Genomic DNA, 72,089 nt, shown 5'->3' with positions numbered 1-72,089 from the left:
ATGCATGCAAGTACAAAAGATGCTGAATATACAAATGCATTACTGATATTTTAAGATAGCCAATTAACAAGTTTTATATATTATGTTCTTAAATTGGTACCAAAGGTATCATGAAACTTTTGAGCTAAGGTAGTTCACTCCCCACAATTCAAAACAAACGGAACTCAGAAGGGTCAAAATGACTTGCACAAAAAAGTAACAGCAGTCAGCAGAATAATCAGAATGAGAACCCAGGTCTCTCAGTTGAGGGGTAAGTTTGCAAGTACAGCAAACCTCACAGAGAAGAATCTTAAATATCACACATTATCGTCATCTACAAAATCAAATACAGTGCCTTTAAACACAAACATAGCTTGTCTTAAATATTGAGATTTTTCTCATCAGACAAAATGTATTATATGTAGGAGAATATAAAAGTAAAAAGAATCACCCAAGAACCGGTGTGATTACTTTTGTCAACCAAAGATCCTTGGTGTCAATTTACCACCACCAAGAATCCCCAATTTGGAGTTCAGTGAAGTAGCACACTTTATTCAGTTTAAACAGCTCAACTGTGGTACAGCAGGCTGTCAGGAGGCCATTGGGCGAGGCCTCTCCCCCACTAGACATCTCTGCTGTGCCCTGTGATGATCTGCTCCCCTCTACTCCTGGGAGACATCTTCCAGGTTTCAGCTCCAGCAAAGGAAATGCAGGCTTCAGTTCAGCCTTAAATGGAGAGGGAAATTGTGTTTTCAGAGCTGGAAGGGAACTGACTTATATAGACCCCACCCTGGTTCTTGATTGGTGTGTCCTCATGCAAAGGAAAACTCCAAATCCTCACAATAGGTCCAAAGGGCACTTTCCTGATTGGTCAGAGATAGAGCCACTCTGATTGGTCAGTGTAGGAGCAGATGGGGATAAGGCTGTGCAACTCTGATTAGATAGGAAAAACCTCAGTGCTATTGGTGAAATGGGATTCCAGGAACTCCTTTATTAAGGGCAGGCTCAGTGGGCAGAAACACAGTGTAGGCTTCCCCCTAAACTGCAGTTTGCATGAGAGGCTCCTGTGTAAAAGTGGCTGCTAGGTGCTTTTTTTTTTGTTTTGAATTTGGGTTTTTTCCTTTCCCTTCCTTCCCTTCCCTCCCCTCCCCTCCCCTCCCCTCCCCTGCCTGTCCTGCCCTTCCCTTCCCTTCCCTTCTTTCTTCCCTTCCCTTCCCTTCCCTTCCCTTCCCTTCCCTTCCCTTCCCTTCCCTTCTTCCTTCCCTTCCCTTCCCTTCCTTCCCTTTCCCTCTTTCCCTCTTTCTCTCTTCTTTCTTTCTTTTTGAGCTTCATTAGCCATTGGGAGGTTTTCTTAGTAGGTATCTTCTTTCTCAGAGTCCACACTTTGTTGTATTCACTTTCAAAATTTTTTTTTCTTGTGTATATCTTCCCTTTGAAGCAGAGTGCAGCCAAGAGGAGGGCCCCAGGAAGGGATTTGTTATGGGGTCCAGAGCTCGGGGTGTCCAAGAAATATTAGAAAAATGTATGTAGGATGTCCTCACTCCCACAAGCCTGAGCCAGGGGGGATGGGACACATGGAACAGGGCCATTCAGAGCTGTTTTGGGTAGCAAGAGCTTTGCAGCTAACCCCTGGCACGGTCATTTAACATATCTATAACCTTTAACTGGTTTCATGGATGTGTTAAATAGCTGTGGCCATGCTTTGAGCCAGGGGGATGGGAGTGACTTCCACCCAAGATGGGACTGGGAAGCAACTCCCCCTGGTTACAGGGCCTGCCTGAGAGCTTGGAGATGATTGGCTCCATGCCATGGGGCCACACCTGCCCAGACTTACTATGGCAGCCCAGTAAAGCTGGAAGAATACGGGGATGCTGGCAGGTGTAACTGACTGTAAGAGGAGTCGGAAATGGGGCTGCAAAGGAAGATGGGCGCTGGGATTTAAACCTAGGCCCGGCAGCCATAGAGATGAGTAGACCACGCAGCTCCGAAGTAAAGAGGGAGTAGACCACGCGGCTCTGAAGTGAAGAAGGAACCACGAGGTTCTGAGGGGAAAGGAAGAGGGCCATGTGGTTCTGAAGTAGGTAGATAGAGGTCCACGCGGTTCTGATGAAGGGAAAGAGAGGACCACAAGGTTTTGGAGGAGAAGGGAGAGGATCAGGCAACTTTGGTGAAGTGAAGAGAGGACCATGCAGTTCTGAAGGGAAAGGAAGAGGACCACGAGGTTTTGGGGTGCTTCTTTTTGCCACGTGGCTTAGGCAGCAGAAGAGACTTTGCCAGGAAGAAAGGGGAGAAAGGACTCTTGCTGGTGGGCCATGAGAAGGTGCCACATGGCTTTGGATTAACTGGAGATCGCAGCAGCCACACAGCTGATGGTGCTGGGAGCCTGAATCACGGACTTCTACTTCTTTCCCTGAGACACGGTACCCCGGACTGGGCACAGGGAGAGGGAAGGACTGTGCGTCTGTGGGTATTCTAAAGGACGTTAGTATCTTATTGAAGACATTAAGCCATTACTCTAAGTCTGTGTAACTTTTAAATAAACAATTCCTTTCCTTTTCACCAGTCTCTGGCATTGAGAGACGTCTTTCCTCTGGCGGCGGGCATTTTGAACCTAGCAGGTGGGCGTGGGGGAAGGAACCTCCAGAGACAGAAAGGGGGAATCCTTTCTGTAATAATTTATCGTGAACCACCCCCTGCCCTGCTCTGTAACACCTTCACTTTTAAAAATAAACTTCATTAAGGTTTAATTTTAGACACAACACAATACCCTAATTTTATATAAACAGTGCTGTATATTTGTCCACTACATACCATACACACATGTCACCATCACATCATAGATGACTTTCACCACGAATCGAACAGTTGCTTTTTGCATGTTTGTGTTCAAGTTCCACCACTCTTCCTGCCCAGTCAACGCTCATCTGCTTCCTACCTCCATGAACTAGTTTTGCCAATTTTTAAAATTCATATAAATGGAATCATACACTGTTTTTAGTCTGGCTGCTTTCACTCAGCAAAATGTTTCTGAGATTCATTCATGCTGCTGAATATATCAGAAGTTTGGTTTTTTTTTCAATCACTGAGTATCATTCCATTGTATGGATATACCACGCCTTTTAGGCATTCGCTATTGATGAACATTTTGGTTGGTAAACATTTCACTTATATCCTTTTAAAGGCTATTATGAATGAGATATTATGAACATACATATGCATGTTTTTACATGACCTCTTCCTCATCTGGGGTTGGTCTGGTGTTTCTCATGATTAGATTCCAGTTCGCAGACTTTAGAGGTTATCACACCTTACCCACCTGTCCTACATTAGTAATGTTAATTTTAATCACCCCGTCAAATGCTTTCCAATTTCTCCAATGCATAATTACTGTACTCATAAGCAATCTTTGAGGAGATTCCTCAAGGCCATGATCCTGCTCCTCATCAAAACTTCCCCCTAGATTTAGCATCTATTAATAATTCTTGACTGACCCAAATTTTTGTCATTATCATTGCAAAATAATAATAACTTCCCAACTCCAGTATTTCTTTCACATTTAGTCAGCCCTCGAAATTCTCCTATAAGCAAGGGCTCTTCTATGCTACCCCGTACACATTCATTTATGTATCTATTATAATTGTGGACTTGTGAATTTCTATTATATCCAAGGTTATGATTCTTAATTATTTGATGTTTTAATTATCCTAAATTTAGCCAGCAGGATCCTTGTCAAGTCAGTTCCTATGCCCTTATGAATTGAACCATCAATTTTTTTCTTTACTTTTTCTTACTTTCAGACACAAGATGTTCCAGACTCATCCTGTATCTATGTTGCCTCATTCCTGAAATCTACCGTTTCTCCCAGGAGTCCTGACTCTTTCATGAAAAATAGTATTGGAGACCTAGATTTTGGTGCTGTGTATGCTCATTGTTCGTGAAGTGACTTTGCTCTTTGACCCTCTTACTGTGTAGAACTAGGAAAATATGCTTATATTTACATACGTATCTAAATATACCTCCACATATATATACATGCACATATTAACAAGTACACACATCTGCATATTTTAGAAATCAGGGATTCACAGTGACACATCTAATTCTAAACAATTGCCACCGGGTTCCCTGTTGCCTTCTCCACAATCCATATTTTCATGGCCCTTCTTGCAACAGTGAGAATACTAGCTCCCAACAGCACCACCAGTTTTACTCACACGCTCAGTTCTATAATACATGTGAAATGTTTTGAGATGCTTCCCCCATACCACTACAATAAACACATTTTTTAAAAAAGAAATTAAAATTTGTTTGCCAATCTCTTTCCTTCCTCACAGTGCTCTGCCCAAGATTGAGAATGTATAGTCACATGCCTCATTCTTAAACTAATGGGATTAGTCCTCCCTTCTTTCCTTCCTTTTTAAAATTGTGGATATGATATTTGTTTGAAATAAAATTAAGTCCATTTGTTTCCACTTTTAGATTTTTTTTACCTTAATACTTTTATTGATTTAATTTACTTTTGAACATATAAAACATTAACATACATTCAAAGCTCAAAAATATTCAGAAATATACGCTCAGAGAATGTTATTCCTTCCTGTATCTTTTTCATCCTATTTTTCCTTTATGTGTAATCTATTTATTGTATTTGGTGTTTTCTTCTTTTGTAAAGGTAAGCAGATGTGTATGTTTTCTTAAGGGCAGGCTCAGTGTAGGCAAGAGATTACTCTTTTATATACACAAATGTTAGCACATGTTTATGCTTTTTTGCATTTTGCCTTTTGTATTTAATATCACTCCTTGGAAATCACCCTATATCAGTTCATAGGGATCTCATTCTGTTTTAAAGTTGTACTATACTCACTTGTGCATATGTAACAGTTTATTCAGGCTCTCTCTAAGCTTGGGCATCTAGGTAGTTGCTAATATTTTGCAACTACACATACTACTCCAATAAATAACCTTGATCATGGGAATTTTCATACTGCTGGAGTCATATCTTCTGAGTAAATTCTGAGAAGTGGGCCTTCTAAAAGTTGTAGGGTAAATGCTCATGTGGTTTAGGTAGATATTACCCAAGTCTCCTTCATTAGATGTCGCATCATGTTGCATTTTGTAACTGTTTTCCCCAGCCTCTGCATGAAGTTTATACAAAAGTAAGATGTGCTGTTAACATAATATTATTTCCCAATTTTTTAAAATCATACTGTATCATAGGCAATTTCACATGTTATTAAAGCTCTTTGTGAATGTGATTGTATATGATTGCATTATACTCCATTGAACAACCATACCATTATGAATTTATTCATCTTTGGGCATTTAGTTTTTAAATATTAGTATTTTACATTAAGTGACAGTGAACATTTTTAGTGTGTAATCATTTGCTCCTTTGTAAGACGATGTCACTAGAAATGTATTTCTGAATTTTCATCCCATATTCTCACTTTACACTGTGAAGGACATCGAAGCTTGAAGAGATACCAAAAATCTTCGCTCACTGTATGAGAACTTTACACATTTTATGAGAGAACTTGAGCAGAAATATTTTGCTAAAACCAAATCATTTATTAAGATCTATGAGCAATAAAGTCTTTGTTAATTATAGTCATTAATGAAGTGCAGAAGAAAACTATAAAAGTGTCAACTGCAGCAATCCCTGTGCCCTCCACGGGTCATTCAAAATGTCTTTTTTCTTCCATGGTAGAGAGCCGGGTGTATTGAACTTTGGGGTTTTAATAAAGAGCTCCAGAATGATCGCCAAAGTATTTCAAGTGCTCTCTGAGTGCACTTGGTGTTTGCAAGGATTTTCATTTCACAGATTACTTTGTCCAGTAATTTCAGAAATGAAGTGTTTTTCTTTAAGCTCCCAAAGATACAATACAATGTGCACTGAAAATGTGTAGCCTTGCATTGCCTTCCTGTCTTAGCATGGGCCACTCTTCTGAGAAGCAAGTGGAATTTTTGATAGAATTTGCCTCTTCTCTCTCAGAATAGACTGCTTGCTTCGGTTAAAACTACAACATAGCTATGAGGGCTGGAGGCTTCCCCTGCGGACGCAATCATTTTATAAGCTACAAAATCTGACATTTATGTTGACAATATTGTATCAGTCCCATTCAACCACATGACTGTCCTTCCCTTTGCTGCTGACACATCAGGCCTCCAGCTTCCCTTAGTGTCACGCTCAATAAAGCACCCCTCATTTAAAACCTGCCGGAGTTTCTGCCTCAAACCTTGCCTCGCTGCCTGGATACTACCCTTGCCTTGGATTTTTCTGGTCTCAAAGCACCTGCCAACTGTAGCTCAGGCTGCTTCGCCAGTCTTATTCCGAATTGTGAATTCCTTAACAAATGGCACCATCCACAGCATGTTGCTGGCCTGCTGGCGCTTGGCCACATTTGGGCCTAAGTCAGACAATTTCCATCCATTGTTTGCTGCCATGAGATGGAAAAGCTCCCATGGCCAGCTGCAGACAGCATCCAGCTGGCAAAGAGATTCATAACTTTTGGCTACAGCATCTCACAGCAACTCTCCTGATCAATACAGGCTCAAATGTTGACCTGAAGAAGTTTTGTTAAGGTTTTGTGCCCAGTCCACAGTTTTTCTCTTAATTAAGCGAGTTAAGTTGGGGTCTCCTATACATTTTTTTAAACCAAAGGGCCAGGTAGTGTGCCTTTACCACTTTACCACCAAAATAGAAAACAAGTGTTTACCTTCCCAAACCTCCAGTTCCTCTCTCTTAGTCTCTCTCTCTTTCTCGAACACACACACACACACACACACACTCAAACCTACAACAAAAAGTGAAAAGTAATAAAAATGGTAGACGTGTGTAAATGTAAAGGCTGTCATTTTTTTCTTTTAGCTTCTATATTTCTTTAAGAGAAAACAGATTTTTAAAGATTAAATGATAACATTTTGTTGTGGGATTTTGAACAGATGTAGAAGTTAAATGTATGACAAAATAGTACAATGTATAGGAGGGAAAATAGAATTGTACTTTTTAAACTGTTTTGAGTTAAACATGAAATGATGTAACACTCATTCTAAGTACACTGTGATAAAGTAGGGATACATACTATAATCCCCACAAAATGTAGTAGAAGTAGGACAAATAGGTATCAATTAAAATCCCATAGATAACATATAATAAAAGATAAAAATGCAAATAACAAAAAAACAATAAATGAAAACAAAAAAAAATGTATGGGACAAATAGAAAACGAATAGCTTAGAACATATACTTAACTTAAACCTAATCAAAAAACTGTCAATTCATTAGGAAGAGAACACAATCCTGAAAGTAGATGCAACAAATAACAGAGCTACAACACACATGAAGTAAAAACCGACAGAACTAATATAAAAAACACAAAAGGCCACATCATACTTGGTGATTTCATTACCTCATCTCAGTCATTGATAAAACAAGTAGACAAAACATCACAAATAAGGCTGTAGAATATGCGAATAACATCATCAACACACTTAACCTTATCACGTTTATAGATCACATCAACAATTAGGGAACATACTTTTCATGTGCACATGGAATCTCCCTCAAGATAGATCATATTCTAGGCAATAAATATGTGCCAATAAATCTGAAAAGACGAACTACTCACAGAATGCATTCTTCGAACAGAATTAAATTTGAAATTAATAACAGTAAGATATTTAGAAGGTGCCCCAGACTTTGGAAATTAATTCACACTTTTCAAAATAGCCCATGGGTCAAAGAATACATGGCAAAGGAAATAAGCAAAATATTGAGCTGAATTCTAATAAAAGCATAGCATGCCAAAATTTGTGAGATGCTACCAAAGCAATATGTAGTGGGAAATTTATACCTTTGCATCCTTATTTCAGAAATAAGTAAGATTTAAAATCAATGACCAAGTTTCCATTTTAAATGATGTGAACTGCCTAATTTCAAGACTTTCTATTAATGTAATGCTGTAGTATTTGAGGTATAATGGTAATATACATACACAGACAAATACCTCAAATGAAGAGAACACATCATTCAGAAAAAGGCTCACACTCACATAATCAATTGATTTTCAAAAAAGGGCTCAATGCAATATAAAGAAGAAAGAAAATATCTTCAACAAATTGAGCTAAAGTAACTTAACAAACATATGGAAAAAATAACCTTGACTTCTTTCTTCAAGGTACATAAAAATTAATTTGAGATGGTTTAAGATGTAAATGTAAAGGTTAAAACTGTAAAACTTTTTAAAACATCACAGAATATCTTTGGGAACATGAAGTGTTCAAAGACTTCCTAGAGCAGCCAGAAAAAAAAACTGATCTTAACGAAAAATGATAAATTGGAATTTGAAATAAAAAATTCTGTTTTTCAATAATCATCTTTATGAAATTAAAAATGTAGGCCATACAGAGATTGAAAATATTAGCAACACACATATCTAACAAAGAACTTGTGCCCAGAATATATAAGATCTCTCAAAAGTGAGTAATAAAAAATGGACAAAATGCATGAACAAATACTACAGGAAGGATGATATGTAAATAGTAAGTACATGTAAAGATTCTCGATGGCATTAGGCATCAGGGAAATAAAAATGAAAACCACAGTAGTACAACCACGTGGAAAACTGGTTAGTGATTTCTTAAACAGTTAAATATATATCACCCTTACTTAGATCTAATGATCTATTCCTTGGTATTTACTTAAATGAAATTAAAAATTTTGTCCACACAAAAATTTGTATGTGAATGTTTATAATAGTTTTATTTACAATAACCAAAACTGGAAATAACCCAAAAGTCTATCAACAAGATAGTAAACTGTGGTCTATTCATGTAAAGAAATAATATTTAGCACTAAGAAATAGTGAATTGTTGATATACACACCAACATGTATGAATCTCAGACATCATGTTACTAAAAGATGACAGACTCAAAGCATGCCATAGTTTGATTTCAGTTGGATGAAGTGCTAGGGCATCCCAGCCTAGCCCGTGGCTACGTAAATGAGAACACTGACTGCATCCCGGGGGGTGGGATGTGACTGGAATAAGGAAGCGCCAGGGGCTTTTGATTTTTATCTCGAGTGACTGTAGATTACATGCATGTATATTACATGTGAGTGTTTGTGTGTATACAATCAAATATCATTGGACCGTACACTTCAAATATTGTTTATTTCACTATATTTACATTGGACATTAGGAATAAAAAGTTTTCAAGTTAATTCTTTGAGATAAGATGTTTAGGATGAATACTACTCGGGGAACTTTTTCAGCAACCAAGTAATCGTTTTTCTTTTGTGATCTAGTATCTTTGACCTACACATATAAAATATTTTATGAATATTCATAATTATATTCATAAAAACATTCATAAAATATTTGTGAAACCTCGGTGAAAACAGCTTTCTGTTCTGCAGCTATATTCTTCAAAGTTATTCAAAGTCATCAAAATGCATTTATTGATTTCATAGTCAACATTAGCTTTTAACTAAAATATACATAACTGCCATGGCTGGTGTGGCTCAGTGGATTGAGTGCCGGCCTGCAAAGCAAAGGGTTGCTAGTTCAATTCCCACTCAGGGCACATGCCTGGGTTATGGCCCAGGTCCCCAGTGGGGGGCACACGAGAGTCAACGACACACACATTGATGTTTCTTTCCCTCTCTTTCTCTCTCCCTTCTCCTCTCTCTAAAAATAAATAAAAATCTTAAAAAAAATAAAATATACATAAACCATATAATTGCTATTATTCCTGTGGATCTAAGTTATTGGGGTTTTTTTGGGGGGGATATTCTTTCTTTTACTTAGAAATATTGAAGAATGGACCAGGAAGATTATTTAATAAGGGCTCCCTAAGATACCTTGTAATCTGCAGTGTTGGATAAAGATCAGAGACAAATTCTTGAACTACATTAGTGATTTGAGTAATATGAATTCAAACTTACTTTTAATCTACTTGGCATAGAATTACCACATTCCTGTACATTTGACTTGTCCTAAAGGAAATATGATAATTTGCAAATGTGGCTTTTCCCGAAGGAAATATCAACTATTCACAACTATTTGCAGCACTTAGATGCAGCAGATGAGAGGATTCTTGACACAAATAATATAACTAGCATAACATCAATATTCAGCATGGCAGTTGCTGAAAATGTAAAGGGGGTACCCTTTTCCGTCCTGATTAGAATGCCATCATTCATGTATTCTAGCTAATGTCCACAAGGAAAGGTATAGGGGAAATTTAGATGTCTACAGCCTTCAGAAATTGGTTCATCTCTTTCCAGGTTAAGTGAGTTATTTATCAGTGACTCAGCACATCTGTGGTGTTTGAAGGCGTATTGCATAAATTTAAAAGGAGTCTTTATTTATTTCTGTAGCCAAGAAACAAATCCAATTAAAACAAGCAACTTGGAAAGATTTTTATTTCTGAAAGTTATGGATAATTTCTTCAATATAAAAATTCAACGTCTGCATTTTATAAAGCACTTTGTACTTAGATGTACTTCAGTGCTCACTTGCTTACACGTTAAATGACGTGAAAAAACCGCTATGAAATGCTCATGTGTTGTAGCTAAGATTTCAGGGATATTAGAGTATAAAATAGAACAGAATGGAAAATAGCTGGAGCCACACTTTCTCTTTCTTAACAGAACCTCAATTATGTCTAGGTGTACCTACTCTATTTCCAATTCCATGGAGAGTTCTCCTATTTGCCAGTGGAATAAGAGCATAGAATTTCTCTTGATTATTCCTTTTGCTCCACATAGGTTGTGTGACCTAATTTGGTCTAAATAGAATAAATTTTATTCTATGTTTTGAGGGGAAGTTACTCTATTTTCTCTTAGTGACCAAGAAGTCAAGCACCCGTAGTTGTGATTGGCGTTCTGTTGAAAAGCAGTTATTGTTAAGGAGAGCAAAGTAGAGAGAGATGCATATTTCATTGAATCATTCAATCACCGTTGTTCCTGTACTTGACCCTGCACTACTTCTAGTCTTCCTGGTATGCAAGGAAATGCATTTCCTTGTTGTCTAGGAAAGTTTAATTTAGTTTTTCTTATCAAAAATTATTTTCTAAGCAATATGGAGGCATGCCATTATCTATACTCAGGCCTTAATTTATAGTAAAACATTTTGCTGTTGGACTGCGTTTTAGGCAAAATAAGATACTCATGCTAGTTCATGGTTCTTATCTACAATGTAAGCAACAGAAAATAAGTGAATATGTTTTGGTTCATATGCTGCAATGCAATTCTGAAGTTTACCAGACTATCTCCAGGAATACCAGCAGATAGCATTGTTCGTAGCTGAGAGACTCCAAAACACTCTAAGTTATGGAAAACCTAAGGACTGAAAAAAGCCTCAAGTATAGGAATACAAAGACAAACAATAATGAATGAAGCCCAAGAGTATTGGACTGAAGTATAATGATTTTAGAATATGAGATTCAAGGAGAAGTAATTTCCGTTCTATCTGCTCTCTGACTATTGAATCGTCATAAATGGCAATGGCCTTATTGAAGCTTTCTGTACCGTTAGGGAATTGCAATTCAGTTTCATTGCAGAGCATAAGATACTGATGAAAAGCAGGATGAAGATTATTTCTCTTAAGTGTGAGAGGTAGGAAATATATGACCTGTGCTTAAACTATCATCCACACGGAGATAATTTTACAATGTGAACTTAACCTTCACAAGTTAGGAAAACGAAAAACCAATCATTATTAAACAGTAAAGGACTCAGAGTCCTATGAGATAATCAGAAGAAAAAATGGGAAAGAAACAAAATCCTGAAAAAAGACATGCACAATCGTTGTGACCCATGTAGCAGAATATCCCTGTTATTGTTAAAGCTGTAAGGGTTCCAGTACAAGATTGTGACATAGGAGGCTCATGAAGTCACCTCTTCCCATTGACACACTAAATCTACAGCTACACACAAAGCAGTTCTCTCTGAATGAAGTTCAGAAACTCCCTGAGTAACTGCTACACTTGGGGTGAATGAGAAAATACCCACATCGCCCACGTGGAAGTGGGTAGGAAAGGCTGACACCTTCTCACAATAAACCCCTCCCTTGGCACAGAGCCATATAATAAGGAGGGACCTCCCAGCTCCCAGCTCCCATCTTCTCCCAAATCCAAGGGTGTGGACTCCGCATCCATCACCACAACTTTTAAGACTCCTACCTGTGAAATGGGCCCCCAAAGCACCTGGCTCTGAAAGCCAGTGTGGCTTGCATCCCTGAGACCCACAAGCCTACAGCAAACAAAGACAGTTCTTGACAAGTTTCTGAGGACTTACCATTGCTCAGGGCTCAGCACAGAGGGAGTGAGTGAAAAAATGTCCATTTCCAAGTCTTTCCCTGTAAGAGGCCTATTTGCATACTTTCACAACTGCTCCCTGAAGAGGCTTAGGCTTCTGATTTAGCACACGCTAGTGGCTGGCTGCGATCCTTCACTAAAGCTGACTACAAATTGCCGATATCTCCTTGCAAAGAGCTTGTACACATCTGGTGCCAAGTTTTTGTGGCTGCTGCCCGAGGAACAGACACCTAGATCACCTGGCTCTGATAGCCAATGGGACTTTCATTCATGAGTTCCAGTGAACCGTAGCAAACAAAGACACAGTTATTAATGGGCGCAGGGGAACCTGCCTCCCACAGCTATATATCCGAACCTAGCACAGAGGGAGCAGGCAAAAAATGTCCATCTCCCAGTTTTTCCATGGACTTCACAATGGAGAACCCTGACAAACGCTAGCTCAGTAGGGGAGCAAGGTTAACACCAGCGGTGGTTAACTCATGTTGACAGTATGTCCCCTGAGTATGATGTGATGAGAATATCACTACCTCTGTGGTTTTTCTTGCAAAAACACATAACCCCAGTCTAATCGTGAGAAACATAGAGAATAACAAAAATGTGCTGCATTATCCTTTTATTTTTTAAGACATTTGCACTTAGATGAGTTTAGGTATCAAAACCCACGTTATTTTAAAAAACTCAACCTCTAAATCATGCATTCATTCATCAGCTCTTTTCTTTACTTCGTTAAACATCTATGTTCCTCTCGTACCCACATTCTTAAAAACCTTGAAAGGCCTACTTAGGGATGCCTTTGCTTTCTTTTGCCTTCCAGTTTTTATTTCTACTATTACATTGTTTTCTTTTAACACTCTCCTAGCAACACGATCATCATCCCATCCTTTCTGCATTTAAGATGCTTTGCTGGCACCTATTACCTTCACTCTCATCCAAAAATAATAATTTTCCTGCAGGCCAAGTCTAACTTAAGAGTTGGGCCACCCATGCTTTATAATAAATTGAATATAATACCACTGAGCAATGCAAACTAACAAACTACTGATGAATGGAACGACATGGATGAATGTCAAAAATGTTATATTGAGCAAAATGAACCAAGCCCAAATTGTCTGTGTCATTCCATTTATATGAAGTTCTAGAAAAGGCCTCTGGGGGTACAGAATTAAGTGGAACTGAGAATAAGGGACATTTTGGAGGTAAAGAAAACATTCTATAATTTCTAGTAAAGAGTCCATGAGTATGTACATTTATCAAAATTTATTAAATTATATATTTATTTTATTTTAAAAAGATTTTCTGTATTTATTTTTAGAGAGAGGGGAAGGAAGGGAGAAAGAGTGGGAAATGTCAATGTGTGGTTGCCTCTCACATGCCCCCTAGTGGGCACCTGGCCCGCAATCCAGGGGTGTGCCCTGACTGGGAATTGAACTGGTGACCCTTTGGTTCACAGGCTGGCACTCAATCCACTGAGCCACACTAGCCAGGGTTAAATTATATATTTAAATCTACATAGTTTCTTTTATGTAAATTATGCCTAAAGATTGGAGGAATGAGAACTCCAAGGTAAAACACTAATAAAAGTTATTATAAGTTAATGTTTGGCTCATTTTCTAAATAGCTGCTATCATTTTCAATGTAGAAATCTGTGTTTCTCAGAAATGGAGCTCACATGGAGGGTTATCACCAGGGGAGTAGGAGGGGCAGAGAGGGGGGAAAGGTACAGAGAATAAGTAGCATAGATGATAGGTGGAAAATAGACAGGGGGAGGGTAAGAATAGTGTAGGAAATGTAGCAGCCAAAGAACTTATAAGTATGACCCATGGACATGAACTATAGGGGGGGAATGTGGGAGGGAGGGGGTGGTCAGGTTGGAGTGGAGTGAGGGGGGGAATGGGACAACTGTAATAGCATAATCAATAAATATATTTTAAAAAGATTCAAAGAAATCTGTGTTTCTGACTTTTTATAGAAAATGTGAAGACCTGGAAACATTGAACCCACATTTTCACATAAGCCTAGCAGCTGGGCTTTGCACCAAATAAATATTTCCATCTAAGTTGGACAAAGACCCAACTACTCTCTAGTGTATATTGCATCCAACCAGTTTCATTTACTTATGTTATCTCTGTAGGCACACATGTATTTGAGTTTATTACTCTGGTTAGATACCTTTCATCCATTTAGGGCTTCTTCTTTTGTTTGGTCCTTTGGTCTAAATTCTAGTCCTTACTCCTTATGTGACTGTTGTCCTTGTGTTTGGGCAAACTAGGAACATCCTGAGATTACACATACATACTAACAGCATATTCACACTCTCGCTGAAATGAGAGACCTATAAGTTTACCTGACAGAATATGCAATGGACCTTAGCAGAGGCAGATCTTTACCATTGACCCAGATACGCTGGAGCTAGACACCTTTTATAAAGGTACAGAGATGCAATAAAATAATTTTTAAAAAGTACAGAATGTCTATCCTCAGTGAAGACACAACTTTATGAATGAGTAATTTTTCCCGTTTCTTTCCCTGAGTTTCAATTTATAACGATTTCAAATCCTAAAGACTATATCATTAAAATCGCTGAGTATATCTCAGTGCACAGTGGCATTTTTTTCCCCCAAAGGGCTTGCAATTTAATGCAGAGCATGTAAGTGATTTTATTAATGAAATTTCCTGCTAGCTTACGTGACTACATTTTTAACACTGCCTGAACATTTTATAGGTCACGAAAATATTTTTAAAGATTTCTTAATGGAAAAGTGACTGAAATAGGTTAGATTAAAATAAACTTCACCTTCCATCAGAGAGCAGGCATGAGACATTTCCATTCAGAAGGAGGATTTTCTTGGCTTAGATTCACCTGCTGAATGGGGCATGAAGATCAGATTTCTAGCTTAGCTTAGCTAGGGAACTTTATTTAGGAGACCATATTCTTCTCAGTTCCATTCAGTAGCACATCCAGTGAAACAGAAATATTGCAATTAAGTAATCATCCAGTTTCCTTGTAAAAACACTTTATGTTCCACCCCTGGCTGGTGTGGCTCAGTGGATTGGGCACCTGTGATTGGATTCCCAGTCAGGGCACATGCCTGGATTGCGGGTCAGGTCTCCAGTAGGGGGCGCGCGAGAGGCAACCACACGTCCGTGTTTCTTTCCCTCCTTTCTCCTTTCCTTCCTCTTTCTCTAAAAATAAATAAATAAAATCTTTAAAAATCATAAAAAAATTATGTTCCAGATGATATCAAGAGGGAGTGATAAGCAATCCACAGGACATAGAAACGTGACATAGAAATGTAACATATTAGCATAACGTTTCGAAACCCATTGTAAACAATATTTACCGATCAGGGCAATAGAGGGTTGAGGAGAAGAAAAACACTAATGACAGAAAAGGTCTATTAGCAAACACCTGTAGATTGCAATTTGAAAAGAATTTTATTACCATTAAAAAGAAATGAATTTTAAGTAAGCATGTCATTTGCTTCCTTGTAAACATCTCCGGTTCACTTTTCTGGGTCGCTAGCCAACATGCTAGTTGCATTTTCATCGTAGTGTCTACAGTGTAAAAGATAATAATTTGCATTACTCAATTAGGGAGAAAATACAAATTGAGCTAAGTTGAACTTCTGCTTCTCACATTGGTGGTAAACAGAGAAAGATCTGGTTTGAAATATGAGATTTGATTTTGACCAAGTATTCTAAGCCCAAAGGGAAGTGACTAACAATGACACAATTTTCTTGGACATGCTTTGAAGCTTCAGATAAATTTAAAACTTTGAGTCATGTTGGGGAAATGAAGTAGGGTGAGGAGGAAAAAGAGAGTACAGGGTGGCATTGCAATCAGTGGTGCGTTGGTGGGTATTTACAAATGTTGACCTGGATTTAGAGCTTTCGGGAACAGAGCTAAATTTTACCAGGCCAGTGCCCTGAATGGTTTTGTGCAGTGAGGCAGTTGTCAAGGTCTAGAATGATGCTTCCAAAGCATTCATGGCTTTTCCCACCAAACTAGGTCAGCGGTGTCGGGATATCAACTTTGTCAATTGTCATTAAACATCCTAAAATAATCTTTAATTTCTTTCTACATGAAACAGTCAAGGGAGAAATAAATTTAAGAATCTCAATTGTCTGGATTATTGGCTAACTTTTCTTAATTTGATAGGGTACAGTCAAATATATTTTTAAACTTTTATCTCTAATGCAATTAAAGGTAGTGGTTTGAAACCTCCAAGTAGTGAGTGTTACTATACTTTGTGCTTTATATTAATTATCTGATACGATCTTCACTATGCCTGTCTGAAATAAGGTTTATTTCTATTATAATTCTCATTTCACAAATGAGGTAACAGAGATTTTAATTTGTTCACAGGCATTATACTAATAAGTGGATGATTTGGGATTTGAATTATGATCTGTCTTATTTCAAAAATATTTTAAACATAGTTGTGACACTTTGCTGCTGGGATATTGACCAACTTTTTTTTTTTAAATAAACTGCAACAGAATAAGGCACAGTTGAAAATATTACATGACAACACAGGTAGTGCTAGTTCATGAAACTTTTCTTTCACATGTATGTGCATGTGTGCAGATGTGTATAGTGATCTAAAAAAATGTCTTTCTTACTGTACCACAGTAGAAAAAAGAAGTTTGAAAAATACTGCAGACTACTCTTTGGAATCAAAATAATTAGTGGCAATTATAATGTACAAAAAAGAAAACCCCTGCAATACAGTACTATAGCTGGAAGATTTGATTGGTAACATCCTCAGGTTTAGAGGCTGTGTGGACTATTTTTCATTTTCTCTTTCCCTGGATATATAAGCAGGTATCTCTCAGATGATTCTCCGGGTTCTGCAAATCAGAGCTTGACCAACCACTGTGTGGAGCTTAGGTATACACAAGATCTCATTCGATGCCAAGTAACACTGTGAGCTAGGGCTTATACAAATATTAGAGAGAGAATGCTGAACTGAAATATCTTTCGCAAAGCCATCCAACTAGTACGTGACAGAAATAGGATTCAACTATGGACCCTGTGATGTCATGTCCCCCTCTCCTCACACTTCCTTTAGATGGCGTATGGCAGGTGTTTCATGAACACACATTCTCCAGGTTCAGAGATAGAAAATAGGGCACTTAAGAAGTGAGTCCTTAACCTAGGCTGGTAAGATGTTATGGTTTTTTACACTAGTAATATATATGTCTTCCTTGATTTGACAGCACCAACAAAATCAATCAGTGCAATCATCCAATTTAAAAAGCATTAACAGGAGTTCTGCTGTCTTGAAATTACCAGTTTGTTAGAGAAGTAAGAATCCCTTGATGTTCCTGACCTTAGTGGGCATAGGAAGTGGGAAATGAAATTGGGTCTATTGTCAATTAGGTACTAACAGATGGATAAGGAAACTTAATTCCGCAGCGATATATGATAATGAGGAGATTCAATAGTTTATTGCTTTTTATAAATATTCTCTTCTTCCGAGTTATATAAAACATTATTTCTAAAATATAAAGTAGAGAAAACAAAACATTAGTGCTAATTAGAAAAATAATTTGATCTGGATATTCATTGAATTGACTCATCTGAAACCACCAATTGTATTATAACTATACAACTATTTACCAATCTAGCTAATCTGTTGAGTAGAGGACATCTGAAAGACAAAACAATACATAAGACACCTCGAGAAATATTATGATGCATAGTTTAGTGCTAAATATGTAATATGCATGCATGTGAAAATCCAAATATATACTTATATATAATGTATTTGTTTAACTGGTTAAAGTATGATTAAATATATAAACAAGAAAAAATGTTAAAAATACCATAGCCGTCATGCTTAGAAAAACACAAGTGACAGAAGCATGAAATATTGTATTTAGCTATAACTCAAAAATTTTCAAGTGCTTTTGACATGGCTGTTCTGGGAATAGTGATAGAGCATTTAGCTACTACCAGCTTCATTTCTCTTTCTAGGGGCTAGTAACCAGGAAATGGAATGCTCCAGGGTTATTTTTGGCAAAAGACATGGTGTTTCAGATGTCAGTACTCACTGGCAGTGCATGAGTTTTATGAGGATAAAGGGTTGGGAAATTATGTCTCTGTGTAATATAGAAAGTCATATCAGAGTTCGAATTATCTATCACCAAACAATTTCAAAATGCAGCTGTAATATAAAAAAAACAACTAGATTTAGAGTCAGAAGTCTACGCTAAAATAAAAAGCTAAAATTTAGTATCTGAGTAACCTTGAAAATTAATATAAGCTTCAGTTGCTTCCACTGAAAATTATAGATGATAATTCTTTTATACAGGATGTCGTGATAGTGATTTGAGGTTGAACCATAGAAAATTGCTGATATTTGATCTCTTTCGTTCACAAAAATGACCATTTCATTTGGATCAACCTTATAGTAATCGCTCTACATTTATTGAATCCTTTGTCTTATGTTTTACATGTTATAACAGATTACAGTGATGGCTTCAAATCGTACCCTCCCTATATTTGTGCCCTTTGCAATATACTTTTTTAGTGTCTTCCAGTCACAAGTGGAGTGACCTACCTTGTCCCTTGAGTCTCGGCTCACCAACTTGACTTATTTTTTTGTCAGTGGGATGTTAGCATGGGTGAGTAAGCACAGAGGCTTGAAGTAATCACCCTCTTGTAGCGTGAAATAGACAGCTAGAGAATGAGATACATCTGGGGAACGGCATCAGGGAGATTTAGTCATCCCAGCCTGGGCCATCTTAGATCAAATGTCATCCAGCCAACTCTCAGACGTATTCAGACCAGGTATGATTGGTGCAAGACAACCTCCAGCTATAACCACTGTCTATAACCTCCAGCTGTTTTGTTGGTGTTGTAAACCACTGAGGATTTACATCAGTACACGTGTTATTATAGCAAATGACAGATCCAAGTGGTTATCTCATTTCATTCACATAACAAATCTATAGATACTATTATCATCTTCACTGGGCAAAGGAAGACACTGTGACCCAGAAAAGAGTTCCGTAAATCACCCTGGGTCATAATAACAGACAGTCAATGACAGGAAGAGTTTGGAATTAGGAAGCCTGGCTCCAGAGGCCATATGCTGTTCCCCAGTACACTATACAGCTTTGTTCTTATGAAGATGAAATGAGATTTTTTTTTTGAAAGTGCTTTGTCAATGTTAAAGCACACTAAAAATATGTCATTATTATGAAGCTGCAATTCCTTTCCAAAGATGCTGTAAAATTCCAGCTAAGTTTTTTCTTTGTCTCATAAAAAAGAAACCCCAGGCAAACACTAGATGATTTAAAATGCACCATTCTTTGATATACCAGTTACACAGGGAAAACTGAGAAATGCTGAAATTTCACATGCCATCTTCCTTCCCAACTGGTGATAGACTGCTGCTGTTTGCTAGGCAACTAAGAAGTAAACAGAAAAATAAAGCCATGGTTTTCTTGGCAAAAGTGTCATTAAAAATAGATTAAGTTTACCGTGAATGTAATCTGTAGCTTTAGTCACACGGGCAAAAAAAACCCCCAAACAAAACCAAAACCAAAAACAACCTGAAGGGGAAATGAAGGCATTAATAAGCTTTTTCTTAATTTTATGAAGCCTTGCACACATCAGACCACTGAACCAAAATAACCTAGGGAAATAGCGATGAAACAGGGTGTTTACTCCTCACCTTTGAGGAGGCATGGAAATACAAATGGTGCAAAGCAAGATGCTGCTTATGCCTGGAAATGGGAATAAACTTAAAAAAGAAAAGGCTGGAGATGCTAATAGGCATTAAGTTTATGAGGTGTGACTTTATTTACATGGACTATTCTCTATGGGTGTGAATTTTTAAAATTCCATTTGGTTTTGCGTTTTTACATATATTAAACCCCCTCCCTCAAAAGTTATTATCTTTTTCAAAAAATAAAACTGGAATGCTGCACTGGCCGAAATGAATGATGGGTAGAACTGGAGGGAAACAGCACTCTGCGGAAGTGGGCACTCACGCTGAGCAAGGTGTGACCAGAAGAGAGACTTCTTGATTTGAGAGGATTTTGTCTGCAGAAGTCTGATTTTGTTTTTTTTTGTTTTTTAGTAAAATACAGAAATGACACTTTAAAAAAGATTTAGAAAAAAATGAACTTAGAAGAAAAAAAACAAAAAGGAACCCAGAAGAAATGGATTAAACAGAACCAGAAAACAGAGTTCTGTTTTGGAAAGCATAAGTAAGACTTAAATGATTTATAAAAAACCTATTGTTTTATAAACAACTCCCCAAAATGCTAGGTTCGATTTAACTGTCTCTTAGTTTATTCATTTGTTTTCCCTTTGATCATTGTCGGCTAATTTTCTCTGTCCTTTGACTAAAAAGGAAATTTAGAAGGAAAGAGAAAACTCGGATGAGTTTTGCTCTTGAGTGTCTTTACTTCCTCTAGTATTCCTCTTTGAACACAAACTAGTCAACCATTCATTCACTCACTTATTCATTCATTAACAAACATCTACTGAGTGAAATGATAACTCCTCCTTAGGGGGTTGGCATACATAATTTCCGCTTAGGGAAAACTGATGTAGATTTGGATAGCACTTATTTTTCCTGACAACTATCCCTTAGTATCGTCCCACCATCTTTTTCATGGGAAATTCTGTGATACTTAGCTTCCTCATACTGTGCTTGGTCAAATGATGTAGGTTTGGATAATTCCTGCTGAATTTTACCTTACTGTTATTGCTTTATGGTCCTAGCCTATCAGTAGTTTTGAATCCCGACAGTATAATCCTATGATGCTATTTGCAACATTTTAGGTATTTTTAAAAGTTATTGAAAAAAACTTTCCACAGGCCAAAGGACTAAAACATATTGGTACTCTATTACATGACTCCTGGGCATGCAAATGGATATCATTGCTTTGGAAAACTGCTGGGAAATACTTATAAATTGAACATGTGAATTCCCTATAACCCATCAATTATATTCCAAGTTACAAACACACAACGCAACTGTGTGCCTCATTTTAATCAAGGGGCCTACAGAAGAATAATCACACCATCAATACCTATAATAATCCGAACTGAGAGCGACTATATGTCCAGCCCTTGTAGAGTACACAAATAAAGTTTGACATCTTCATATAATAAAATACCACACAGTACTTAGAGTGAATGAACTATAATTTTTAGGCAACAAATATGTATACCTCTCAGGAACATAAAATTGAGCAAGGTAAGACAGAAAGCCCAACAAATACTGCATAAATCTAATTTTCTGAGTTCAAAAGACACACCAAATAAAACTATAATGTATGGGGATGAATAAGTACATAGTCAAGCTAGTTTTTAAAAGAGTAAATAAAGCAATTATTATCTCTATGGAGGGGAAGGGGGGATAATGATGGGAACGGCAGGAAAGATCTCTGAAGGGCTAGCAATTTCTGTTTCTTGATCTCGGTTATGGTTATATAGATGTTCGCTTTGCGAGAAATTACTGAGCTCTTCTTGGGTATTTGTGTGCTTTTGTGTGTGTTTTATTTCATAATAAGATGATTAAAAACAAATAAATGATACTAATTAAAATGTCATGTATGGAAGCACCCATACAGGATTATCTTCAGCTTCATCAATATTCCTTAGCTTAAGCTACTGTTAAGCATCATACTTTTTTAAATGGTTGTTTTTATATGGAGCAATCTTTCAAATAAACTACTTAAAGTCTTACCTTATACCTATCACCATTATTATTTTGGGAATAAGTGACATCAGCTTAGAATTGCTACGCTAGTTCAGATAATATATATCGGTCTCCTAAAGTTAAAGACACTGGAAAATAATGACTAAGATATATAACAGTGAACTCTTCTTAAATCTCAAATATTTTAATCACAACCAAGAGGTAATTCTGAGGTGGTCTTTTAATCACTTACAAATAGGTAATAACATATTTAATTAATCCTGAAAAATATTGTCTCACACCTATGAAATCAGGGCGCAGCTTATAATCAACTGCATCCTCAATCTTTGTCAGCCGTGGATCGAAGTTAAGGTCTTGCAGAAAGAATTTTTATTTGCTTTTGCCAGCCAACTTCGGGCACTACCCATCTGAGACCATTTTAAATTAAATTCTCTGCTTGAGCTTTTCGGACCACACTGGAAGTGTGAATTCAGACCTTAGACCTGCATGGGTACTGACAAGTTCAAATTCTCTACCCAGTGCCGAGGTTTAGACATCAAGATTCCCTTGCCATGCCTTTCTCTGTAGCCACTCTGTTGAGTCACTGAGCTCTACACTGAAGCTGGACAGCCTCTGGTGACCCGGTTGTATTCAGAGGACTTCTGTTAGACCACCCCTCTTCTCAGTCTTGGTTGTATTTTTCCTTTCTTAGTGGTACATAAAATCAGTCAGTGGTGTGTTGGGTTATACAAAATATGGGACACAGGTAGACATTTGCTCTTTTTCCAAAAGAAAATTATTTACCTACGATTAGACAGGAAAACTCAGCCTGATTCTTACATGTACCACTTTGTTTAACTATGTATTAATTTTGGTCAAAATCTTGCTACATACTCTATATTGTTAGTAAAAGTATCAGGCAGCAATAACCTTAGTGAATTTCCTTTGAGAACTGTGTCATTCCACAACATCAGGCAGAATTACTGTTTCATATGCATACTTTGTGTTTCCTACTTGAAATATAAGACTCATGAAATCTCATATGATACCTTTAGTAATGTCCCATAGCCTTGTACAGTATTGGGCCCATATTAAAGATGCAATAAAACTTAGTGAATGTTTGGAGGGTTGATAAACAAGCATATGAGGTTTGCAAGAAACAAAGTTTCCGGGGAGACAGACAGACAGAGAACTGGAATGCAAAGGAAAGGTCAATATCTGGGCACAGAAGCAAAGAGAGCTTCTTGGTTGGTCTTCATTATGAACATATTTTGACCTTGCCAGGATTAGATATTACGGAAGAGTGGTTGGGAGGGGATTGGAAATCCTATCTACAAATGCTGGCTCCAACAGATTCAATTCACAGCCTTAGCAGGTAATAAAAGAAGCCTCTGGACCATGTAAGGGGTTGCCCAGGCATAGCTAGGTGCATTGACCATTTTATGTATTAATGCCCATCGCAAGTAAATCACTTTTCTGGTCTCCTGTGGAAGGAAAGAAGATATTTCTGTCAGGAAGTGAATGGAGGATTACTGACTTGCTGACCTTTCCTGACTGTGATAAAAAATGACTTCTTTCCTTTCAGCAATAGCTCAAAAATGGAAATTGCGCTTTTAAACGTATGATGTGAGAATGAAGGAAGGAGCCTACTATTATTCCTTAAATAGATGGTGGCAGACGGCACCCCTGGGGAGAGGGAGAAATTCTTATTAGGGTTATTTTTCTGAGAGCTGTCAGTATGCATGTGTTTGCATTTAAAGACTGCGAAAGGAGGAAGCAAGTCCTGACCGGATGTATTTTTGAAGACGCCATTCTTATTCCTGCAGCATTTAAATGTAGTGTATACAATACAGCACTCCTAAATGCCTCGCACTGTTTGTGATGTCGTTTTCCTGATGAAGGAGTAAGGAATTCAAAAGTATTTTGCCTTGCCTTGTTAGATCCAAATTAGAATGGAAAGTAACAAGGCATGCATTTTCCCTTGACCCAGGAAATGTGACAATGGCCTGGTATTTCAAAACAAATGGCTATTGCTGCTCCGGCCACAGGAAAAGACAGTGGGCTAAGAATTGGACTTCTTGTTAAATGTGTTCAAGGATTTTTTGACGGCCTGAGAAGCTTAAAAATGTAAAAATGATAATGTAGAGTATTAGTGATATCAAATACTGATACACCTAGCATGCTCCAGGGGAAGTACCACCATATTCCTGGAGTCTTCTATAAATTAAGTCTCAATGGACCTTTCTGTCCGTAATACCAGTTGTCAGAACCACTCTGTTTCATGTTCTGTGGGTATGTGGCTTCTCTGGGCAATTTGAAGATACTGTTCACAAAAAGCAGGGATCATTTATTGTACCAGTGGATGCTTCTGGTGATGAATCAGTTTTTCTTAAGGGCTTGAGGCCATGAGCTGTCATACAGAATCACAGAAAAATGACAGTCAAAGCTGAAATTCACACCAATCAATAGAACTTTATTTTTAAATTAAATAGGAATAAAACTCCAGTAAACCTTTTTAAAGTGGATGACTTAGACCCTAGATGAAACCTGTGGACATGACAGATGATTTGAATGTATAATATTTTGCACTAAAAACTTAAAAAATCATCCTTGCATGTCATTTAAACACATAAAATATTTTTGGTCTCATTGCAAGAAAAAAACAATCTTTTTGATGGTGTTTATGTCACAGTGTATCCGATACTGAAATACACACATCAGTGGATTATCATGAACAAGTAATGACCTTTACTTCGAACACACACACATACACATTTGCCTTGAAGAGGACACAGTAGAAAGAAAGGGAGGGGTGAGTTCCCATCCCTTATTTAATCCCAGGTCGAGTTTGGAGCATAAAGGTAGTGGAGATTACAACCCTGACCTTGGCTTCAGTTGTTTGTGCTTGTGTATTCTTGTGATCTAAGAAAAACGGTAACTGCTAGATTGACTTGCTAAGCACGCATGCAGATCAGTCTGCGAGAAGTTGGATGAGTAGACTCTCTTCGGAAATACAATGAACGGGTCTGCTCTGACACGCTTCGTTCAACTTGGCTTGATTTACACGAGTCCAAAGCAGCACTAGAGTGAAGGCAATGAAAACCGCGATGGCATTGTGTGTGCGAGGTATTACTCTGAACTCAAGAGAAGCCATAAGTGCAAAGAAACGGGCAATGTCAGCAGCACTAACATTCTTGGCGAACACATGCAAGTGGCCCTCTCTACAGCTGTGCAGCGCCACAGCTCTTGTGGGCTGATGTAAATTACCAGTGGACTCTCGATATTAGAGGGGGGAGAGTCACCATGAGTGACTTCAGAGATTCCAGGGCAGCTTTCATTCCATCTGATCGTTACTCATCTTTCCCCGTTAGCATATGATTTTGATCTTGAAAAAAATATACACGCAGAAGGGAGAGTTGACACAAAAGTATTTTTACTTAGTTCCCTTTTACTGTGAATGAGACAACTGGGAGGAATTTTTGCCAAGGAAATAGTGTTCAGCACCCTGGGGTGAGATGGGAGATGTGTCAAGAAATCTTCACGGACTTTCCAATCCTATTTTAGAGATTTAGCACAACCTGAATATTGAACCCTCTAATGGAGGGTGCTTTGTCTAACCAATGGTTCTGTTGGTTCCAACTAAAGCTGGGTAGTCAGAACAGGAAATTATTGGAAGGACAAGTGAGTATTTCATAGAACACAAGGCAGCTTGACCTTAGTAGGATCTGGGACCACCCACTCTTTCATTCCCTCTGGGCCTTACAGTCCCTCTTGACTTCTTTTCTCTGAATACCTATTTCTTTATTCTCTGCAGCTTTCCTTTGTATCCCTGCACACAACCCCAGACCCCATAGTTAATGCATTTTATTACTAACTACATGCAGAGACCAATTCCAAATTAGTGGTCAAGACAAACAGCTAGCCTAAGGCAGGAACTCTCTCACTGTAATCACCTCTGACCAGGGGCGCAGGGTGCTGTGGCGCAATAATATGGCTGTCTGCCAAGTCCTCTATTGTTCTCAGAAAAATCACTAGTGTGGAGCAGACTCCAAAGCTAATCAATCACATCAACCTGTCAGGTTTCTACTCTCATACCTGCAGTTTTATACCACAGTTATGACTAAATGGTAAAACTTGAAAGATTCAAACTGTTTAATCTCCTCTTCCTTGTAGGTATTTCCCTCAATCCTTACGGAGTTTAACTCCGCATTTCCACACATTGTAAAAAATTCTACAAATGCGGCTGTTGCAATGTAGATAATATGCAAAGCACTCAAAGTATATAAATGCATGGAATTTGCATATGCATACCAATAAATCAAAACCAGCCTAACTTTAGAAAAACAGCATATTACATGCGTCTCCCCCCACCACCCGTTGAAATAGTGTAATAGTAAAATAAGCCTAAGTGAAGCTAAACAGTGCTTCTGATTTCAATGGACATAAGTCTTAATTGTTGCCTCACCTTTTAGAGCACTCTGGTTCAAAGATCATGCAATCAGCAGCAGCAGGAGGAGGTAAATGTGTTTAGGATCATATTTGAACTTCCTAAAGCTCAAATGTCTGGCTAAATATGTAGCTGTGCTTATCAGCTTTCTGATACAGTTAGGGGAAAATAATTTTATCAATGACTGAAAAGATGAGGGACAATAACTCAAAGAATTCCATGTCCTGAAAGCTGGCTGGAAAGATACGTGCTAAATAGTGAGGTTTGCAAAGAAATATTCTGGGAATGGACTTTTCCAAAATTCTGCTTCGTTAAGAAACACTTAGAAATATCAACATCATCAGAAAATGTAACTGGAAATTTTACATGAAATATTATGCCTGCCTAAGGATTTATATGTCCAATTTATGCCAAACTTCCTCCAACAGCGAACAGCACTCATAGCTTGGAGTTCAATGAAGAACATACTTCTCATGATCATAAGCATTAACTGTTTTATTATAATCTTATTGTTTCTTTCAGAGACACCGCTATTCAAATAATTAACACAACTGTAATAGCTACAAGAATCACCTAACAGTTAAAAATTCTAAACCATGTTTTTGATGTTGTTACATTGCCACTGAGCAGTGATATGGCCACAAAGGAGGCCTTACTCTCCAAAGCCGCTTTGATACAGAAGTTTGCCTGGGAGAGGCTGCCTATCTGTCTTTCCAGTTAAAGCACAGCAAAGGAGTTTCTCCTCCATTTAAGCCTTCAGTCTCATGCATATTTTTAAATGTCTTCTGTGCAGGTATATAACAATTTCTTTGAACTCTTCCTTGTGAACCATTTTTATTAAAAAATTAAATAGGCTCTGTATGCTCCTTCCATTTACCTATCAAAACTCTTGCTTCTCTCTCTCTCCAAGTAAAAAGGTTTCTATCATTGTTACCCAGTGCCCGTGAATCTGTAAATTTTTCCTTTGTTATTTTCTTGGGGGAGTGGCCAGTACATACATGGAAGAAGCGGTGAAATATAATAAAGATGGCAGGCTTTGGAGCCAGAAAAAAAAATTTAAATAGGCTGTATGACGCTCATTTCTTATCTTACCTTTATGACGATAAATTCAAAGCAACCACGGGCAGTCTTCAGAACCATTATTACACATATGTAAATGTTCTGTTTAACTCCATGCCTGTCTCTCTTCTGTAGTATGAGGAACGCCTTTGGGTCATCCAAACACTTCCCCACACATGCCAAGATTAGTGCATGTGTAATATAAATTGGTTAGATACTATTTTTTGTGTTAATACTTGTCACATGCAGAAACTGAAGTATTCGAGATTCTTGCGAATACTCCATGACATGATTTTCCAGTACTTGTTCCAAGCTCCTTTTATAATCATTATTCCTATGAAGTCATTCAACTTGGAAATAATTGCTTGCCAAAACTGAGTTTCTCTGGTGAACCACTCAACACAGCTTTAGTTTGACAAAGAACACCATTCTCTGTGTGCTGTTAATCTTGGCTTAGAACCCCCACACATTATCCTTTCCACTTGCACAGTTCAGCTCCTGTTCTCCTAGTTATACTTTGGGACCGTGAGACTTACCGCTGGAATATAAATGGGAGTGAGCTAGCTGGTGACTCTTCGAAACCTCGAAACCAAATTGTCCACGTAAAGATGCATGAACCCTCTGCTCATGGCAACGTTTAGTGGTTGTTAAAAATAAATGTGAGGGCTTCCCAGTCTGAAACGCTGCCTTATATAGGAAAAAATTGTTGGCATTTTATTACATGGAGTCTTATTAGCCTTATTTTAACTTTGACATTACGTAGCTATGAGACCATGTTCTAATACTTGAACAGAAGTTAAATTATTCAAATAAATCAGTGCTTCCTGTGAAAATACTAAGTACTTATTTCTAATCTTTATTTGCTCTTTTTTCGGTTCGCACTTCTGAAAAGTTATTAACAGGTCATGCCATGAAAATTTGATAAATTATAAATCCAGGTATCCAGTGGATTATGCTACAGAATACAAAATAATTTCACTATCAAGTTATTTTCTAACCAAGGTTACTTAGAAACCGTCACAATGGAACACTACGTTGATATAATATGGGCCTAACTTAATAACACAAATGGCTAACAGGCTACATTCCCGTTATGACAAAGCAAATTGAAAATGCCTTCCTGTTTTGTGTTCACAATGAAATCTCTGAGGGCAAAGGAGTTTCCTTTGTCAAGTCCTAAGTCTTCCAGAGGAAGTCCTATGGAAGAAGTTATGTCTCCATGTCTTCCAAATTCAGAGAAACTGGGTCATAAATAATTACCAGGCAGGACGTGTTTGTAAAGGTGTTCTGCTCATGAAAATTCTGTATTAAAAAATGAAAGCATTTTATGCTGAAAATACATCAAGTGAATGACATGGTACTCCGTCAAATTAGAATAAGGCCATTGAAACAGAAAATTATGAAAATGATAGAAGATTTGCAAAAATGAGATTTATAACTTTAAGTATACTTTTGTAAGTTTGACATTAAATATACCATAGACTTGCAGATAATTTACACTATTTTTAGCAGAAAAATATACTGTGAACCTTTTAAAATTTGAGGGCTTATGGGACACGAATGGATATCTTTGTGACAAAAAATATATTTCATGTTCAAACTGATTTACCGACAGGAAAGTTGCTCAATCATATGTGGTCTTATTATAACCTTAAGAACATTTTCTGACAGTCACACAAGTGAATTTCATTGTCTAACTTAAGTTTCTTTCCAAGTATGCTCACCATTTTACATACACAACGGGTGGTGGGAAATTTTGACTTTAAATTTATGAATTGATTCACATATACACGAACACACATGCACGTGTGTACTGCAAATTTAGAGTGCCTCTCTAACATACAGACACGATATACGAAAGCCTGCTTTAACATACCCTGCAAACACTGAAAATTAAACAAAAATGCTTTACTACTGCCATTTTTAATTGTGTGATGAGAGAGTAGGAAAAACAACAGCGTACTCTATCTCCTTCCTCTTAAAATAGAAGGTTTAAAAAGGCATTTCCTTTCTTTTATTGTTCAGATGACTCAGGTGCAGAAGATAGAATCTTGAGAATTGGAAATAAAATGTAGTTTGAAAGGAGTTGGACACAAAATGAGCATGTCGTATTAAGCTGTGTTTTCAAAATGATACATAAAGCATAAAATGAACTGAATACATGTAATTTGGGAAACTGTTAGAGGGTCCACACAGTAGAGAAGACACAGAGTCAAACCGCATCAGTGAAACCACTTTTATTTTTATTTTTTCCACATAGATAACTTCGTGTCAGCTACAAAAATCATGAAATGAAGAACTGATCTTGAAACTGCAAACTCAAAACCACTGGAGTGATAAACAGGGTTCCCCCAGAGGACTGTTAGAAAAAATAACCAGTATACCATGAATTCATATTTAAGTCGTAAACATGTCATATATTTTAAAATAATAAATATAGAACAGCAGTAGAGAAACTAATTGCATAAACAGCATGAAGTATATTTTATTTTTAAGACAGATGAAATTTCTAGGCACAGTTTTAGGCATTAAAGAGGACACAGAGGCATAGGTTAGTGTGCGCTGCTCTGTACAAAAATACAGTCTGAATAAATTACATTGCTAGCCATACAATTAGACGTCACTTACCAGTCAGTTCATTTGCATGTTTAATAATATACAGGTACATGCTAATCCATATATATCATTTATATTTCAAACACATATGTCTCTCTATATTGGTCTTTAAAATTTACATGTTGAACTTACAAAAAGCTAAATAGTTGTGCAAGAAATCCAAATAACTAGCCCTGCTGAGTACTTTTTGCTATATGTGTATCTCTCTCTCTCTCTAAGATAAACAATGGGTTTATAGTTAACAATTTTGCTTGTAAGACAACATCAAACAAACCTAAAGCCGCAAAGACATAGTGTTAATGCAGGTGAAAATTCACTTGTGTTTACTCTGAAAAACAAAACAGTATTTCAGATGAGCAATGACAGCTCATGTTGTACTGCGCTTGTTAGTAATGAAACACTTCCAAACATTAGTGATGTAGAAATTAGAAATATAGCATAGGGCTCTTCACTGGGAAGGGGAAAAGTTATATAGGAAATCCACTTTTCAGTAAACTGCAAATATGTGTGCCTTAGCCGATAACATAGTCTTGTCATATTGACCAGAGAATGGGAACTTGAGAAAGAAGACTTGAGATGTGGTATTTATTCCAACAGCACACTGCATCCTCTACTAGGACTAAGAAAAGTGCCTCATTGATGTCAGCACCAAAGTACTGTTCTTTCATTATTCAGGAATAAAGAGGTTCTCTCACAATACAGAGGGCTTAGTAGCCAAAATCCCTTTCCGATATCGTATTTCTCATGCTGCTCTGACAATATGTAATTAACTGCGAGACAGTCTGGCCCAGATTTTACTATGTATATTTCTCAAGAAAATTGCTTCAAAAGATTCTATAATACTAATACCTTTCTGGAATATTTTCACTCAGAGTTTCTTAGGATTCTACATAGAAACATACATTTTTATAAAGGTTTCTCTCTAGAATGTATTTAATCACTTTTTTTCCTGTCATTGCTAAAATAAGAATAAGCCTGGTACTTCATATTTACTTTTTGATTCTATAGAAAAGTCAGGAGATAAGATATTTCTTCAGCATTTGAATAATAAAATAGGGTATTTTTTTCTGTTGTTTTGGCAACAGTTTTTAAGACAAGCTGAAAGCGGAACTCTGCTTTGGGAGGTAAAGTAAATTATTAAATACTGTTGATGTGGTACTGCTCTTAACAGATTTTGCAATAGAAGAGAACATAGGTATGTTTCAAATGATTTTTCCAATGCTTCTTTCTGCGAGAGGGCCAAAACCAGGACATACTGTTTTAGTGTTTTTGTTAACAAAAATAAGTATTTATAACTTTTATATTAGAACTGTATATTTGATATAAAAATACGTTTATAATTAAACTATCCAAATTTGTATATTAAACAGGATGGACAAGTTTGCAGTGTGAGATTAGTTGCACACTCATCCCCTATTATTGGTATTTCCTTCCATTTGAACAGTCAACAAATGATTCTCTTAACATAAACCCATCATAATCGTGTGCACAAATCAGTTAGCCCATTATTTAACATCAGAGGACCAGGTGATAACCAGATGAATTCCACTCCTCTACTGAGACATTTAGACACTTATATAAATCTATCACTATTCCTGTGGTTTTTAATAAAGACATTTAAAATACTTGAAAAAAAGCAGCCGTCTATTTTAAACAAAATGATCATCCTAATCGCTACTCTTTCGAACTACGGTGCTTACAGAAGAATCATTAACTTTCAGATTAACACCATTTCACTTTTTCTTCTCATACAATTCTATCAAAACTTTCCAGTGAAACAGTAGAGAACATAGAGCAAAAGCTTTAATGTGTACTTTTGTAAATAAGTGTGCATACCGATCTAAGCCTCTTAACGTGTACAAGGTTAGTGTTCAAATCACGTCACTAGAGCAAATATTAATCTTATGTGTGATAGGCAAATGCAAGTGTAGGACGAGGGAACAACTTATTACCATTTATGGCCCATCTATAAAAGTATTTAAGCTTGTTACATATGCACAATTATTTGCTGTGATGTTTGGTGAGTGATTTAACGGGTACTTAGGACAAAAGCAACTCATGCATGTTTCTTTCTAGTTGCCCCAGGGAAAGCAGAGACTCCCAATTTTCCTCATTCTAGATACGGCCGAGGTACAATTTCTAACCACATAATGAAAAGCACATTGTCTCCAAGTCTTGACTCCCTTCCCAGGGAAATGTTGATTGCCAAAGCATAACCTCCCATTAAAATGAGTACTCTTGAAGATGGAATATGTACCATTAACCACTTACATTCAGAACTCCCATTAGATGCTGATGGGCAGTTCACTATTCAAGAGCTCACTCAAGCAAAAAACCAATGGCAATGTAGTCACTGGGTGAGAAAAGCAGGTGATAAGGACTCTTAACAGTGGAATCCTTGTCAGCGCAAAGGGGCTTCTAAATGTCGCTTATGCCAGCTGCTCCCCTGCAGGCAATAGGAGATTCAGGCATTTCTCTTTCCGACTAGTTTCTCACAATGGTTGCTGCCATATATACCCTTCGCTTGTCAAGAAAAATGACATGAACATATTGGAAGTTTGCAGCATTTGCCTATGTCTAATCAGCTCTCTTAATTTGTGCAGGTCCCTAAAATGGATGTAAAAGCTGGTTATGATGTTGACAGCCAAAAGGCAAAAGATATTAAATCAACTTAGCAAACTGCTTCACACTCCACAAGTGTTTTAGAAAATAGTGAGTTAGAAAAGATGCAGATACAATCCTTGTTGGATGTTTTCCCCCCACTTTGAGACTATTGGTTCTAGTAGTAGTCTTCGTAGTTCTTAGGGTTCAGGCAATAAAGGATGGCACCCCCAAATGAGAATATAGTTGCACCCCACGCCAGGCCGTAACCCCAATTGAACTCATGGTAAATTTTCAAGCTCACAGTTTCAATGAACTTGATGGGGTAAAGGACCAGGCTGCAAACCTGTAAAACAACTGAAAGAAAAGCAAATCAGAATTAGAAAAATGCATTTACAGGAAGTAATATAACATATAAACACACATAGGTATGAGAATTCTTTTTAACCAAATAAACATAAAAGGTAAAACATTTGAAGCATTGCTTATTCTAGATGGCATATACTTTAAAATATTAACAATTTTTCTTTAACACTATTTTCACAAATACTAAGAATTACTCTATTAATAACTAGTAAATCACCATAATAGTTTTTGACAAAATAATTACTGCAATATAGTAATTTATATGGGCACACAAAGTAGTAATTCTCACGTCTCAAACACATACAAGGGGTGGGCAAAAGTAGGTTTAGAGTTGTACAAATAAATAACAATAATTAATAAATAAGAATAAACTCTTGTGTTTCGTGTACTCACAACTGTAAACCTACTTACACACACTCCTGTATATAATTATTAGCATTATTATTATAACCACTTATTATAACATACTAGTTACGTTTGAGTGTTCACTTCCATAAAACTTATAAATAGGTCCCCAATAATAGCAACCCTAAGTATGGGCTAAAACTCTTACTATTATTATTTTTAATTTTTATTGTTATTCAACTCTTATTATTTATTTACGCTCAAGGAACTGGGGAGTTCAAATTCATTTGTACTCATGAAACTGGTCAACTTGTGATTCTAGATGTGCTTTTGTTGTTGTTGCTTCTCAGTATCATCTACCTCGGCCCAGTACTGCAGCGAGTCCTGTTTTGATGAAACTATTTTCATTCTTTTCCTCTCATCCAGTCCACGCTCCTCATCTTTAAAAGGGGGTTCAAGAGTCATCTTTGTCAAGAAGCCACACTCAGTTATACCCTTCCTATTGCACACAACAGATACCATTTATATATTTAATCCTTAGTCATTTTCAAAAAAAAAGGAAAAAAAGTCACGAAGGCAGGGGAAATAATGGTACTGGAAAACCTAAGCTAATAATGGCTACTACTTACTACAGAGCACAAAATGTAGCTCTTAATTCTTATTTCATTTTCAGTCAGGGCTAAAGAGGAAATGTGATGAGTCATAGATAATAAAATAAAATATGCTATTAATCAGGAAGGAGGGCTTTAAAAAGATCTAAATAAAGTGGTATTTATTCTGTGGATATTTTTATACGAGGCACGGGATTACACAAGAGATGATGTCTTCCATTCAAAATCGTAACTTCCTTTTGAGTCGACTATTATATCATTTCCATTTTATAAATCAATTTACTAACTGTCATAGAATTTATGGGATGCATCTGCCTCATTCTCTACTATGTGAAACAGACAATCCCCTCCCTGAAATATCCGGGATACAGCGCTATGTGACGGGAGTTGGCAAATCTGGTGTGCGGTTTGTTTTTGAAAGGAAGCTTTACTGAAACACAGCTAGGCGCATTCATTTACGTACTCGAGGAGCTGCAGTAGGAACCATGTGGCCCACGAAGCCTTAAATATTTACTATCTGGCCCTTAATTTTAAAAAGTTTGCCAACCTCTGATATAGAAAGTAAATTTGTGGTTAAAATGATTATTATTTAACTCATCTTAAAAGTACTGCTAAATTCCAAAAGCACAACAATGAAAATGTAAACAATTAAGGAGTAGAAGAATAAACTTTGATAGAATAAAAGATACCATTTACTACATTTTTAAAAAGAGCAATAAGGTGGATAGTGTGCTTAATTAAACTGGAATTGTGCGCTTTAACACCTACTCTCATCTGTTCTCAGTACCTGTAAAAGATCATTATTATCGATATGATTAATGTTCCTAGAAAGTCTGTTTAACAGTCATCTATCTCTGGTATAAAACTGATGAAGGACAGAAAATTGATGAGGGCATGATTCCTCAAAATAATTACTTTCTATGAAGCTCTAACTTAGAGCCAGTGACCTTTCTGGAACCTGATACAAGAATTCTAGACATTTTTGCCATGCGGGTCAGCAGTTCACATCGCTACTGCAAGTGAATGGATAAATAGGTCCATAAAAAAAGGAGACTGTCTCCGCATCTAAAATAGAAATCACACCTTGTTGGTAGCTTAAAAATCTCAGGGAAAAAAGGGTTAATTGTTAGGACAACTGACAGCATATTATAGAACCCACAGTATTTTCAGCCGGTAACTGCTAAATGTCTATCAATTAAAAAAATTCAGCTGGCTCGGTGCCTACATGAAAGGGTGTTTCATGTTTTCAATGTCTTAATACTCACGAGAAGTCAATTACTATCAACCTTGAGATATAGGGAAAAAAATTCCAAAGTGACTAACTAAATTTGGGGGGAAAAAAAGGTATTTCTCCTTAAGGTTTCTGTACTCTGGTCAGTAGTCAAATCAGACTGATCCTGGTAGGATAGGACTGAAATATGAATGTGAATTAGGAATAGCAACACATCTACTCATTCACCAAGTTCATTCAATAGATAAATATTTGAATGTCTCTAAAGTGATACAGTTTAAGACAGTGGTAACAAAAGTGCTACCCTCATGGGTAGGCAGTACGTTGTAACTAAATACAAAATATGGCAGGTATTGTGGAGGGACATAAAACTATAAGAAAATAAGTAAACAAGACAGGGTGCTATCCTCTTTTAGATAGAGAGTTGAAGAAGATCTCTCCGGGAAGGAGACATTACAGCTCAGACTTGAATGAAGTGGGGGTTGCGGGTCAATAGGGTGGGGAGTGAGCAATACAGGGGGGAAGGCAGAGGCAGTGAGAAGCTCCTGCGGCAGGAGCACGCTGGGTGAAGTGAAACCTCAGTAAGGATGCTGTGGCTACAGTACAGAGAGCAAGGAAGGGAGTGAGCGTCATGAGATGATGGAAAAGACAGGCAGGGAGGGACCTGCGAACCATGGTCTGGGGTCTGGATTTTATCCTAAGTGCGATGGGCAGCTGCTGGAGGAGTTTGAGTGGAGAAGTAATAACCGATCTGAGATATATTCTAAAAGGATTATATGGCTTCTTTGGTGAAACTACCAGTCCCTGGAGTGAGATGTTTAGCTAGACTGCTTTTAATATTCATTTCAGTGTGTTTTATTTAGCAACTATTTGGCCTCCATGGTGTAATATAATAACTTAATTCTCCTCCAGTGGAAAAGTAGAAATATAACTCCATTAGGCTCCACTGGCATACTCTCCCAAGCAGCTTTCTCAGAGATAAAACTTTATTGTGCTGTAGCCAGATGAAAATTATCCTAAAATGCTTTATGCCTGTGAATTATTTTACTCTCTTTGGAATCACTGAGAGAAATGCATGCAATAGCAAAACTGAGAACAAATATATATCCTGCACTTGCAAATAAATTTCTCCATCTAATAAAATACATCCATGCAAGCAAAAGTGCCTCCCTGTCTGTCGGAGATGCTGCAAAGGAAACGAACCTAAAGGGCTGAGAACTCAGGAAAATGCCACCATACTAGCACCCTGTCTTCCTTACCACCTACCCATAGGCTCTGGCTGTGCTGATCTCCACGCTGTCATTCAGAGACCACAAATGTGAACTTTTAGAGCATTTTAGAATGTGCAGAAAATCGAGGTTCATTTTAATCCCCTTCCTCACTTTTTTAAAAAAGAGGCAACAAAACTACTGACCAGGAAATTATGTCAATAGAAGCATGAGCAGAACTTACAGGTACTAATTCCTTTGCTATGGCTAGTTTTCTTTAAGGGGATGTTTTTCAATGTTTTCCATACTGAAATACCCCAAATAGTCCATATTGGACCGTTCAGTGTTTTCTTAAAGGAGATATTTCAATGTTTCAACAAACATGTATTGGATGCCCACTGTGTTTGAGGGGAAGGGAGTGAGTCAGACTGGCCAGGGGTCTTGCCCTTTCATATTTCTCACTGTACGTATGTTCACTTGCAAGCCACTCATCACATGTTTACTGACTTTTAACAGTATTCTAAGCACCCCTTGTGCCTGCAGACAGGAGGGAAGGCTTTAGAGATGAGGCATCGGTTGAATTGGTTCTTGAAGGACAGACAGGACTTGGTCAGAAGAGAGAGATGACTTTTAAGAAGCAGCAGCAGTTTGTATGCAGCTGAGAGGTATAAGAAGGCGTGCCTACGGAAAATTCACATCGGTGGGACGAAGGGTACATTCCTATGGAGATGTTTGGCTCAAGCTACAAAAGGCTTAATGTGTCATAAAAATAATAAAGTGCTTTCCATAGGAAGGCATCTCACAAGTTAGTTGAATTGCAGATGCTGTTGGTGCTCTGTCCATATAGTCTCACCATCATCACTCCAGCATATGTCAACCTGACTTGCACTTGTCAGTCGCTGCACTTCTTCGCCTGAGTGTTGGGCAGGCCTGGCATTCTGGGAAATGAACACTGCTATCTCCTCCTCGTCATCAACAGCCCCCCCCCCAATGATTCTCAGAACTTGGTTTATAAATACCCCCACTCCCCCTAGTTCTTCCACTGAGATAACCCTGAAGTGTGTGTTCTACACTGGTTTTCAGATTTTTTTCCAGGAAGATTAAGCTCCAGCTGCTTACAGCGACAACTGGTTTGATAATGTACTCTTTACTGGCTGCCTTCCCTTCCCTCTCTCGCTTTCAATATCCCTTCTTTTACATTCCAGATAAAGTACTTGCACTTGATTCCTTGTCTCAGGTTCCGCCTCTGGGGAAACCAAGGGGACAAGAGCAGATTTGTATTTCAGAACTACCCTTCACCTGTTCGCGTGTAAGACAGACTATACGGGGAAGGGACTGGAGAAGGGCAGGCCCCTAGGAGGTTAGTCAATGAATGGATACCCATGTGCAGTGACGACTAAGGTGACGTCATTGTGAAAGAAAGATCCGGGAATGTAAAGAAATGACTGGATTTTAGGAGAGGGAAAGAAAGGAGTCACATAGCATTTTAAGTCAGATGTTATCACAGGAAAAAAAAAAAAACAAAGTAGGGAAAGTGAAAATTTGAGGACTGAGATTATCTACTTCACGAACAGTTATGTCCTCAACTAAGGCAGTAATGGTGGTGCATGAGAAACTACAGATTTACAAGATAATTTAGAGAGAGAATTGATAGGACTTAGTAGCCGGTCCCTAAATACACCGTGTACATAAAGGAAATGATAATCTGGAGGACAAAAACATTTGCCTGTGAAGGGTTCATATGAAGTTATCAACTTCTTTTTCTTTATAAGATTTATTCTGTAACTGCTAAGTCATCATACACGTGAAATTAATTCTTGGCAGTGATACTGTCAATTGTTCTTGCCAAAGGGTAGTTTGCAATTGGTACGGTTCTGTGAATGGAAGAACACCTCTTTAGTTTGAAATTTAAGCTGGACACTGATTTTCCTGTCAAAACCTAGACTCACAATACCTCTAGCCATCTCACAGTTACAGGATGGTAAGGAGGCTGCAAAACACACACATCTCATCAGAGACAGCTGACGGATACAAAGGGGTTGCGGGACACTGGGAAAAAAATCGATCATTTCCCATGAAGTCATTCACAGGTGGCTGTTTGCAGCTATAAGAAAAGAAGCATCATTAATGATGCAATCAGTGGGAATTCTGTTATTTCAAATCTGAGATAGGAAAGACTGGGAATTTTCTGCCATTTGTATTGAAGGCCTTAGAGAAAAAAAGAAAAAAAAAAACCAATCCTAACTCCCAGCAGGACATAAAAAGATCTGCAAAGCCAGACAAGGGGACTCAGAAAGACACAGCCCCTCTAATTTCACAGAGTCTTAAGTGAGAAGGATGCCAGTTATCAGAATCTTATCATGTATTAGCTCTCATTATCCGTCACACGGTAAGAAATGCCGTGTGGTCAACTCGACTCTACTGGAAAGGTGCACAGCTTTTACCACGTGCTGCGATTGGATCGTGCTGCACTGATCAGTTCGGGGTCTTCATGACAACTCAAGCCGCTGACTTCCTTCAGGTGTTTCTCCCAAGAGATGGAGTAACCGGAGTTACACGATAGATTCCAACTGCAGCACATAACCGGCAGCTGAATTCAAAATTCAAGGCTGATTCTGCTCCTTTCTCTAAATGTTATGTGTATGCAAGTAAAGGTGACTCCTGAATCCTCACTTGGGTTAAGTAAGATAGGTGTCCCGGACTGAAACCCTGACTCCTGCAACTCTTACTAGTTGGATAACCCTGGGGGAAGTACTTAACCTTTCTGAACCTATTTCTTCACTGATAATAGGGGAAAAGAAATACCTAATCTTATGATTGTTATTATGAGAGACTGGGTATGCTAAGCATTAGCAGTGTGATGTGTGGTAGGTGCTTAATTAATTATTATTATCAACATTATAGATAACAGCTTATTCTGAAGTCTAGACTTCTAGGACCACTGACTGAGAGACATGTGGAACATGGGACAGTATTTTAGATGGGGTCTTAGCTCTCCCAGCAACTACTCAAGCAGGTAACAAGCCCACCCTAATTAAGGACCTCAAAGAAAAAGAGAAGATTAAAAAAAAAAACAAACCCTCTAAAATCTCTTTGGCTGGCTTTATAATACTCAATCATCAGCTTTTAGTAAAAACCCTTAGAGTACGTTATCTGACACCCAAGTATAGTTATATACTGTAGGTGCTCAACATATATATGTCAATGAATGAAAACATGCAAAACTGAAAAAATCAGTTTTGTAACTATTATTTTTTGAGCTATGTTGGTCTTAGCTTTGTGGTCCCATGAAACTTGCTGCTTCATAAGTTACAAAGAGAGAAATGGGTTAAGAAAAAGAGAATTACAGTTAGCTAGCTATTTACGTTCCTTTTTTTACCCTATCAGATTACAAGCCGCGTAACTTAGTCATCTTTCCATCATTCATTCAACCATTTACTGAGTGACTCAAGGGTACCAGGCACAGCACACGGTGCTGAATTAATGAAGTAAATATGTAGTCTTGTGCAGAGATCTTTCCAAGTGGTAGTGCTGTATCTATTTTGATTTTACGTGCTGCGCGTCTCAGCAGAAGAAAAACAGTATTCCTTTGCCAAGAAAGATATCACTCTACGTGTATTAACACCATGATAAGGCTTGGTTATTAGTTGCAGAAGAAAGCATTTTAAGAGGAGAAATGCAGACCATTTTAAAGCAGATCACAATGAACACAAAGGGGAAATGGCCCCAAATATGTATTTACAAAGAATCACTAAATTGAATTACAAGTGAGACAAATCAACTACTAGAAAGCAAGTTACTAAGTTAACTAAGAAGCAAGTAACATAAATGGCCATGATTTTAAGCTATCATTCTTTCAAGTAGGCAGATTTTCCAACTTTGTGAGTCGTAGGTCCAAATCAATGATGGTTATTATGTGTAATGAATATCTTTCCCAGAAATCAGCTACAGGTAACTGCTTAATGGCTTTTGCAAACAGAAGAGAGAAACCTTTTCATGACATGTTTCAAATAACCAGCAAGTTTTACTTTGCTTATATGCAAAGTGAACACTAAACTAATAGTTGTTTTTTTTTTTTTTTTCTAAAAAAGCTTCCATACACATAGTACCAAAAGAGAATAAGGCAAAGTAAATTCTAGCACATGGACATTTTTCAAATGTGGCAGTATAATACTCATTTTAGCTCTCAATGGGTAGAATAACACTACATGAATATTGCTGTAGGAATTCCTTTCATCATTCTATAATTTGCTAATGTTTGTGGTAGCTAGGGCTCAAACTCCTTGTTTGGAACAAATCCAATACCTTTGACTTATTTTCATCTAAAGTATTTTTTCTGCTGCGACCAGTAGTTATTTTTACATTTTCATAAGACTTTGCTATACTTGGGAAAACATACAGAACTTTTTTGAGAGAAAAACACCACCACAAAATTGGAAACGTCCAGTTACTTTTGTAAGCATGTTTGTAATAGGTGCTATCAACAACTTTCTGCATAGAGCCTGCATATGCCGTTATGTGGTAAATCCAAGGCTGAATGGGATAGTTAACTGGTACCACAATAGTACTAGATATTTATATGAGAATGCTTCTAATACCTCTATGTTGTCCTAAAATCAGAAATATCTGAGTATTCTAAAAATTATTTGAAACATAATTCCAGTTTTAAAGAATGGCCTATCATTTCTGAACAATTTATCAAGGAATTCTATTACAACTGATTAATCACTATGTTAATAAATCCTAGCTGCAAAGATAAACTACTACAATTAAAATATCTAAATTATTTAATGGAGAAAAATATGGTAAATCCATGAAGCAAGGAATGAACTAGAGAACAGTGATGGAATCTTTAGAAGAATCTTCACGTTGTAGTATATGTTTCACAACACAGACCTTTTACTACATAGGAGACCAACAAAATATTGATACTACAGTCACCACCTAAGCCTTTAAAATATTTTTTTGTAATGGTGTTTTAGTGGGTCTGGAATAGGCACCCAACAAACAGGTGAACGAATGAGTGAGGGAGTTAGCAGTGATAAACCACTAGATCCACCAGTATAACTAATATGTGATCTTAAGCAAGTCGCCGAAGAGATTTGAATTAGTCACACTTCCACATTCCTTCAGCCGTATGGACCTTCATGTTCACGACACCTACATTCTGATCAATCTTCATGGATGGGTGTAAGAAGATAAACACAAACAGCAGGGGGCAGCAGAACACTTCCGACTTTATATTTTTAGCTTAAACTACCCTTGAAATCCTCAGACATCTCATCTATTCCCGTCTTTAAAAAGCTTTTAAAAAATGCACCTAATAGCCTAGAAGGTTCTGTCAGTGTCTTCATTATTGACAGTCACAGGGGCTTATTTTGCCGTCTTCAAATCAGATATGACCGACAGGGTACATTGAAGGCACCTCAAGAATATTTTGGTTTGAGTCAAAAAGGAAGACGCATTCAAGGTTATCCTTATAAATGGAAATTGAAACACACAAAATAGTCTTATTAGCCCCTTTTAAAAATAGCTCCCTGACTTTTAGTTGAACGTCCCTTTTACCTTGGCTGATATTTTAATCATAGAATGCTTCATAAAATGATGGTTGTTAAATGAATGAGTATGCCACTGACCTCATACAATTCAATTGTCTCATGGATCAAGTTATGCATTATGATTTTTCATAATGTATATGTATAATGTATACATTATAACCACGTTTATGTCCAAAGAGATTTATACCTTTAAGCGGACATATACAGGAATTTTCTTTCAGTTTCATGTCAGAAACAATAGTGTTACCTTAAGATCACCTAGGGGTCAGCTAAAGGAGTGAGGGGAAACTGGATGTGAGAAAAGACTTGGTAAATACATCTGCTGTAATTAAGGCAATGTCCCTATCAAGAACTATTATTTATTCACCTTTTAGAAGTTAGAAATTCCCACTGTGCTCTGCAAAATGCTTAAGACACTAAAAACTGATACTGTGATAAACCTTTAGCCAATTTACCTTCAAATCCAATAAATGCCTCTCTATTTGTATGTAATGCAGCAACTACACACGGCTTCTGCATGAGAAGGGAGGATAGCGGAATGGTTCATACAACTTTAATGCCAGTTTGAAAGTAATGAATATATTTACCTGCTGCAAAAAGCATGACAGCAACAGGTCTGTAGAAGCGCCTTCGTGATCCCACGCAGATTGAAATCAAACCCACCAGGAATGCAATGAGAATGATGGCAGCGCCGCCCAAGAGTAAAGCCAGAGTAGCAATCTGCCAATCTAGAAAGAAAAAAGAAAGATGTTGCTTTTAAGCAGTAAGTCCTCAAGGAATCGAGAGAACTCCGCTCAGCAGCCTTCACCTTGCTGCTGCTAAATGGGATGTGAATTTACTGCATGCTAAGCATCCTTTGGGGTTTGAGATGTTTTGCAACAAAAATTTCTATCAATGTCCTCATTCATAAATTTCCTATGTTAAACTCAGCAGTTTTTAGACCAGGGGCATGCTATGCTTTCCTTCCAAGGACATTCTTTTAAGCATTCATGTTCAATTTAATGCCCCCTCCATGACCTATTTTCTTTATTATTACTATTACTATTATTATTATTTAACTTGCAATTGAGCTACAGTATATAAAGTTAACAAATCTTAAGTATAGAAAGTAGAGAACTTGATGAATTTTAATATATAACATATGCCTAAGTAGCTACCATCCAGATTAAGATACAGAATATTTCCATCATGGGCAGAGCATTCCTTTGTGCCCCTTTTGCAATTATGGCTCCCAACGGGCTACTGATGGGCATCTATCACATGGAGTCGTTTCTCCTGTTCTTAAACTCTATATAAATGCTTCGAACTCTTTCGTGTCTGGCTTTTATGTTTCTCCTATTCATCCATGTTGTTGCTTGGGGCAGCAGTATTTTTAATTGCCATCCTTTCTTGGAAAGCAGTCCTTCTGTGTGTGCGTGCGTGTGCACACACACACACAACGAAAGCAAAAACAAAACAAAAACCCACCCAGTTCTTCTTTGCCTTTTGCCGCTCCTCCCCTTCACTAAAAGAAGCCCCCAGCAAATTAGCATCAGGGGGATTGGTTGTTCCTTCGTTTTTCCTCACCTCTTTCACTTCATTCTAACCTTACTGTTGTATTCACCAGCACAGGGAGCCCAAATGAACTCTAGCTGATTAGGGCCTTTCTTCATTTATGCATGGAGACAGTAAGCGTAGACTGACCACTTCCTAGGTGCGGGCCTCTGTACACAGATACTTTAAGAGTCTCCCCCTCCCTGAGAGAAACAGAAACCTCACTGAAATGCATTTGTGATTCCCTTTAAAATAAAGACGTAGAAATAGCATGACCGAAAATTGGCCCATTTTCCATTCCACAAGAAGAGCAACACGTTCTCTAACAACAAGCAAGGTGAATAGATGAAAGCACTATCCAGCTTCTCAGAAAGCATCACATAAAATGATACTGGGGAGAACATTCTTCAGCAATGGGTGACTTGGAAGTCCCAGGATGCCTCTTCTGGCTCTCACTTTAATGTATGTGCAGGAAATGAAAGCAGACTTAATCCATGATTAAATTGCAATGTAGTCTATCCAAAGTCAAGAACTCATGATATGTGGATGCTGCACGCTGAAATCACTTCTCCAGAAACCTTCCAAAGTGCACTCTCTGCCGCAGAAAGATGAGATGAGTGGAGGGACATACGATACCCTCTATTTTCTTGTTTTCTTTACACTTGTTTATGCCTGCCTCAATGGTCCTCTTGTACACCCTCCCCTAATCAATTCTGGATACATAGCTGGCACTGAACTAGAACTCACACTGCATTTAGGAAACAAACAAACAAGGGAAAAAAGTGAAGAAATCCATGGTTCTTAAAATATAAAGGTGAATCACAAGAAAGTGGAGAACATTTTTTTCTGCCTTCTATTTCTAACAAAGCCATATAACTTCAAAAAAGTGTTACCTGGCTTTCAACCAGAGTTTAAAAGGATACCCATACTATGGCTTTTTATTTGATAACAGCATGTAGCTTTGAATTAAAAAAACCGAAAGAATAATCTTTACTTTTGGAAGTCTCTAAATGGCTTTGAAGAAGTTTATACATAGCACAATTATACTGTACTTTAACATAACAGGAATACTTCTAAAAACTTTTAAGCTGAAATTTCTGAATAATAAATCAAATTTTCATTATATCAAAGTGTTTGGGGTACAAAGAAAATAATAAAATCCATTCATCTATCCATCCAGCTCCTGGAGACTTTTTGTTTAAGAGAGCCCATGCTGAACACTTTCTAGTTGTACTATTACTTTTATCAAATTTCAGATTATTACTTTCGACAGCTTCCTATAAATTATTTTCAATAAATAAGGATTTTAAAGTATCTATGTTATTTAAATCAAGATACAACTGAATATCTACTCATTTAAAAATCCTAAAATTGTAATACAATGCTTTTTTTCTGATATAGCCCAATATGCATAAAATGTTATAAATGTGACTATTTTCACTTTCAACTCCCAATAAACCAGGACTTAATTTTGATCACTTCCTCTACTTTAAATCTTCTCAAAGAATAGCTAAAATACATATATTTCTTTGCATTTTGTAAAGTCAAACTAAGAAACAAAACTGGCAAACTTTCTCTATAAAGGGCCAGACAGTAAATATTTTTCCCTTCCTGGGTCATGACCTCTGTTGCAACTGCTCAGTTGTCCCATGCAGTGTGAAAAGAGCCACAGACAATACATACATGAATGAGCATGGCAACGTCCCAATGAAGCTTTCTATGCAAAAACAGGTGGTGGACTGGATTTGGCCCTCCGGATGCAATTGCTGACCCCTGGTCTAGACTTCATGTACCATTTTAAACGCTGAACTTTTTTCTAAGGAAAGGCCTCTCAGACAATGATAAATTCGTAATGAAGTCAATTTGATAAATGGGTGATACAGGAGTGCAAAGTGATGCTTATCCAATTCAGCGATAGAAAACTGCAAAAAGTCCTAATCTCACATAATGTTGAACCTCGTTAAAATAGTAATACTTTATTCCTTATGGGAACATCATATGAAATGTAACAGAAGCCACCAGGAGACTAACAGTTATTAAAAGGGTCCAGACCTTAATTAGGAAGGGAACCTCTTACAACACAGGAAATAGTTCTAAAAAGTAAATGAATACAACCAGTTCTTATTTTCTTCTAAACGTCCTGTATTTATCTTTAGTACTGAGGGTTGTAGCTAATGAGAAAGTCACTCTAGACATAAAGTCAGAAAGGCCCATCACCAGCACCACCACTCCTGCGATATTGCTACCCTTCCCCTAGGTCCACAAGCATAGATATGCCCCCTCAAACAGAAAAGCCATTTTATTTTCCAAGAGACTAGAATTGTGCCATGTCTGCTACTGTCCTGGCCAGAGGCTGGGGCTTAGACTGAAGTATTGAGGCTTTATCTCTGGTGCATGGTGCCAAGTTTGGGGACTGTTGTCATGGTATCCACTTGCAATGATTCACTCAGGCAGGCTGCCCAGAACCAAAGCTGTAACTCGCTGACCAGTCGAGCATCCATCAGGAAGCCGAAAGAATGGCTCAATAAGGCTACCACAGTCAAAGAAGCCTGGGGCACTTTTCAAGGTTCAGCACTACGCATTTTGGAGCTGAGAACATGCTTATGGTGTTGTGCCTCTTTCAGTAAACAGCTAGAATCCATTGTCCAAATACTAGGGCCTGCCTCGCCAGTCAGATGAAGTCAGGGACTATGTAGATTGGCCTGATACCATTTCCCTCCTTTTTTAAACTCCAACTTTTCTTCTTTACTGAGGAATGATTTACATACAGTAAAATAGATCTTAGGTTCAATGACTTCTGATAAATATATACACTGGGGTTATTATCGTTCAAATTGAGATACAAAACATCTTTATTATCGTTGCAGATTTCTACGTGCCCCCCTTGGAATCAAATCCTCCTGCTCCAGGCAACCGCTGTAGATGTGTTTTTTTTGCCTATTCCTCAACTTCCGGTAAATGCGATAATTAGCCAACATATTGTTTTGAGATTCATCTGTATTTTTTGCATGTTTTCATAGTTTTCCCTTTTTAAGAAGATTTTTTATTGTTATTCTACTACAGCTGTCCCAAGGTTTCCCCCTTTGCCCTCCTCTGCTCATCCCACTCCCAGCTCCCACCCCCACCGCTCCTACAGCCAATTCCCACACTGTTGTCCATGTCGACGGAGGGGGGGGGGGGTCATTCATCCATGTTTTTGTCTAGTCCCCTCCTCTTCTTTCAACACATTTCCATCTTTCTCACTGAACTAGATTAGAATATGGGGAATTTTTTAAAATGAAAAATACTTTTACAGATACCTACTAATAGCCATTAAAATAATAGGTTAGGCTTTGTGTTTACACACATATTTACTTATTTAGCACATGGAGATTTGAAAAGTATACATATAAGATATTTGTTATAGAGTATAGGATGGGCAATTTACAGTAATGTAATAAAACCCAGAAAACCTGTCTCTACACTAATGCTTTTTCTATTAAAAGGTCTGCACACCAGAAATACTTGCTATTCCATATTCAGTGTTTCCAAAACAAATTAAAGTGTCATAAAATCCTTAATTTTCAATCCCTATTTCTTCCAAAAACTCGTCTATTTTAACTTTTCATAATTGGTGAATTTCTATATCCATGTTAGTTCCCTAATTTTATAGCCCTCATAGTATTTAGTCAGATGAAGTGTTCAAAGTCCTGAGAGAGATTTATTACTCTGCATTAATTATTACACTTTTGTACAAACGATACACCGATGGTGAAGTGGAGCAGGGAACAGAAAGCAGCTCCGCAGAACATCAGTGGCCGCGGCGGTATTTTCCACAGGGCATTGCTCTGCGCAGTTAAAGCTGGTCATTGTTCAATGCCAGGCCAGCTGATCTGAAATCTGAGTCTGGTTTCTAGGACCCGAGCGAACAAGGGATAAGTAGTTTTGAGGAAGTAATGTATATCTTTGGTCCACAAACCTGTGAGGGCTCAGAGGGGCTGGGAGGAATGCTTAGGATCTGGAAATCAAACCGGAAAAGAGGCTGTCACAGTGCATGTCAGGTTCCACTGCGGGGAATTTTGGCTACGTGAACCAGTGACTCATGGAGGCCTATGAGAACTGCGCCTATGGAAGCCACGGCCCAGCTAAGTGTGCACTTCTCCACTAGTGCTTTCTCTAACAGAAAAAAGGGAAAAAATAACAGGAATGAATATGTATTTACTTTATACGGAATGGACATAAATATAAATATACAATGTTATCCTTTGCCCTGTAGTTAGAGAACAACACCGGACGGTCCTTATGTCATCCTGCGGGGCAGCAGAGTCTGCCACCACAAAAACACACTTTTGGGGATAGCGATTATTTTAAGCTGATTATTTTTAAGAAACAAAAGACTGAGGAAGACACGCTGACGTTCCCCTTAAGCGCCTATAAGAATTTAGAGGGAGGACCCGTCCCAGGAAGCGAGCTGTCATCACAGACAGCCATAGTTTGACAAGAACCAGTTGTGACAGACAGGGAGGAAGCTAGCAAGGCCCTTTGCTGATCAAAGCCCTCTCTGTGTCCCATTGTCAAAGTTGGCCCTGCAAGCATTTGTTTACCAAACATCTGCTTTCCATCTCCTTGTGAACCGCCTTCTACACTTGGATGTCCCACCGCTACTCTCCTTTTCCTCCCCTCCAGGATGGCAGGGCACCTCGACTGCCTGCCCCGTTTGTCCCAGGGCCCCTGTTCTTATGGTTCCCCTTAAGCACATTGGTAACAAATTGGTTATTTTCTCCTGTTAACCTGTCTCGTGTCTATTTAATTCTGACGCCAGTCTGAAGAATCAAGAGAGGAAAAAGGGGAAATTGTGATTTGCAGCCTCTCCCACATCCCACAATGACATCAAGTCCGACATTAATATGCAACACAGGAACTAAGCTCAAGTCCTCTTTGAAGGGATTTTGACTAGCCGGCACCAGAGCTTCCAATGTCTAGAAGTGCTTTAGTATTCTGCAGAATTGTGCTGACTTATTTTACAGTCTAACACGACACAGTTCTGAAATTGCCACTGCGTTATGAACATTCCATGGGCCACATTGTAACTGCCGAATCAGAGAATTCCCATTGCCTCAGGGAATTCATGGTGAAAACTTACTTCTGATTTTCAGGAAAGGCAAAATCTTAATGATGATACATTTCCCACACTTTTGAGCCAAGGTCGATGTACCACACCAGTACCTAAAGCTTTCCTCAATGCATCTCGTTTCAAAACCTTTAACTTGTCAAACACCGGCTAACATATTTATCTCTGTAGGTATTGTTTATAAAATAAGATTAGTTCTACTGTATGTAAATCCCTAAGCACAGGACTGCCACTTCTTCTAGGAAATTAGGCCTAATTAAAAAGCAATAAAGAAACAGATTTTAACCTTAAAATTCAACTCCCAGTTTAGGGGGGGATAATATTTCCCTAAATGTACTCTAATGTTTTAATGCGTGATTCTCACTTTACTGTAATTCTCAGCACAAATTAAAATACGGATTTTTAAAAAAACGTTTGTAATTACATTCAAATTTGCCAGACAGACACTTATATTTTTACTTCTGAATTCTCCAAAAGAAAATTATACGAGCCAAAATGACATTCATGACTACAATAAATCAAACTCATTCACTAGCCCTGGCTGGTGTGGCTCAGTGGATTGTGCACTGGCCTGCAAACAAAAAGGTTGCTGGTTCGATTCCCAGTCAGGGCATGTGCCTGGGTTGTGGCCAGGTCCCCAGTTGGGGGCATGGGAGAGATAACCAGCCAATGTTTCTCTCACACACGGATATTTCTTTCTCCATCCCTTCCCCTCACTCTAAAAACAAATTTAAAAAAAATTTTAAAGGCTCTGCCATCCCTATTTAAAGAACAAAACCAAACTCATTCACTATTCAACCAATCCTTCCGACACCACCTCACAGGTCACCCACAGGCTCTCCGTAATTCACCCACATGAGCCAGGTCACTTCACTCACCGCCCAGCAAGCATTCGGTTCTGCTAAATAGCTGTATTCACGGGGAGGACCATTTTAGCAAAACATTTGAATTTACTTTAGTTGTATTGGTAAGAACTCAGAATGCGAATTCGGTATTGCTGATTCTATTTTGTCAGAAATTGGAAGTACTGGGGTAGCTTACCTTTGTTTAAGGAAAACAAGCTCAGTTACAGAATAATATTTCAAACCCACCTTCCCCAAGATATCCATCTCTTTACCGAAAACCGTGTCTTTTTCCCAGCTAGCTTCCATTGTCAGAAACTATGGCATTCAATTATTTTCATCAAGTGTAATGTAAGAATTTATTCTGAGGTTAATTCTACATACTTCTGAGTTTGGAGAGTAAGGCCATGTCCTCGCATATGGAGAGTGACCCAAAATGGTGCTGTTATTTTGTGCAGGATCAACACCAGAACATTTCCGGAGGTATCAAATGATAATTTAACTTCTTAGAGTTAGTCTGCGTGTGGCAAACGAACTGGGTCACTGAAACCATTATTGAGGGAGTTGAAAGTGTTTTCTTGGCTCGGTTGCATTTTGACCTAAATCCGTCAGTGTGGGATGAGTTTTCCACTACTCCATGAGACACAGACACAAACAAAAGCAGCAAAAAGAGTTTAGAGTCTAGTTTCAATCACGAAAATGACTACCTCTTTTTCAAACAACTAATATCAAAACTAACATTGTTCACGTGCGAACAAATAGTTAAGGCAAATGGTGCTGTCTTTTATAGGATGAAAAACAGGATAGACAGGCACACACTGTGCAGCACAAAGGGAAGTGGCGTATGAGAGAAGCACCTATTGCACACGCCCATTGTAACCAAATTGGAAACAATACAACAATTTTAAGATTTTGTTTATTCATTTCTAGAGAGAGGGGAAGGTAGGGAAAGAGAGAGGGAGAGAAACATGACTGGGGACCTGGCCCACAACCCAGGCGTGTGCCCTGAGTGGGAGTTGAACCGGTGACCTTTCGGTTCTCAGGCCAGAGCTCAACCCACTGAGCCACACCAGCCAGGGCTGGAAGCAATACAACTTGGAGCCCTGCTCTTTAGGCCATTTATGGATTATAAAAGTACAGCACCAGCCTGATTTTAAGCACATAAACGATCCAAGGTAACCATCCAAATTAGTGATGCAACAAACTCTAATGACCAAAGTGCAGATCAATTTTGCCAAAATTTTGGAAAATTCTGGTTGCCTATAAATATCAGACAGGTTACTAATTTTCAATCCGTGACAGTTTCGTTCAAGTCTTTTGAGTTGCTTTGTGTTGATGATAGAAGAATATGCCTCTTTTTTCATTAACAAATAAAGGGGCATTTTAGCTGCTTCACTGAATTCTATCTTAGAAATTTGGTAGAAATGCAATTTATCATCTAAATACCATAAGATATGGTGTTTCTTTTCACAAAAATAAAACCACTGTATACAGTGCTTAGCAAAGAGCGTTGCTATAAAAGTATGTTTCAGTATTTAGAAAAATGGAAAGACAACCTCACTGCTAATAACTGCAGTTTCTTACCATGTACTGTGTTAAAAAGCTTTCATTAGCATTTGGTGATAACTGATATATCTAATGGGTACAGGTATTTCTCAGTAGTAATCTCTAACTCTAGTACTTGTATGAAGTTGTGATGAGTTTGTTACACTGAACATTGTTCCTTCTCCATTCTTTGGGTAAAACCTAAGAATGCTACAATTTGGAAAACTTGGCTACTTGGAAAAGCAGGAAAAAGAAAACCCACACCAGCACTAACTGGGGTGACCTTCCTCTAAGCAACTAAAAAGCTGTTCATGGGTTTATGGTAGCTAATAACAATCAAAGAGAAGATCGGCCAGACAGTCACCCATGATCAGTATTAAAACCCCCCTTAGTAAATAAATATGGAGAGATAAAACTGGGAAGCTAGCGCCTGCCCACCAGCTCCTTGTTAGCAAGCTTCTTCAGATGAGATCCCTTCTTCTCCCCCCCCACAGAAGTCCAACTTAAATTTCCTCCTTTATAGAACTGGGCACATTTCGATTGTTTCATCCATTCGTTTCAAAGACACTGTTTCACTCATCACCTTACTCTCACCATCCGGGAGCCCAGGGCCTGGCATACTGACGGACTGGCCGATTTGGGACCAGTTTCATGCCTACTCCCTGCTAGGAAACCAAGGGGGATGTTTCAGTGAAGTTAACTCCTTGGGTACATGTAGCAAGACAGGTAAGAGGACAGAGGTCATATCTACCTCTCTGTAAGTCACCTAATGTGCTAGGAACAGACTGCAGGTTGCATTCACAATGCAGCACGGCAGCATTTTCCGGAACATTTGGTTCCGGGACCTTAAAACATGATCACAATATCATCTCCTTTGATGGGAACTTGAGTTCTTTTGTGGGGGTTCCTTTCTAGGCATAGATAGGACGCAGAGGTCCCAACTTCTATTTTTTAACACCTTTTTGCCTAATAAACATATTTCAAAAGGCACAATCACTATTAGTGACATTATCTTGAAACATGGCTCTTTAAACGACCATTTTAAAACTCTTAATAACCTGGTAGAGACAAAAATAATCTCCTGGGTACTTTCCCCTTGTTCTGTGGGAACCATGATGCCACATCTTTGTAGGATATTTTGTTTTGTTTTCTTAATGGGAATCTTTGGTGCCAAAGGCAAGATTGTAGTAGAAGAAAAATCGATCATCGACTAGTATCTCAATATCCCACACAAATATAGGAACAACAGGGGTAAGAAAAGGTGTCCTTGTCTACATTCTCATGGGACATGATCCGGTACTTTGACAGGACTGGTAAAGATTTAAATGTCAGTGGCTTTGACACATGAGAACGAAATTCTGCTTAGGGAAAAATCAGTCTATTTTAATAAATAAATATCTTTTTAAAAATAAAGCCAGAATGCAGTAGTAAGTTGAAATTTATATTCATTTAATGCATGTAAGAAGCTTATATGGATGGCTCCCACATACTTTTGGGATTATTTTTCAACTTAAAATTAAGCAATTGCTTTAAAACACTCCATCATGGAGAAACCTAAATATAAAAATCTTTGTTGATTTTTAAACACCACCAATGGCAACAGCATAAATTTGATGATAATAAACATCTAAAACTTAACTAGCTTATCAACATATGAGTCTATTCGAAGACTCACAATTCTAGGTGAAATCAAATTTTGGATGATAATCTTATAAAAAGTGGACATTTATTTCATGTGTAGGCCTTAACCTCTTCAATGAAAATTCCATATATGACAGTATTCAACAACCTTTCAAACACTAAGAGATATTTTTCTGAAATATTACAGGAAATTTTTGAAAACCCACCCTGCGAAAATACTGTGGCTAAGTACAATGTACCAACACCGTGCCCTGCCTCAGTTTTCTTACTCCATGCAATAAATTAGATGGGGCAGGATAACCTTTCAAATCTCTCCTATTCCAAATGTGCTCTGCTTCTGCAACTCAGTATCTGGGCAGTTATCAGGCAAAGAATTATGTTAGTTTTTTTTTAAAGGGAACAAAAGACTACTCTGAAACTCCACTTCTTTCCAGAACTGCAAGACTTGGCTCCTGTCTGGAATTTTAATGTTTTAGTATTTGTGTACAAAGCATCTCATTGGGCTCACAAAACTTAAAAAAAAAAAAAAACACTAAAATTTTATCATGCAACATGAAGCAGCAGATTATAATCCAGATTCTTAGTCAGTATGATCCTTGGTCATTTGAGTCTGTCAGTCAAAGGTGAGAGAAGAAAATTATTTGTGGACAGATTAGGTTCTTGAGTTCATTTGATTCCAAATCCAAAGTAACTGCTTATAAGTGACCAGTCACTAAAGCCATGTGTTGGTTGAGGGTAGTTTTTGCCCTAGCAAACATTATTCATATAATCTACTCAAAGTCCTTAAAGAAAGAAGCTATGTAATTAGTTGTTGTTCTTCGGAGGCAATAGGGTAAGAAAGCGGAATTGCAGCTAGATTCCAGTGCCAAAATAGATGCTGTAAGTGTGACCGCCAAGCATCTCCTATCGTGCATGCTCATCTACAATGGGACGGTGTCACCAATCCATCAAGAGGTGGAGTCCAGTTGTCTGTCCTCCTCTGGAATCTGGGCTGGCTACACGGCTCCTCTGTGATTGCCCAGGCTAGTTGAGACAGAGCCTGTTTCTCTTAGGACCCTGGCCCTGGACGAAACCACTCATCCTTTAAAAAAATCCAACTACCCTGAGACCACCATGCTAGAAGGGCCAGTCCCAGCTTATCCAGTCTCCCAGCCATCCCCACCAAGCTGCCAAACCCAGTGAAACCATTTGGAAGAGGATCCTGTACTTCCAGATGCTCCAGTCACTAGACATTCAAGTCACCCCTGGCTATGGCCCCACACATCCGGGAGTAGAGACAAGCCCTTAGGCCCTCTCTGAATTCCTGAGGCACAGAAGACATGAGCACAATGAAATGTTATTTTACGCTACTAACTTTTGCGGTGGTTTGTTTCCCAGCATTAACTGCACCACTGACTGAGAATTTAGTAACTTACAAAAACCCCTGGTCTCTTCCAAAGTATGTAGGGGTAACATTTGCTACTTTGCAAGTTTATTGTGACATTGGGAATACTCAGCGTGTCTGGCCCATACAAGGAGTGACTGAAAGGTAGCTTTTATTTGTGGTCATGATCTGTCAATGCCAAGAGCATTGTTAAATGTCAGGTAACGCGTATCAAAATTTGAATTTGAAACTAACATTGTACTTCATCATTCAATGCAAAGAAAGTCTGTCATTTAAGAGGGGAAGAGTCCTCAGTTATTGAAAAAATCCCTTTGGGTTTGCTTTCTGAATATATAATAAGGAAGAGATACAACCTTAATGAGCATGTACTTTTGTATATTTAATCTTCCTAAGACACCATTTGAAGAGTTAAGTTGTGTGAGGTCACATGACTAGTATAAGTGGCCAGTTTCAGGGCATTTTGAACCCAAAACCTCATGCAAATGCAAGACTCCTCTACCCTCCTACAGGACTATGTTGTCATTTAGCGCAGTTCACACAGAAGTTTACTGCAGAGTTTAGGCAACGTATTCCGGGGACTGATTTTGAAGCACGATAATCCTTGTCACGAATACACCTAGTAGCACCAGATGTGTATCTAGGGTCTTGCTAAGTGGCCTTACTATTAAACAGAAACTTGAAAGAAATTCCTAAAATGTATTGCTGACAGCAGGCAAAATCTGTTGCTTAAGACATGTTTTCGTTTGTTTTGAAATGTTTTATGGAAGGCCGGGCTTCTCACACACCCTTCAAATCCCTTAGCTGACAAAGATTGATCTAAATGGCTCCCTGGAGATTACACTCATTCTATAAATGTGAGCTAAAGAGGAATCGTATCTGCCCACAAATTAAAATGTCCTTTGTAAAAGTCAATCTAGGGAATTTGACAATCTTAGAAGCTGTTAAAAGAAAATCATCATGAAGATCTTGAAAGAAGTTATACTTGGTTTTCTCTGGTTTATTACTTGAGAAAGTTTTGGTGCTAAGTGCCGCTCTCTGTATAATCTTCCCACCCATCTAAGCTGTGTAGGTTAAAAACACACACACACACACACAGCATTTGTTCTACTTGTGTTCTTTCACAGGAAGCCAGAAGAGGGTATAACTGTTGTGACTTGTAAACTTGCATCAATATGAACTCACTTTAAGCAACAAGCTGAACCTTCCCTGGAGCAAACTACACTGTGAGTTTTCCCAATGAAATGCCGTTTCTCAATTTAAGGTATGGGTCTAAAATATGCACAGATGAACTCAGAATTACTGTATCTCAGATTTTCTAAGATTTTCAGGTGTTTAGGCAGTTTGGTTTATTTTAAACCACCACCCAAGACAGGTTTTCTTATAATGCGTTTTAAAGTGGAGTTTTATACTACCACTTAAAAAAGGAGCTACATAGAAATCACTCTTAAAAGAACCTCTTGTCAACTGAAAATAATAATATTCACCTGTTATTAGCATACGGCACACTGCCATTTCAAAACTGCCAGTGACTCATGTTACAAATGCAGCTATTTTTAGGACAGTGTAGGAATGATGTTAATAATATTCCTTGAAAAGGCACTAACTACTTGATCAAGTATTTTGTGGATGGAAAAATGGACAAACACACTTGTTACATCCCAACCCAAAATTGCTCTCGGTAAAATTTGTTTCATTCGGCCATCTGCACGTCCTTGCTTTTTGCTTACTCAGTAAGTCACACTCACATAAAAAAGGCAACCTGCTTTACATGACACAGCTCCGTATTTATAAATCTGAAAGAAGAAATGTAAAGTCACCCCCGAGGTTATACAGCACATTTGATGTCAAGTTCAGGGCAGCAGACTGCATGCAGTGAGTAATCCCATCCGCAGGCAGCGTTCTCCTGTAATTGCCGTGGCTGTGAAACCCTATCAAATATCTTATTTTAAAAACTTATCACAACTAAATGTCACTAAGCAAAAGTCTAAAACATTAGTATCATTTAAAAAATAAGACTGAACATGAATTAAAAGGATTTGTTAAAAGCCAAAATCAGTAGTGGGGAGAACTATCCTTTAGAAAGAAATTCTATGGCCAGCAGCCATGTAAGTTCTATGGATTCTAAACTTCCTAACAAGCATACTCTTATTTTTTGTTTGTTTGTTTCCACTGCAAATGGCAGCCAGTCAGTCATTTTCTCATTTGACTCTTTGGGGAAACTAAAATCTTAAGATAAATGCCTGGACTGCCCCCCCTCCCCCCCCCCGAATTGGGACGTGGGAGAAAAGCATCACGGCTGACTGACACCCGGATTACTGGTTCGTACTAGAAGTGCTGACGCAACCTCCAATGCACCAGGACACAAAAGGCAGGGTTCTGCTTTGGCTTAGAAGCATAAAGCAGGCTATAAGCGGCACACGATGCTTATACCAACACTAAAATGCAGCTTTAAAAATAATGGCTATGGGGAAAGTTTCTGTAGGAACTGGGTCTAAGTAGGACAGATTGTCCTCCTTCAGGAGAAACATTCCTGAAATTTCCCTTCTGTAAATACAAGCTGGCCTCTTCTGGGCAGTTTCACTCTAATTAAGACAAAGGTTTTTAATTAAGCCCTGAAGATCCTGGTGAATGGCCTTCTGTAACACTGTCCTTGCTGGTTCCTCCAGAAATAATTCATTTTGAGAAACAATGAAGTGGATCTCTTAAAATCTTCAAGAATACATTTCTCTCCCTGCTTTCTGCTACTACACACAGCAAACAGACTGAGCAAAGCTGCTGGCTCTTTGGAACAGGCTGGAAAAGCACTGCTCGTTTTCAATTCCAGCTGACCCCTTCGTTCCAAAACACTGATGCATAGAAGCTTCAAGTCTACAGAACATTTGACGAAAACTGATTTTGCAAAGTGGGGAGTGTTAGCAATTTCCCACAGTGTTCCCCTCCCAACCCCACCACACACCACCCCGGGGAGGCAAAAATGAACTGCGACTAAATTAAGAAAGCCAACAACTTGTCCCAGATAGCCTCAAAAACACCATCTCTACTCCCCACCCCACCCCCATTTACTTATGAAGCATACTTTTTTCTAGGATATAAACTATTGTGGAAGCAAAATAAAACTAAAGCTGATTTTCAAGAACCCAAGTAGAAGTCAGTGCTGGGGTATGAGTTTCAGCAAGACGGCAGAATAACAGGTTGGGGAAAACATCAGAAATTGTGTCTGCCTTAGATTTCCACCTTGCCCAGTCCCATTATCAACATTTTTGCATTAAGCTCGTGTCTCCCTACTTCCTGGCCTAGCGAAGGGGGGGGAGGGAAGCCGAGATAAATGGGTATGGAGGCAATTAAGGAGAGATTAGCAAGCGCTGCATACTGCTGAACAAACCCAAGCTGGCTTTTTCCCATACCCCACATTCCTGGCCAAGAGAACAGGATCCGGCCTGAAAAGAAAATGGGGGTTGAAGCTGGTTTCTCTAACCTAGCTGAAAAGTCTTTATGCAATCAGGGGCTATTATTTCAGGAGACAGTGGGAAAGGGGCAAAAGACTCACGTTGCTAAGGAGACATGCTGAAGCTGGCATTCCTACCTAGATTTCCATTTCTATTGGACAGGGGAAAGAAAAGATATTTTCCCCAAAGTTTATTTGGATCCCCTGGTTACTGAAGAAAGGCATTTTACCGAATTTATTTCATCTTTAGTTGCAAACAACCAACCCTTAAAGAATTAAAAGACCTAAATGTTGACCCCCTGCTGCCAACCAGTCCCCTCCACAGTGAATTAAGCAACAAAGCCAAAACCCTTCAATGGGAATTTTGAGGAAATATCAAAGAAAAAGCCTTTTGTAAACAGAAAAATCAAATTTATGGAAGAAACTTAAGCAAGTGAACTAACTAATCTCTCTTATACCAAAAACCAAAGACAAAAGTCAATCAGATTCTTGTGAATTTTGTGCTATTTCAACTTTCCTGGAACTGGAAACGTTTCCAGTAACTATTTATAAATAGTCCCAAGGCCATGAAACTGCCCGAAGGAATTTACTGAGTTTCTCAGGGGTGTGTGTAAGTGTGTAAAATCACGGGCAGCTCCTCTCCCCCTATTCTCCTTTCTCTGTACTGACAGCAGCTAAAGAATCAATATTAGCAAAGGAAAGGGTTGGCAGCAGGAAGTCGGAAGTTGGCATTTCTGCTACGGGCATCACTGAGGCGCAGAGAAAGGCAACGGGGGGTCAAGGAAAGACTAAGGCAGTAAGTATGGTAGCCCCAGGGACTACCTTCTTCCCCACCCCCACCCTACCCATGTGCAGCTTTCAGTGCCGGCTGAAAAAGGTACGAGGTCCCAGGCTTCTGTGAGTAGTTCAAGAAGAGAAAGAAAGGTCTGAAGGACAGAGAAGATATTTGGGCTGGGAGAGAAAGGCAACTCACAATCAACGACGGTGTCACCAAAAAAGGGAAAAGGAAATTAAGCTTGTTCCTCTGCCAACTCTCCATATCCCTGAAAAATGTTAGGAGATAAAGTCCGATCCTAAACTCATTGCGGGGAAAGGCAGGTAAAGTGGAGTAGAAGAGGCAGGACCGCGGGCACTAAGAGGTAAACTCTGGCGGATTCCCGCGGAGAGACGAGGGAGAAGAGGGCGCGGAAGACCGAGAGCGAGCCCCTGGCATCCTGGTGGAGTTGGGGCGTTTTTGCTTTGTCTTTTAAAGGGGGTGGGGAAGCCGTTGCATTTTTAACACAGCCACATGGTTCTCGCCTTAAATGATAACAATTACCCCCAAAGAGCATCCGTGTTACTCTAGAGCCCGAGGAAAGGCCACGGGAGGAGGGAGAGGGCGCGGGACGTCGCACTGGGTTTGGTTGGGGACTAGAACCGGGGAGAAGAAAGGGGTCGGCATCAGGGAGGCGGCTGGAGCCCGAGGATCCCCGAAAGGCCAGGACGGAACAGGGCAGACGAGGGTAGGGGCAGGGGGAGAGGTAGTGGCGGTTCTGGCAGTGGGGCGCGGGGCAGTCCCGGGCGGGAGGGCGGCAGGGGTCGCGGCGCGCGGGGCCCTCACCGCTGCTGAGCGTGGACTCGCAGTGCCAGATGTCCCAGCTGGCGGGTTTCCGGCAGGACTCCCACAGGGACAGGTAGTACTGGTGGTCGGCCGTGACCCAAGCCGGGCTCAGCACGGCACCCAGGTCCAGACACAGCGCCAGGAAGATGCACACCAGCCCGACCAGCTTCAGCGGGGTCAGCACCGACACGCGCACCTCCTCCATGCCGCTGCCCGCCGAAGCCATGCCCGGGGCGCCGCAGTCCGCCGGCCCGCGGGAGGCGAGGACGCCAGGCGGGTCCCGAGAGCTGGGAGCCCGACCTCCCTCGAAGGGACGCAGCCGCGCCGCCGCACACGGGGCTCGTTCCCTCGGGGATCCGCGCCTCCCGCAGCCGCGAAATTGGTCTGCGGAGGTGGCCCGCCGGGGCGAGGGCGTCGGTAGCCGCGGCGACGCCGATCCCACCACGGACCTTCGGCACTGATCCCGCGCCGCGAGCAGCCCGCGCCGGCGCCCGCTCCGCCCCAGCGCAGCCCGACTCGCTCCGCCCCGACCCCTCCCGGGGCAGCAAGGGGCTGGGCTGAGTGGGGCGGGGCAGCGGTCCGCGCCCTAGCGGCGTCTGGCTTCAGCTCCGGACTCGAGGCGCGAGAAGCTTGCGCCCGCCCCGCCCCTGGCCGGTGCGCGCCGCTTGGGTCCCTACTCTGCCTCTCGCAGCTCTGGCAGAGCGAGTCCTCCTCCCCGGTTCTCTGCGCGCGCCTGGAACCCAGTTCAAGGCCCCAGCCCCCGACCGGCTGCGCGGGGCAATTCTTCGAAACTGCCGGGTCCCCGACCCCGCCCCTGGCTGCGCTGACTTCGGGGTGGCCTGGCTTCCCATCCCCACGCCCAGCCTTCACGTGGGTTTCCTTTTCTTAGCAAGGTGGAGTGGGTGCTTGTCTAGAAGGCGTCAGCTGTGGATTCCTAGGTTTCCTGGGCTGTAGCCATTGGAGTAAGAAGTGATGTAACGCCACCCACCCCGCACTACCGCCCCCTTAGTTTCTTTTGCTGGGAGGTTTGGAGAAAGGAGAAGAAACGTGACAACAGGTTATTTTGTCCTCTCTTTTCAAACCCAAGACGGACCCAGTCTCGGACCCAGGAATCCCTCAGTTTTCACTATTTCCTAACTTTCCCTCTAAAAGTGCTTTTATTCTCTGGACTCGCCTCCTTTCGCCCTCTGTGAAAGGCGATTACTCGGGTAATGCAGGCGCTAAAATGGTATTGAAAGCTCCTGCAAAACGTGAAGTAAGCCTTACTTGCTTCCCCGCTGCTCTTTTCTTTGATTGGGTGTTGACTAAAACCGTTATTTTTTTTTTGCTTTCCCTTTTGCCAAGTTGGATCTGAATTCCTCCAGGGGCATTAACCTGTTCCTGTGCCCCGCAAGACCTAGCCCAGGGCCTGGCACAGGAAAAGTGACATATCTTTAAGTAATCAATCCACACGTATGTATTGAACACCTACAGTATGCTCCAGGCTAAGGATTCAACCAAATATGACCTTGCTCCTGTTCTTAAGGAGACGCTCTATTTTTAAAAAATCTATACCTGAGAAATAAACACCCCTTGACATTGAATTTACAATTCTGTAATTACCAAGGCCAGTTTGTGATGGGTGGGTCATCTGGAAAATTTGATGAGAAACTCAAAATAGTGGTTAAGATCAGAAGAATGGAAGAAATGCCTTCTCTCTTTTAATGACAGCACGGTCCTTGACACTTCCGGATTCCATAGATCTGTTAATAACCATTTCTTTCCTTCTAACCACATCTTTCCTTGGGGCTGACTACATTTTGACCCAAGCAATATTTTTTTTGATCCTCACCAGAGGATATGTTTATTGATTTTGGAGAGAAAGGAAGGGAAATAGAGACACAGACGGGGAGAGAGAAACATCCATGCGAGAAAGAAACATCGATGGAGAGCCTCCCAGACTATCCCAACCAGGGACCAAACTGGAAACCTAGGTATGTGCCCTGACTGAGAATCGAACCCATAACCTTTTGGTGTATGGGATCACCTTCCAACCAACCGAGGCATTTGGCCAGGTCCCCAAACAGCATTTTGAATGTAAGAAACAATCAGTGTCAAATGACTTGAGAAGAAGAACCAACCCAATGTGAAATTAAAATGATAGTTTTCTTATATTTGGAAATCAGAGAACTGGTAACTTTCCCCTCAATTACAGTATTTATTGCCATTAATAAAGAATACCTAGAGCCCTCTGAGCTCCTTAACCTCTAACCTCTAACAGGCTTCTTGGCCTCCCAGCCTCCAGAGGAGGAAGAAGCCTAAGTGGTTCTCCGTGACAATGGTTCCCAATGGAACACTGAAAAATTAAAAACCAGGATGATTACTGGGGACGGCCAGGCTTGTGATAGTTTTCTATTACCTGGTTTTATGTTCATGGGCTTGTAATGTACTTTTGAAAATAATATTTAAGAAAATTTCTTGACCGTGCCCTTGAATTTATAAAGAAATATTTTTTCTTCCAGTTCTATCACCTGCCCTTTAATAAGTTCCATTTCTAGTCAGCTGATGGTTTTTCTTTATCTTTATTCCTTCTAAATTGGGCTTTCTTCCTCCTCCACCCCCACTCTTGCTGCCCCCACCCTCCTTTTGCTTCATTTTTCTGGCTTGTTCTCAGCTGCTTACTGGAGTGACTCCATCCTTCTTTGTACTACCTACAAACTTGTCTCTGCACTTCTCCAAAATTAGGAAAATAAGACATTTTCACAACAAAAAGCCAATTCTCCTAAAATGCTCCATTCCTCTGTTAATCATTCGTAGAATTTGTACTACATAATACAGATTGATCATCCTTAATCCTAACTTTCAAACAATGAAAAGCTCTCCAGACAAAGGGTTTTATTTTTCATAGGTTTGTTGGAAAGTCATTTGGTGGGAAACCCAGTTTCACATGGATCTGAGGCTATTTATTGTTGATTTATCCCACTTAGTGTGAATACATATGTAGCCACATACCCTGTTGGGTGTTGTCTAGTTTACGGTATGTGCACCATAGTATCCTTCAAAAATCTGAAAAAGTCTGAATTCCTTAATACAACTAGGCCCAAAGGTTTCAGATGAGAGATGGTGGACCTGCATTTACCCTAAAGATGGAAAAAGTAGAGCGGCGGATTTCAGCAATTAGTAAGCATGGAATGAAACCAGAAAAAATTATCTGGCCGGGAGTGGAATCAGAGGTGACAATTAAGGGGTGTGTGTGTGTGTGTGTGTGTGTGTGTGTGTGTGTGTGTGTGTGTAGGAGAAAGGTAGAAACAAGGTTTGAAATAGAACCTTATCTGAGAAATAAGTGAAGTATAAGTGAAATAATAATGAAGTGAAATCTGAGAAGTATATGAAAAAGAATCTTTGGCTCAAGAGAATTTGCTGGAAATCTCTAAGAAGCAGTGACTTTGTTGGCCCTGCACCATAGTGTCACACAAAGGCCAGAGGCCCCGTCTTTCACATGAGCTTAACTTAGGGCACCATGTCACAACAGTCACCCTTATCCCTGGACTTCGGTGGGGCAAAGTCTAAGGGCCTTGACTCTCTCTTGCCGTGTAAGAGGTCCCTGAAAATTGCCCTGGCTGGTGTGGCTCAGTGGATTGAGTGCCAGCCTGTGAACCAAAGGGTCACTAGTTGGATTCCCAGTCAGGGCACATGCCTGGGTTGCAGGCCAGGCTCCCAGTAGGGGACACATGAGAGGCAACCATGCACTGATGTTTCTGTCCTTCTCTTTCTCCTTCCCTTCCCCTGTCTAAAAATAAATAAGTAAAATTTTTAAAAGAATTGCTCCTTGAAAACTGGAATCACAGAACTCTCACAGAACTCTGATGTGTGACTGTCTGAGTTGTGCAGCCAGGGAAAGGCGGGAAGGAGCCTGCCCTAGAGCCTGAAGTAAAGGAAGAGATCAGCCCCATGCTCGACTCAGTCAGGCCAGAGAAATAGGACAGCAGTGTGAGGGGTGAGGTTAGCTGGAAGAGATTGGGAAATTCAGCAGAAAAGTAGAAATGTGTCCTGGCGGGAGGTAGAGGGTGTGGGGGAGATGGGGAGGGAGGGCATGTTCCAGACTTTGAACGTGTCCTAAGAAACTAAAGAGGAGTAAATGTCATGTTGTCTGTTCACAGTCTGTCAGCAAGGGCACCCTCTCTGCATTTGCTTGGCAGTTGAAATGCCCACCTACTACAGTTCAGTGGTTTGGGATAAACCAGAGGGGACTTAATCCATTAGGGACTAAGCAGGAATAATCGACTGTTTTCAGGAATGAGCCCAGCAAATCTCATACATGGTTCAAGTCACCAGTCTTGTCATTGTCACAGCAGCCCCTTCTACTCCTTCTTTAGGCAGGCAGTGGGGAGGTGTCCTCTGGTTATTCTGAATCCAGGTCACCATCCATATGGAGTCGGCTCCCCCCGTTAGGGACAAGCCATTTTGCTCTGCTCTTCGAGCCCTGCTCCCCTTCCCAGATCCTAGAAAGGTCTTCCTAGCCTGCGGACTTTCGGCACTGGGATCGCATCTGGGCACGCGCTGGTTAGACCTATTTGCTCTCAGAAAGGAAGAAATAGGATGGAGGGGAAAACGATGAACCAATCATTAAAAGATTAGAAATATCCACCAACTTTCTCTTTCAGTGTAACAGGTAATGTTGGCAAAAGACATTAGAAATTAGAAACAAAGAATACTTCAGTGGTTTACTCTCTTTCCTATATTCTGCTCTTGAGGTCCATGCTAGAAGGATTCTGATGGGAGTGAAACCATTATGTGATGAGACTTGCATGCTATTTGTGATAGTTAATCATGTCCAAGAGAGTTCTAGGTCATGGTATGTTCTGTATTGCATTGTTGAGATTTCTTGTTCCGTTGTTCTTGGCTTACAGTTATCACCAATATTGTGACTAATAATTGCTATTCTTTTTTAAAAAAAAAATAAGAACATAAATTCCACCTTCAGAAAACTAAATTCCATCATTTTCTAATGTCTTTTCCAATTGAAAATGTATATTGTTGAATCAGTTGGATTTAAGTCAGTAAGTAACAACACACTCACATTGTGTGTTTATATTTTGATTTCAAGTTAATTGTTTAGCAGTAGTAGCTACGACCATAATAATTTACTCACCCACAAAGAAAGGAATTAAATCCTGGAAGTGAAAACACAAGAGGCCACTGGAGTTGAAGGATGATTACTTTTAAATAAATGTGTTTATTGTAATGAAAGAAGTGTGAATTAGATGCCCAGGAGGTAAGAATACAGGGAAAATTAGAATATTTCCAGTGGGACTACATCTAAATGCTTTCTCCATGTTTTCAAGCCTTTCTTTCCTTAATAATAGTCACTTATCAGCACAGATCTTCCTTCATATTTGTATTTTATTTGTTGTAGTCACAGCTTTGTGCAGAAATGACCAGGTGTAAGCACTTCAAGCACCTCATGACTGCATTTTAAAAGTTTTTATCTACTTGTTGCTGCAACAATAAATTGAAGCTTTTGGTTACACTGAAGCAGGCGCTCACCTACCAACATAGTATCATCCTGGTAGCATTTCGATAATGCTTGGCCGCCATTAGCGTGACCCATCACTTCATCTCTCCCGGTGTGCACCACGGTTGAGGACTGAATTGAAATGCAGCACCGGAAGCCTGAGAAATGGTTGGCCCGAATAGCTGAGTACTTTGGTGGGACGAGCTTGGTGGAGCGTGAAGGGGATTAGTGTTGAATTGTCACTTAGCCCTTGACTTCAACACAAGCCAAGGGAAGTTAGAGCAGAGATGGAGTCTTCGTCTGGGCAATTGTTCACACTTTCCATTGCTCTCTTTGGAGTTCATTAGCTAAGCCTCCTATGTGACTTTAGATTTTACCCTACAGCCATCTCTGCACACTCCTTGGAGACCTTTAACCCTTGGACATTTGAATGAAAACACTTGTGACTAGGTAGAAACATTCAAAGAAATGCCTGCGTAGAACACGCCCTCTTCCCAAATTAGACGGCAACAGGGTCAGTTTCTCATCTCAAAAACAGTTTCATCCATGATGATTTCATCCATTGTTGTATTCCCTCCCATGTGTTCATGTTTCGTAATGTACACAGTCTCAAAGTTGTGGCTGGAAGCCCTTCCCAAGTGCTCTCCTCATAGGGACTGTGTCTGTGGTATAAGACAGTTCTCTTCCGTTAGAAAGTGTGGGTCCCTCCTCTCCTTTGTGGCCTGAAGGATTCACATTATTAATGGGAAAAGAAGTGAACCCCAAATGTATACATCTCAAGTATAGCGGTGGCTCAAAATAATTGAAGGAAAGGCTGAAATTAAAAAAGGATTAAGTAGAAAGGGTACGCGGAGCAATTTATCCTCACACTTCCAAGTAGAAGAGTGCAGTTAAGCGATTTCTCTCTGGAATTTCCAAAAGGTGGTCTTAAATGTCAGCAATGCTAGGGGACTGAGGCTAGTGGAAAAACGATCCTCTTAGGAATAGTATTTCAGTGTAGCTTTCACCTCTATATTTCACCTTTTAAAATTTGTCTGTAAAGTGAGTTAGTAGTGCTGCATGGTTTGTCAGCAGTCTGTCAAAATTCAAATGTCAGCTAATTCAGATCCAAACAAATGTAGGCAGAACTATCAGAATGATATGAAGACTAGTGCTTTTTGTCATTCCCTGAATCTTTTTTTCCAACTTTTCCATAACCTACTGTTTCACTTCCCCCGCCCCTCCCATGGAGATTACAATAATTCTATAAATGTGAACAAAAGAGAAATTATGTCTGCTCACAAGTGAAAATGTCCTCTGTAAAAGTCAATCTAGAGAACTTGAAAATCTTAGGAGACATTGAAAGAAAATCATCAGGAAGATCTTGAAAGAAGTTATACTTGGTTTTGTCTGATTTATTACTTGAGAAAGTTTTGGTGCTAAGTGCTATTTGGTGAACAGGAGTAGGGATTGGTTCTGATTCGGCCAGACCAAGGGTAAGGTACTCACTCTGGAACCTACTGACTATGGATCTGGACATGCCATTAACCTCCATTCCTTCCTTCATCAAATGGGGCGATACCTACATCTTCGAGCTGTGAGCATCAATGGGGAAAGTTATATAATGTGCGATGTCTGGCAGGTGGTGAGCACTAATTATAACTGTTACATCAGTATAATCCAGAAGTCATCTAGGGCCTTCTCGTCCCTGGGAGTTTTAGGTAAACTTTGTTTGAATCTAATTTCATGATTCTTCAGTCTAAAATCCTTTCCCAAACCCTTGCTTCTTCTGTTCTTCTCTTTAAGTGGTTCCACAACTAGTCAAATGCTCAATTCTACCCCTAAACACCCTAGGTACAAATGTCAGCCCCTTCACCAATTTGCAGGAAAAACATCAAATGGCACTGTATGGTTTGAATTACTAAACTTTCTAACTACTTGAGAAGTCGTGAGGAAGGTGTACAGCACGATGAAGAGTAAAGCCTTCCAGGTCTTGCTTGCCTCATCCGAACCATATTCACCCCCTATTCTCTGTCAGTCCCATCGCTCCCTCCTCTCCCCCTCTGCTCATTCACTAGATTCCATCCCTAGTGCTCTCAATTCTTGCTACACGAAGTGTGGTCCAAGGGTGCCAGCAGCCCTGGATTTACCTGAGAGTTCGCTAGAGATGCAGATCACTGGGCTCTCTCGTCCAGACCTATTGAATCAGAATCTTCATTGAATGGATCCGTAGTGATTCATGTATAAGTGAAGGTTCAGGAAGCATGGCATCTGCATCTTCTCAGGCCTCTCAGGGCTCACCTCTACTGCAAGTAGCTGTATCAAAGCAGCTGCTGCAAGATTTTTTAAAATCCCAAGTTTCTTCCTTATCCTTCAGCACATTATGTGGTGAACAAGAAAATGGTGTTTCTTTCATGCCCCCTTACCATCAGGCTCAAGTTGTCACTGGTTTTGGTCCCATTAGGAATGATTAGTCAGCATTGTCTACCTGTACTGCTGTCAGCATATTCTTTTTATTTTAAAAGAATATCAAAGCCTGTTTTTATTGAGGCACCAGTAGACTGACCTACGATTTGGAAGGGATGGTAATGTGAATACAACACTCATCAACAAAGCAAACTGAAATACAAAGATAACTGAAATGACTCTATAGTGACGTGATGTGTTCATAAGTGAAGGAAAAGGATTGCTCAGTAACTGCTTTCTCATTTCGTGTTCTTTTAATAGTCTTCTTCTTCCTTGATTGAGGCTGTCAGCTCTTAAATGGCCTCAGCGATCATCTTCTGTTTGAAAGGGGCAATTTGCCAATGCCTACATTCTTCTCGATGCCCCTTTCCCCCATCAACAATAGTGTGGAGAAATAGGGACAGTCCGTTTCTCGGGACTTAAAGGAATACTTGACAACTCCTTCCTTTCTGTTGATTGCTTGCACAAGGGAAAAGACAAACTGGGCTCTAGCATATGCCATGGCCAGGGTGGCAGAGCCTTCTCCAGCTTTAGCCTTGACCACCTCCATGCTGGCCTCCTGGGTTTTCCCGGGGAGGGTTGTCATCGGGTCCTGGGGAAAGTCCACCTTGGGAGTGGACTGAGAAATCAGGAATGATGGTCTTCCCAGCACGGCTGCCAGTGAAAGAAACATTGACTCCAGCTGCATCCAAAGCCTTCAGTTCTGCGACAAAGGTGCTGATGCTGACAACGTCCAGGATTCTCACCCCAGAGATCTTACTGGGGTCGTAGACGCCATGTTTCTTGAAAACTTCAGCTGTGATCAGGGTGGTGGAGTTAACAGGATTTGAAAGGATGCACGTCATGGCCTCAGGGCAATGCTGGGCTCAGGCAGCAGCCAGGGTGGCCACCATTGTGGCATTGCTGTTGAGCAGGTCATCCTGTGTCCTGCCTGGTTTTGTCGGGGCTCCAGCTGGAATACCCACCAAATCACAACCTTTCAGGCAGTCTGTCAGCTGCTCATGTCTCAGATAGCCCTTCACAGTCACACTGGTCTGAACGTGGCTCAGATCTACAGCCACTCAGGGTGTATGAGCAGTATTATAGAGCATCAGGTGGCTCACCAAAGGGCTGTTCTTCAGGAGACGTGAAAGGGGCTGCCCAGTCCCTCCAGAAGCCCCGGGCCCAGCTACTTTTAGCGTTGTTCTCACCCAAGGTGCCGAAGCTGCACAGAGTTGTGCCAGCCTGGTGAGGGCAAGAGCAGGGCTGGGGTGGGCGGGGCCTGCGCTAACAAAGAAGGAGCTGCCTCTGGGCATCCTGGCTCCACCGTGCCTGGCCTTCCAGCATCGGTATATTCTCGACACAATAGTTCTAAACCACCTTGTTTTGTCTGGCTTCCACTGCGAGGCCTATGAATCTCAGCGCAGTACCAAGATTCTGACAATGTGTTCATTGACTGATGACGACAAATAATGATGCCTCTCCAAGTGCGCCTTAAAAACCAACTTTTAAGAGGAACACTAAGAATGACCTCTGGCTTCTTGCAAATTCACTCTGAGACGTTTTATGCAGCTTCACCACACATACATAAACTACTGGGGATCTAGAAGTAAAAGGCAGAAAGAAGTTTAATTATCCAAGCCATCTGAAAGAGCATCATGGAGCAAAGCACAAAAGGGCAGCGTATCCCCACTGATACCGAGCATTAAATACCAAGAGTCACAGGCCTGGAAATGGTATCTCCAGATAAAGTAAGCTGATGAAGCTGCATTATTGTGGTTTCAAACTCTGGCCACTTTGACATTTACTCTCTGGACTCTTTATAAATTCCTTATCTTGAGCCAACAAGTGGTGTGCCAGTGAACAGTGCTGAGAACAGAAACTGCCTGTGGAAGCAAAAGGAAGGTAATTATGGTATTTGAGAAAGCTGATCCAGGGGACATGGTGTGTAGACACAGTAGATGGAATTTTCCATATGGTGGAGAACAAAACTAAAGAGGAAGACAACTAAAATTTCCATTAAAAATTATGAAAAGGAACATGTAGGAATGACCCATAGACACGGACAATGGTGTGGGGACTGACTGTGGAAGAGGGGGTGGGCTGGGCAGAGGAGGGCAAGGGGGAAAATTGGGACAGCTGTAATAGAATAATAATAAAATATTTAATTAAAAATTATGAAAGCTCGATTACATATGAGTACTTGGCAGGTCAGGACAAAAATGACAGATAAATAAATAAAAGTTATTGATTACTACAATTGGCAATTAAGACTGAAGATCACGCTTGCCACCCTTGTGGGACCCAATTTTTCATAGCATAGAATCAGGGTGACCGACACCACCGTTCTATGTTTTGACACCATCGCCCTACAGTGCACTGAGTGAAGCTGTGTTTTCTGATAACTCTTATTATTTCTTAACAAGATATCACCAATTTTGATAAAGGAAGACAGATAAAGCAGATTCCCAAACACATTCAGAGTACACTTTTTTCCAATAGAGCCTTATATCCAATATCGCAATTTTCTCAAAATATTTCGAATCATATTACCATTCACTATCATTTTCATTGTAATCTCTGGACACTTTGTTCATATATTTTAAGCCTTTGTGTGCACCCACGATGGAGAGCACATACTTTGTGTGTATGTTCTGTGCTTTGGGTCTTTCTATGTTCTCAGTATATTTTTTCATTGCCCGAAGGGATGGGCACTGCTGTTGCTCATGCCTTTTCCTGTAGTCCATTTCTCTCTTAGAGACAAGCTTCCTTTTCAGGGAAAAACTAAATCTGGTTTTTATTCTTTGCTCAAGTTTCTGAGTGCAGGATGAAATAATATAAGAAAAATAAACACATTCAATTTGTGCTTTGGAGTCAGCAAAACTAAAACAAATTATCTTAAAGGGTGTGGTTTTAATTATTCATAGACCTGCCGCAAAACACTTTCAGTTAGTCCGTGCTTCGTAACTCAGCTTTCACTCATCATATTCTCTTAAAGTCACGGTGTTTCCCTGATGATTTTCAACGTTTACTCCTGTTCCCTAGTTCCAGGGAGAGAAACAGACACAGACAGATATAAAAACAATTAAAAGGCATTTCTAAAGTATGTATACATTTGCCCATTTTTTCAAAAAATCTTATTTTTGTTCCTTTTATGCTGTTGTCATATTCATTCCCCCCATGATCCACATTTTGCCTTTTAATTTTTGGCATAAGTGAGCAGTGGATCGAATTGTCTGAAAACAGACACGCACAGAGCTCATACTCTATTTTTTGTATGACATACAATCTTCATGAATATCTTTGTCTCTCCTCAAGAAATATGTGGAAACGTTTTTCCCTGGATGTGAGCAATTTCACCATCATTCACTTGCAGGTAACAGGCAGTCCCACGGTCACTTTAGGTGGCAAATACAAGCTCAATTCAGCGATTAGAACGTCCAGATGCAATTTATTAAAACTCCAAACTTCACTTAGTATGAAAGCTTCTTTGTAGCTCAGGCTTAATTCAGGTTGGACATACAAAATCGCTCTTCTTTTAAAGGCAGTGCTTCCATTGCGGGTCTCTATTTCTGTTGTTGATCAGGCAGAGGGTCGAGAGATATTGAACTGGTCCTACCCTGTGTTCTTTAAAAATGTCGTAATTGGAAGAGGGAGTCTCTGTCACCCTCACTCTGGCATCCCTGTATCTGTCCCATTTGGTACTTTATTTAAATTTGACACAAGGACTTTCGTTATAAGACCGTGTTACAATGGGTTGTCAAGCATGGCCAGGAGGTCGGGAAAGAGCAAATACTGTGGCCATCACTCAGAGGACTGGTCAAGGACTGTCTGAGACCGAACTGTTGTGACACACATGTACGAATGACCGAGTGGGAGAGGGATGTCAGGAGCTCCAGATCAAATTTTATTGCACATAATTTTCTTAACGTTATGATTAGCTATAATTTATTGAGTGCCTACCAACTGCTAGCCATTCCTAAGTGTTTCACACATGCTGTTAAAGTGTATTAAATGAATACACCTGCACACAGAGGTAGGTGCCAGCCCTGCTTTCCAGGTGAGGTAACTGAGTTGTGTGAAGTTTGAGTCGCTTACCTAAGGCCACACAATTAAGTAAAAAAGCTGAGATTTCTGTCTTATGTCACCTGAAACTGCTAGAGCATATTATTTTATTATAATAAAATGATTATAATATCATTTTATTGTTGCCAACTAAAGTGTTTTTACAAGGGGGTCTAAAGCCGTGTTATACTCAGGGAATCAGATGACAAGCACTGCTAAGTGCCTTTGTTTTATTCCTCCTAGTAGACTTCAACCCAGGACTGAGCCCCCATTTGCCATTCCTCGCCCCACCCTTGCATTGCTAATTGCCTTTCTGTCCACCTGGAGATTAGTCTTTCAGACTAAGCATTATTTATAACCCCCCACACACCAACTCACTTTGTGTAGAGCACAACCTGCACACTAATACAAACCAAAATTTGTAGGACTACCATATTAACCAGACATGAGTGAAGCCATCTTAACCGAAAGATAGTAAACATAGGGACACCTGTGTCTCCTAGTTCAGGTTTCTTTGTACCCTCATATTTTTTAAATATTTTATTTATTTATTTTTAGAGAGGGGAACGGAGGGAGAGAAACATCAGTGTGTGGTTACCTCTCATGCACCCCTCACTGGGGACCTGGCCGCAACCCAGGCATGTGCCCCAGGCTGGGAATCGAACCAGCGACCCTTTGGTTCACAGGCTGGCGCTCAATCCAGTGAGCCACATCAGCCAGGGCTGTACCATATATCTTATGTCATTTTAATATATCATCATCTCATGTGAGAAACCTATCTCTACTCAACCAACTAACCAATTTAACCAACACTTTGCCCTGTGTCTGTAAAGCAGGCCACCTCAGGGCTAGTAGGCTACTCAACTGCTGGCCCACTTCTGTGGGGCGATGAATGGTTACTAAGAACTATTTGTGTTTGTTGTGGTACCTGATTAAAGAGCTTGCACATATTCTGGTAATTGTCCAATAGGTGTAGGAAAAGCAATGGTCAAAAATGG

At 39.6% G+C, this 72,089-nt stretch overlaps 1 protein-coding gene and 1 pseudogene across 1 annotated transcript; both read right to left on the bottom strand.

The window, feature by feature from the left end:
* Nucleotides 1-29,694: 29,694 nt before the first annotated feature.
* On the bottom strand, nt 29,695-59,582 carry LOC112302032 (transmembrane protein 47). The gene is made up of 3 exons (XM_053917270.1): nt 59,109-59,582; nt 42,596-42,736; nt 29,695-33,046 (listed from the first exon to the last, which is right to left on the bottom strand). Exons 1-3 carry the CDS (start codon nt 59,332-59,334, stop codon nt 32,868-32,870), a joined length of 546 nt encoding a protein of 181 aa, XP_053773245.1. The 5' UTR covers nt 59,335-59,582; the 3' UTR covers nt 29,695-32,867.
* A 7,758-nt stretch (nt 59,583-67,340) lies between these two features.
* LOC112301994 (malate dehydrogenase, mitochondrial pseudogene) lies at nt 67,341-68,342 on the bottom strand (annotated as a pseudogene).
* Between the last annotated feature and the right edge of the window lie 3,747 nt (nt 68,343-72,089).

Source organism: Desmodus rotundus, chromosome X (genome assembly GCF_022682495.2).
Source record: "Desmodus rotundus isolate HL8 chromosome X, HLdesRot8A.1, whole genome shotgun sequence".
In the NCBI taxonomy this organism is placed as follows: domain Eukaryota; kingdom Metazoa; phylum Chordata; class Mammalia; order Chiroptera; family Phyllostomidae; genus Desmodus; species Desmodus rotundus.
Note: the sequence above shows the minus strand (reverse complement) of the source record. Positions and strands in the feature narration are given on the sequence as shown.

Excerpts from the sequence above, each read along its gene's own strand:
- LOC112302032 (XM_053917270.1), bottom strand. The coding sequence starts at position 59,334 with ATGGCTTCGGCGGGCAGCGGCATGGAGGAGGTGCGCGTGTCGGTGCTG. Across the intron at positions 42,737-59,108 it reads CGAGTCCACGCTCAGCAGCG|ATTGGCAGATTGCTACTCTG; the intron begins GTGAGGGCCCCG and ends TTTTCTTTCTAG. Across the intron at positions 33,047-42,595 it reads TGTCATGCTTTTTGCAGCAG|TTGTTTTACAGGTTTGCAGC; the intron begins GTAAATATATTC and ends CTTTTCTTTCAG.